This window comes from Mus caroli, unplaced genomic scaffold (assembly GCF_978045245.1).
Source record: "Mus caroli unplaced genomic scaffold, Mus_caroli_1 scaffold_20, whole genome shotgun sequence".
In the NCBI taxonomy this organism is placed as follows: domain Eukaryota; kingdom Metazoa; phylum Chordata; class Mammalia; order Rodentia; family Muridae; genus Mus; species Mus caroli.
The window spans coordinates 47417130-47489218 of NW_028227275.1; the positions used below are offsets into that span (position 1 = coordinate 47417130).

The 72089-nt window shown below is 36.7% G+C and overlaps 3 protein-coding genes across 3 annotated transcripts; all 3 read right to left on the reverse strand.

The window, feature by feature from the left end:
- Nucleotides 1-7445: 7445 nt before the first annotated feature.
- On the reverse strand, nt 7446-8568 carry LOC110285940 (olfactory receptor 10Q1-like). The gene has a single exon (XM_021152414.2). The coding sequence runs from the start codon at nt 8566-8568 to the stop codon at nt 7621-7623; it is 948 nt and encodes a 315-aa protein (XP_021008073.1). The 3' UTR covers nt 7446-7620.
- A 23463-nt stretch (nt 8569-32031) lies between these two features.
- LOC110286123 (olfactory receptor 10W1-like) lies at nt 32032-32982 on the reverse strand. Its single transcript, XM_021152616.1, has one exon. The coding sequence runs from the start codon at nt 32980-32982 to the stop codon at nt 32032-32034; it is 951 nt and encodes a 316-aa protein (XP_021008275.1).
- A 25009-nt stretch (nt 32983-57991) lies between these two features.
- LOC110286060 (olfactory receptor 10Q1-like) lies at nt 57992-58951 on the reverse strand. Its single transcript, XM_021152520.1, has one exon. It carries the CDS (start codon nt 58949-58951, stop codon nt 57992-57994), a length of 960 nt encoding a protein of 319 aa, XP_021008179.1.
- Between the last annotated feature and the right edge of the window lie 13138 nt (nt 58952-72089).

Genomic DNA, 72089 nt, shown 5'->3' on the forward strand with positions numbered 1-72089 from the left:
CATCCTACAGATTGGGGAAAGCTTTTCACTAACCTTACATCCTATAGAGGCTAATATCCAAAATACCTAAAGAACTGAAGAAGTTAGACTTCAACAAAACAAGTAACTCAATTAAAAAATGGGGTAGAGAGATAAACAGAAAATTTTCATCAGAAGAATGTTGAATAGCTCAGAAGCACTTAAAGAAATGCTCAACATTCTCTTTTTAGTTATTATTCTTTAATCATTTTTTACAGTCCAGACTTTATCCCCTTCCTGGTCCACCACCCTCTGACTGTTTCACATCCTACACCTCCTCTCTGCCTCTATCTCTAAGAGATCATATAAAATAATGTAGTTACAGGTATATAAGGCATTTGGAATTTCAAAGACATGGACAGACTAAAATCTCTTAACATGATAGTATTGTAGAACTACAATACTATAGACAAAAGAAAAAAAAATACTTGAAAGTTTTGAGAAAGAACCACTAAGGTTTCCTAAAAGAAATTACATTAAAGTTAGTGAGTGAGTATATACCATGTGTGTTGTTTTGTGTCTGGATTACCTCATTCAAAATGATACTTTCTAGGTCCATCCATTGATGCCCCAGCATAGGGGTATTCTGGAGCTGTGGGGCAAAAGAGGATATGTGGGTTGGGGAGCACCCTTCCAGTGGCAAAGGGAATGGAGAAGAGGGCAGATGTGGAATTGGGGTTTTGTGGAGAGATAGCCGAGAAGTGGGATATCATTTCAGATGTAAATGAATGGAGTGAGTAATAAAAATAAAAAATAAAAATAAAAATAAAAATAACTCAGTTGAAAGCTTCACAAACAGGATGGATCACATAGAAGGAAGAATATTGGAGCTTGAAGACAAAATAGAAATATTGGATTATTCAATCACAAATGACTATGTGAACTATGTGTGTGTACACACATAGCCACACACACACACAATGGCATTACAAAAAATATCAAATCTATAAACTTTGTGCAATGAGGGAGAATAATTCCATGTTGAAAGCATATAACATATCTTTAAGAAACCATAGAAGGAATTTATAAAATCTAAGGAAAGAGATTATTGCAATAAATCTCCCCCCAAATATGCCCCAGCAATAAAAACACAACACAGTTATTATGATTAAATCCTGTGTGCCTAGATGGGGCAGATCTACTGCTACACTACCATCTTCTCCATATATGAGACCCCTTAGAACTTGCAGTTTCTTCAGGCCATGTGCTTCTTCTCTACATTTTTTCTTCTTTCTCCTAATCTGAGTCCTCTCCCTCTTCCATTTTCTCCTTCTTCTCTACCTCTCATCTTCTGTTCCACCTTCCCTTTTATCTGCCCAATCATCAGATCTCCTTTATTTTACAAATTAAGGTGGGAAACAGGTTTACAGGAAATCACCTGAGTGCTGACTCATTCTTGTTTGCAACAACTAACAGGAGAATGGAATTAACATCAAATATAATTAGCCCCAGGGCTATCCACAACAATCAACAAGATAGATAAACCCCTAGCCAGACTAACTAGAGGGCACAGGGACAGCATTCTAATTAACAAAATTAGAAATGAAAAGGGAGACCTAACAACACAATCTAGAAAATCCAATACATCATCAGATCCTACTACAAAAGGCTATACTCAACAAAACTGGAAAACCTCTATGAAATGGACAATTTTCTACATAGATACCAGGTACCAAAGTTAAATCAGGATCATATTAACAATCTAAACAGCCCATATCCCCTAAAGTAAATGAAGCAGTCATCAATAGTCTTCCAACCAAAAAAAAGCCCAGGACCAGATGGGTTTAGTGTAGAGTTCTATCAGACCTTCAAAGGAGACCTAATTCCAATTCTTCTCAATCTATTCTACAAAATAGAAACAGAAGGTACCCTACCCAATTCATTCTATGAAGCCTCAATTATTCTGATTCCTAAACCACAGAAAGATCCAACAAAGAAAGAGAACTTCAGACCAATTTCCCTTCTGAATTTCAATGCAAAAATACTCAATAAAATTTTCACAAACCAAATCCAAGAACACATCAAAACGATTATCCATCATGATCAAGTAGGCTTCATCCCAGGGATGCAGGGATGGTTTAATATCTGGAAATCCATCAATGTAATCCACTATATAAACAAACTCAAAGACAAAAACCACATGATCGTCTCATTCGATGCTGAGAAAGCATTTGACAAAATCTAACACCCACTCATGATAAAAGTCTTGGAAAGATCAGGATTTCAAAGCACATACCTAAACATAATAAGAGCAATATACAGCAAACCAGTAGCCAACATCAAACTAAATGATGAGAAACTTGAAGCATTTCCACTAAAACCAGGGACTAGACAAGGCTGCCCATTTTCTCCCTACCTATTCAATATAGTACTTGAAGTCCTAGCCAGAGCAATTAGACAATAAAAAGAGATTAAAGGGATACAAATTGGAAAGGAAGAAGTCAAAATATTACTATCTGCAGATGATATGATAGTATATATAAGTGACACTAAACATTCTACCAGAGAACTCCTAAACTTGATAAACAGCTTCAGTGTAGAAGCTGGATATAAAATCAACTCAAACAAATCAGTGGCCTTCCTCTACACAAAGGATAAACAGGCTGAGAAAGAAATTAGGGAAACAATACCCTTCACAATAGTCACAAATAATATAAAATACCTTGGTATGACTCTAACTGCTAAGCGTGAAAGATCTCTATGATAAGAACTTCAAGTCTCTGAAGAAAGAAATCAAAGCAGATCTCAGAAGATGGAAAGATCTCCCATGCTCATGGATTGGCAGGATCAATATAGTAAAAATGGCTATCTTGTGGAAAGCAGTCTACAGATTCAATGCAATCCTCATCAAAATTCCAACTCAATTATTCACAGAGTTAGAAAGAGCAATTGGCAAATTCATCTGGAATAACAAAAAAACCTAGGAGAGCAAAAACTCTTCTCAACAATAAAAGAACCTCTAGTGGATTCACCATGCCAGACCTCAAGCTGTACTACAGAGCAATTGTGATAAAAACTGCATGGTAATAGTACAGCGACAGACAGGTAGACCAATGGAATAGAATTGAAAATCCAGAAATGAACCCACACACTTATGGTCACTTGATCTTTGACAAGGGAGCTAAAACCATCCAGTGGAAAAAAGACAGCATTTTCAACATATGGTGCTGGTTCAACCAATGGTTATCATGTAGAAGAATGTAAATTGATCCACTCTTATCTCCTTGTACAAAGCTCAATTCTAAGTGCATCAAGGAACTCCACAAAAATCCAGAGACACTGAAACTTATAGAGGAAAAATTGGGGAAAGCCTCGAAGATATGGGCACAGGGGAAAAATTCCTGAATAGAACAGTAATGGCTGGTGCTGTAAGAATGGTGTCGATCAAGAATCAACAAATGGGACCTCAAAATGGCAAAGCTTCTGTAAGGCAAAAGACAATGTCAATAAGACAAAAAGGCTACAACAGATTGGGAAAGGATATGTACCAATCCTAAATCCAAGAGGGGACTAATATTCAATACATAAAAAGAACTCAATAAGCTGGACTATAGAAAAATCTAATAACCCCATTAAAAATGGGGTACAGAGCTAAACAAAGAATTCTCAACTGAGGAATATGGAAGGGCTGAGAAGCACCTGAAAAAATATTCAACATCCTTAATCACTATGGAAATGCAAATCAAAGCAACCCTGAGATTCCACCTCACACCAGTCAGAATGGCTAAGATAAAAAATTCAGCTGACAGAAGATGCCAGCAAGGATGTGGAGAAAGAGAAACACTCTTCCATTGCTGGTTGGATTGCAAGCTTATACAACCACTCTGGAAATCAGCCTGGGGATTCCTTAGAAAATTGGACATAGTACTTCGGGAATATCCAGCAACATCTCTCCTGGGCAAATAGCCAGAAGATGTTCCAACTTGTAATAAGGACAAATGCTTCACTATGTTCATAACGGCCCTATTTATAATAGCAAGAAGCTCGAAGCAACCCAGATGTCCCTCAACAGAGGAATGAATACAGAACATGTGGTACATTTACACAATGGAGTACTACTCAACTGTTAAAAACAAAGAATTTATGAAATTATTAGGCAAATGGATGAGTCTGGAGGATATCATCCTGAGTGAGGTAACCTAATCAGAAAAGAACACAAATGATATATACTCACTGATAAGTGGATATTAGCCCAGAAACTTAGAATACCCAAGATACAATTTGCAGAACATGTGAAACTCAAGAAGGAAGACAAAGTGTGAATACTTTGCTCCTTCTTAGAATGGGGAAAAACACCCATGAGAGGAATTACAGAGAAATGTTCAGTGTTGAGACAGAAGGAAGGACCATCCAGAGACTGTTTCACCCAGGGATACATCCTATAAGCAACCACCAAAACCAGATACTACTGCATATGCCAGCAAGATTTTGCTGACAGGACCCTGATATAGCTGTCTCTTGTGAGGCTTTGCCAGTGCCTGGTAAATATAGAAGTGGATGTTCACAATTATCTATTGGATGGAACACAGGGCTCCCAATGAAGGATCCAGAGAAAGTACCCAAGGAGCTAAAGGGTTCCTTATAGAAGGAACACCGATATGAACTAACCAGTACCCCCAGAGTTTGTGTCTGTAATTGCATATGTAGCAGAGGATGGCCTATTAGGCCATCAATGCATCAATGGGTGGAGAGACTCTTGGTCTTTCAAAGACTATATGTCCCAGTATAGGGGAATGCCAGGGCCAGGAAACAGGAGTGGGTGGGTTGGGGAGCAGGACAGGGTTAGGGTATAGGTGACTTTAGGGATAGCATTTGAAATGTAAATGAAGAAAATATCTAATAAAAACATAAAATAAACACCTTCTCCTCAGTCACAAAAAAAGAAAGGGCTTTGCAAGTCTCTCCTTACGTTTTTCTACCGCGTGTGTGTGTGTGTGTGTGTGTGTATGTTATACATAAATAGTCACAGAAGGAAATATGGTGACAAAGTGTGGAGCAGAGGCTGAAGCAAAGGCCATTCAGAGACTGCCCCATCTGGTGATCCATCCCATATAAAGTTACCAAACCCTGATGCTATTGTGGATACCAGGAAGTGCTTCCTGACAGGAGCCTGATATGGCTGTCTACTGAGAGAATCTGTCAGGGCTTGACAAATACAGAGGAGGATACTCTCAATATGCACAACCAACCATTGGACTGAGCATGGGGTCCCCAGTGGAAGAGTTGCAGAAGGGACTGAAGGAACTGAGGGTGGGGGGGTGCAGCCCAAAGAGGGAAGCAACAGTGTCAACTACTGGCCAGATCCCCGGAGCTCCCAGGGACTGAACCACCAACCAAAGGATACACATGGATGGACCCATGGCTCCAGCCACTTATGTGGCAGAGGATGTCCTTGTTAGACATTAGTGGGAGGAGTGGCCCTTTGGCCTGAGGGTGTTCGATGCTCCAGTGTAGGGGAATGCCAAGGCAGGGAGATGGGAGTGGGTGGGTGTGTGGGTGAGTACCCTCATAGAGACAGAGGGAGAGGGATAAGATAGGGAGTTTCTAAAGGGGAGACCAGAAAAGGGGAAAACAATTGAAATGTAAATAAAGAAATTATCCAACTATAAACAAACAAGCATAAGCAGGAAAAAAAAAACAATTGATAAATGGAATCTAATGATACTGGAAAGCTTCTATAAGGCAAAGGACAAATTGGCAACTCACAGATTGGGGAGAAGTCTTTACTAACCCCACATCTGATAAAGAGCTAATATCCAAAATATATAAAGAACTCAAGAAGCTAACCACCATTTTTACTATGTTAATCCTGCCAATCCATGAGCCTAGGTGATCTTTCCATCTTCTGAAGTCTTGTTTGATTTCTTTCTTCAGAGACTTGAAGTTCTTATCATACAGATCTTTCACTTTCAGTTAGAGTCATACCAAGGTATTTTATATTATTTATGACTATTGTGAATGGCGTCATTTCCTAATTTCTTTCTCAGCCTATTTATCCTTTGAGTAGAGGAAGGCTACTGATTTGATTGAGTGAACTTCACATCCAGTCTCGGCAAGACTAAGACCATCCTATCCCACTGACCCAGAAGCTATTAATGAACTTTCATGTTGTGTCTGTATCTGACCCTGGTTGGTCACACAGAAAAGCAAAACTGTGTTTTTTACTTAGGCTTTTCTTCTGAGTCCATAAGATGAAAAGTATTTTGTGTGGGGAGTATTAGCACAATGGTTCATTATCAGCTCAAACAACATGGATGTAGCAGGAAAGACTATTAATTAGGTGGTAATTAGAGTGAAGTAGTCAGCTAATGAGATGAGTCAATTGATAATAGCATCTGGTGTGAGAGTTCACTTCCTAGTCTGTTTAGGAAGCTTACTCTACAAGTTATCCTCCTACCCACGACATATATAGTTTTTATTATGTCATCCTATAATACTGTGAACCACATGAAGTATATGGTTAAAATTTAATTTAATGCACATTAATGTACTATTGTACTTTGGTGGATTAAACTTGGAATCTTGGTCTAAAGGCATTTCATTGAGACATTTTTAAATACACCAGGAAATTATAGGCTCAAAGACCTGAAACCTTTGAGGACCTAATATTGACATATTCATGATATTCAGATAAATTATTCCAATTTCTTAACCTGCTCAAAAGCACATGGACTTTAGAGCTAATGGGTCCCACTCTCATTTTATAGCCTGGATTTAGCAAATTCTAATAGATGTTCTGGTAGAAAATAACTCATGGTAAGTTTTGTTCTTTGCTATGCACAAGACACTGAGCAGAGATAATCTATTGTGAAGCACAGAGTTTAGTGACTTCTACTTAAATATGTGCTTAAATGAGTGTTGCACAGCTTAATCTCTACACTGGATGGCAGATGCATAAACAAGTAACAGCCTCAGGCAGAAATGGGAGGAAGAGTACCTGAGAGCATCCAGGACCAGGATTCATCCAGAAAGAAAGTGGAGAGGAGGGTGAAAGAGCCTTTGATGCCAAAATTTTTAGCAGAAAGGTTTTATGCTAGAGCCACAAAGGTTTGGTCTTGGTACAATAGCCTAGTCTTCCTTAGCTGCTTGGCCAGTGTAAGTTAATTCCTGTTTCTGTACTAGAAGAAAATGATGACGTTACCATTAGAAACTTCTAGTGTAAAGAAAACCCATACATAAAATAAGCAAATGCTGACTAAATCTTCACAGAGAAAAAAACATTTATTTTGGAAAATATTCACCCCTTTAAAATGTAAGTAATCCCCCTTTTATAGAATAAACATTTCTGCCTTTTTAGGAGACTACATGTGTGTGAATAGATAGAAGTCTTTGTTCAAAATAAGCATGTATGTGAGGTTCCAGGTGAAGTAATTGCCTTGTTTGAAATGAGAATCCTTACAATTGAGTTAAGTAGAACAGTGCTCTCATATTGGGATCTATATTCAAATTTAAAAATTATTCTATGACTTAAAGAATGTCTATCCTGGGTAGTGCATGATTTTTTTTAATGTAATATTGACAACAGTAATTTTGTTTGTCCTTTTCAGTTGAATGGTTTAACTGACAGACACCACCCAAGTCCCCTAACATCTTTATCTCCCCTCAGACTGCCTTATGGAAGATGGAGTTCTTCAGCGCACCTTTCACATCTTTATTCCGAAGGGTGTAAATCAGAGGATTGAGTAATGGGGTGACAAAGGTGTAGACCAGGGCAATTTGGCGGTCCTCATCCTCTGAGGTGCTGGAGCGGGGCCTCAGATATACAAGGCTGCAGCAACCATACTGCAGCAAGACCACAGTGAGGTGGGAGGAGCAGGTAGAGAAGGCTCTCTGGCGACCCTCTGCAGAGCGCATGCGAAGAATTGTAGAAGCAATGAACACATATGAGATACAAATCAGCAGGAATGGGACTGTCAGCACCAAGATGCCCACTACGTAGAGGACTGCCTGGTGCACATGAATGTCAGCACAGGCAAGGCGCAGAACTGGAGGCACATCACAGAGAAAGTGGTTGATTTCCCGGTCATGTCCACAGAAGGGCAAGGTGAAAATTAAGGCAGTGAGCTGCAGGGAAAGAAACAGTGCCAAGCTCAAAGAGCCCATCACCATCTGGACACACAGCTTCTTGGTCATGATGAGGCTGTAGTGTAGAGGGTGGCAGATGGCCACATACCTATCATAGGCCATGACTGCCAAGAGAAAGCAGTCAGTGCTTCCTAGAGTTACAAAGAAGAACATTTGTGTCCCACAACCAGCCAGTGATATGGGTTTGTGGGCCCCAAAGATGTTAGAAAGCATCAAGGGCACCACATCTGTGGTGTAGCAGATTTCCAAGACAGACAGACTACTGAGGAAGAAATACATGGGTGTGTGCAGGGCACTGTGGGTGCACACTACCCAGATGATGGCTGTATTACCACAGAGGATCATCAAATACAGCAGGAGGAAGAGGAGGAAGAGAAGAGCCTGGAATTCAGGAACAGTGGTGAAGACACGGAACACAAACTCAGTGGTCCCAGATTGATTGAAGACAGATTTCCCAGTCAGCATATCTAGTGTGAAAAGCAAGCAAGCAAGGAAACAAGCAAACAAACAAAGAAAATTCAGTCTCTTATTTACTGAGTTGCTTCAAGCCCGAGGAAAATCAGAGAGACTGAATCTGACTTTTTCTTCTGTGATTTCCTTCTTAAAATTTAGTTTCAATCCCAATATTGGGATATTCACAATTAAAAGTTTGACATATTTTTCCTCAGAAATCGTAATAATTGAGATGCTTATCTACAGACAAATTCCTGAATAAAACTGGTAGATGCTTCTTCCATTTATTTCAATATTTTAATTTAACTGAGAAGACCTAACATTTCATTTGTATACAAAATGGAATATTTTGTACACATCTTGTAAACAGAACATATATTTAACTAGGTTTAAAGCTAGATAAATGGTTCATGTTTTTGATATAGATTTTTAGGTGGACTATATGCAGTTATTAGTATGTAAAGCCCATGTAAAGATCTTAGGAAGTTTTTTGCAATAAAATTAAATCCCTACCTAGATGAAGAAGCACAATCATAAACACACAGACACTTTCGCTATCACTTTCACCTTTAGGTATCAGAACTTTAATCACTCTTTCAGCTTTCATTGCTCAGAATTAGTTTAACTATATTTCAATTCCTGTATGTAATGGTAATTTATATACTTTATTGTGCATATATATGTACTTCTACACCATGTCTGCCAAAGTTACTCGTCGTTCTAGCGTTTCTATGTACTAATTCTCCGTTGTTCTCATAGCTCTCCATGCCTTACATGTGGCCATACTCCGTTTACTTTACATCCAGTTTGAACTCTGTATCAACATGGGCTATTATCTTCAGTCTGATCTTTTATGGCATACACTTTTCATAAATTTCCTGTTTTATAATTTTTTTTTCTAAATTTACTTCTGTGACCCAAAGCTTTTCAATTCTGATAAAAAAAAATTACCTGACAATGAATTATACAGAATTGTGTTAAGTTTAGAATGATATTACCTGAGATAGGAATGGATAACAAAGAAAGAAAAACTGCAGTACCACAATTAAATTTTACATGAAAAGTATTGTGTGAAATACAGAAAGCACAATATATGCATTAGGAATTGCCTAAAAATTATAGATTATGCATTTTTCAATTTGATTGAAATTGTACTTTAAATATTAAAGAAGCAATAAAATTTTACATAGTTTAAAGAAAAAGATTGCAAAAATAATTCTATACCCACCCATAGTGAATTGTGTTCTAAAGCAGTAGGAAAACTGTCTGAGATTTACAAGAACATAGGAATATATCTTGTTAACGTTAATCAAAACAACTTTTCAATAAAGACTCTACATTCCTGGATTATCAATTAGAATATATAACTCCAACCTAGGAACACATCATGTAAAATAGTGTTTTGAATAATCACAGATGAAATATATATTAAGCCGGGCGTGGTGGCGCATGCCTTTAATCCCAGCACTCAGGAGGCAGAGGCAGGTGGATTTCTGAGTTCGAGGCCAGCCTGGTCTACAAAGTGAGTTCCAGGACAGCCAGGGCTATACAGAGAAACCCTGTCTCGAAAAACCAAAAAAAAAAAAAAAAAAAAAAAGAAATATATATTAAAATTGAATCATTAATGCAAAAATTATGAAGAGAGAAAATAGATTACTAGGAATAACAAAACATAATATGACACCATGTGCATATAAATATATACATGATATAATAGTATAATATACAAATGTAAAATACCGGTCATATTTTAACCCAAAATTTGTATAGTCAGGCATGCCATAAGAAAGAAAATTATGCTGGGTGTGGTGGTACATGCCTTTAATCCCAGCACTTGGGAGGCAGAGGCAGGTGGATTTCTGAGTTCAAGGCCAGCCTGGTCTACTGAGTGAGTTCCAGGACAGCCAGGGCTATACAGAGAAACCCTGTCTCGAAAAAAAAAAAAAGAAAAAAGAAACAAAATTATACAAATAGCTTCAGTCTAAATAAAGACGATTTAAAGTATATTTTCCTAAGATGTGAGTACCTAAAAACACCTATTTTAAAATAATCATACATAATTTGAGAATCAGATTATTCTTTTTTGTTTGTTTGTTTTTTGAGACAGGTTTGTCTGTGTAGCCCTGGCTGTCCTGGAACTCACTTTGTAGACCAGGCTGGCCTCGAACTCAGAAATCTGCCTGCCTCTGCCTCCCGAGTGCTGGGATTCTGGGATTAAAGGCATGTGCCACCATGCCCAGCTAGATTATTCATTTCTGAGATCCAAATGATTAAAAATTATCATTTAAACCGGGTAGTGGTGGCACACGCCTTTAATCCCAGTACTTGGGAGGCAGAGGCAGATGGATTTCTGAGTTCGAGAACAGCCTGGTCTACAGAGTGAGTTCCAGGACAGACAGGGCTATACAGAGAAACTCTGACTTGAAAAACAAAACAAACAAAACAAAACAAAAAACAAAACAAAACAAAAAAGTATTATATACAATACAAATGGCTGAAAATGAAAAAAAAGTGATCAAACTCTAAAAGTAAAATTACTGCAAATAAATCAAGAAAGGTGAATAAATCATGGATAAATATAAGTTTGAATTAGGTTTATGCTCTCTAAAAGACTACATATATATATACACATATATGTGTATAGATATACACCTCTATCTATCTACCTATCTATCTATGTATTTAAACAGGCAGTGTCCATCCAATGGGATGTGTAATGACAAAATGGCTAACATCAATTTTACAATTATGCTTTATCCAGTCTCATTTTTTTTTTTTTTTTTTTTTTGGCCATCCAGGCAATGGTTGGCATTGGTTTCCTTTCACAGCATGAGCCTCAAGTTAAATCAGACATTGGTTGGTCACTCCCACAGTTGCCTCATTTTATCTTTCTTTCTTTTTTCTTTCTTTCTTTCTTTCTTTCTTTCTTTCTTTCTTTCTTTCTTTCTTTCTTTCTTTCTTTCTTTCTTTCTTCCTTCCTTCCTTTCTTTCTTTCGTTCGTGTTTAGTTGTCTCTAGGAGCTATGCTTTCTATAGGGATATGGAGGTAGAGTAGATCTCACAGAGAGGGGAGATAGCAGAGAGCTAGGAAGGTTAGAGGGAGGCTGAACTGTGGTGGGGATGTATTGTATGAAAGAATTTATGTTCAACAATGAAAAAGAAATGCACTTTATCTATTAAACACAAACAAAATGAAACAATACAGAGTAATGATTGCCTGAAGAAATAGAATATACGGGCTGGTGAGATGGCTCAGTGGGTAAGAGCACCCGACTGCTCTTCCGAAGGTCCGGAGTTCAAATCCCAGCAACCACATGGTGGCTCACAACCATCTGTAACAAGATCTGACGCCCTCTTCTGGAGTGTCTGAAGACAGCTACAGTGTACTTACATATAATAAATAAATAAATCTTTAAAAAAAAAAAGAAATAGAATATACAAACACACACACACACACACACACATATGCTCAGTGAGATAGCCGCAATCATGAGCATCCCAAACGTGAATTTTAGTGGGTAATTATTAATAATCAATGATTCAAATGACGTGCCATACCAACCAGCATGATTCACTCTGTACAACACGCTACATGATGACTGCTTGACTGTGAAGGCCATAGCATCCCCTACAGGATATCTGAGTATTTCTAACTTTCATAATTGCTTGTTTGATTATAATTCATTCCACTTTGCCTAAAAACAGCATATATCATCAGTAATAATTTTATATGCATTTAATTATATCTAACAAGATGTGACAGTGATTATAAAGTATTTAATGAGTGCTAGCAATGTTATGCTTTATAAAAATTAATAATTATACACATAAATGTTGCAATCAGATAACCATTAACCATAACCACTAGAAACCACAAGAATGAAATAAATGAGAAGAGTATTTTATAATTTTCTACTCATGTTTGACATAGGTATGGTGTCTCATTTTATTTTAAATTAATACATGATGAACTGAAGAGAAGCTTTGATTTTCATTAATTTTTTTAACCAAAGTAAAACTCTTGACATTTTGTCCAAAGATTGATGGATTCATAACTCTCGACCAACCAAAATAAAAGAACAATTGAATAAGTGAATAGGAAGTAAAATGTCAGTGAATATTCTTAAAGAAGAAAAAATATGCATGCACTGACTGACAAATCCTGCTATACCTAAAAACAAAGGAATATTTTTATCTGTCAATTAAAATAAAGCTAAAAATTGCACATATGTCATTAGAGGAAAACTAAGTTTTCATATTGCAAAGCCATGAATGGCTAAAAGTCTATGTTTTAATATTAACTTACTCAGGAGTTATCAATTGTATGTGATGTTTTACAGATAGGAAAACTGGACATTTGCTCAAGGTTACAATATTATATATTGTAGTGTGAATTTAAACATAAGCTCACTACTGCTAAGTGTCTCAAGTTAATTGCTTTATTTCTTGACCTCCAGTACCACTCTCATTAGTTTCATTACCTGGGAAATAGATCAGAGAAGAGAAATACCTCCCTCCTCCTAGTTCCTGAAAGACATATGAGAGTACTTAGAACAGCACTGGCAGAACACCCAATAATTTCATATCTATTACCAGTCTACTATTTCAACACAATTATAAAGGCTTGAAATCCTAACATTTGTAGTTATTTCTCAAATCATATACATAAAAATTCATCCTTATGGAAACATTTAAGTTGAAAATAAAGAAAAGCTAAAATCTGGTTCACATGATTTTTAAGATCTCATGGTACATAGATATATTTAACCAAATAATATACTGGCAGAATTTATGTTTTTTTTTGGGTGGGGTAATGAGACAAAAAATGTAAAATTTCTTTGATTAAAGAACACATTATGCAAACTTAGTAAAAATGACATTTTATAATTCGGCAAAAATAACAGAGACCTTGGAGGTGAGAGACTCTTAGCACCCAAAGGGAGGGACCTTAGATGAAATGCCTGACAGTAGGGAGACAGGGCATCAAGTGAGGGAGGGGGTTGCCATCCCACAGTCAAAACTCTGACCCATAATTGTTCTTGTCTGAAAGAACTGCAGTGATGGAAAAGAAGAGGGGCCCAAGGAAAAGAAGTCCAGCGATAGGCCCTAAGTGGGATCCAGCTCATTGGGAGGTCCCAAGGCCTGATACTATTGCTGAGGCTATGGAGTCCTTATAAAAAGGGACCTATCATGACTTCCCTCCCAAAGACCCAATAAGCAGCTGAGTCAGATGCATATATTTGCACCCAATAAATGGACAGAAGCTGCTGCCCCCAGTGGTTGAATCAGGGAAGGCTGAAAGAAGCTGAAAAGGAGGGTGACCCTGCAGGAGTACCAGCAGTCTCAATTAGACTGGACCCCCAAGATCTCTTAAAAACTGGGTCACCAACCAGCCAGCATACAGCAGCTGATATGAGGCCCCCAATACATATACAGCAGAGGACTGCCAGGTCTGGGTTCAAGCAGAGAACATGCACCTAACCCTTAAGAGACTGAAGGCCCCAGGGAATTTAGAGGTCTAGTTGGGTGGGGGCTGAGTGGTGGGGACATCCTCATGGAAACAAGGGCGTGATTGGGAGATATGGGATGTAGAACAGTCAGAGGGTAGACCAGAGGTAGGGTAAAATCTAAAGTGCAAAATAAATAAGTAAATAAATAAATAGCAAAAAAGAAAATTATTGAGAGATATTTAAAGATTTTAAGAATCTTAAAGGTAAACAAACACATAAAAATCCATTTTCATCAGTATTCAAATAAACAGACAAATGAGAAACAAATTTCTGAGACCAAATTGACTATAATGAATGAATGATAACTGCATGTTTCATTTGAATTTGAGAGACAGGTCTATTCTCAAATATCCACACTGAGTGTAAATGTCATACAATTTTATTGTAGTACATCATGATACTGTACAGTGAAAGACTGTAAGAAAAGCATACCCTTTGATCAGGAATATTGTCTTGAGGAATTTCATTTTTCAAATCATTTGTCTATAAAGTATAGATAGAAAATTTTGCTACAATTTTCACTGGAATGGAGCAAAAATATGAAAAAGTATCAACAGGAGAAGGGTACTTACGGATATGGTGCAAGTTTCTGCAATAGTTGTAAATGACAGTGTGAAAAGGCTAACAAAATCGAGAAAATTGTTAATAATGAGATTGTAAAACAGCATAACACTTAAAAGTAATTAAATATATTGACATGATGAAAATACATATCTAGAAATATTATTTGGCATTCTGGGATTGTTGGGGTTGTCTTTCTGCTTATAGCTTTGTCTTTCTCTGTGTAAATGTATTATAAAATGTGTATAGTTCTCCAGTTGTATTATGACTGAAGAATATGAGTTTTTGCTCAGCACTTGAGAAAGTTTGAGGAGATAGGATGGTAGAGTGCTAATTGAATAGACTTGTGGTCAGATCCAAGTTTTAAGTCCATTACTCTTACTTGCAAATTTAATTTTCATTGTTATCACATTGTTTAGCTCTCTTATATGTGGCAGGGTATACAGAAATAGGCTCTGTGAATAATTTACAAATGTCTAATGTTTTAAATGTGTAACACTTCTGGTCTTAGCAGAGTCTAGAGAATGGTTCCTTTCAGCTCACTCATTAGGATGAAGTTCTCCTTGGATACTTACTTTTTCATCTCATCTTTTCTGTAATAGAGGGCGAAGTTCTTTAGCACCATGTCCTATCAGGCTGTGTTGTTCTTCTAAACCTTTAATAATAAGAAAATGAGTAAAAGAAAAAGAAATATAAAAACAAAATACATCAAGGATATCAGTAGAAGAATTATAAGCACATATCAGAAAAACCAAATAAGGTAAAGTTGATTATGGGAAGCATTCAGGAATTCTCATTGTCTTAAAGTAAGAAAACTGAGGAAGCAATGTTATAAACATGAAGAAATGATCTGGATCTTAGTCATTATATCTTCTTTTTTGTGGATCAAGTAAGACAGAGATTTTTGGAATTGGATGTCTGCAAGTGTAAACTCTGAAAGAGGGATGTCAAGGAAAAGCTCACGTGTTCAAGGTTAGACTCTGGGATCAAAACAAAATTTGAATTTAAGATTTTGATATTTTCCTGTCATAAGTTCACTACTAAAAGCTTTAAAACAACTTTATGTGTGCACATGTTTCTATGTGACATGTAAACACTTCTTTTTCCCAATACAACATTCTCTGCAAACCCACTGGTTTCATTTTTATGATTAATATTCTATGGCTTTCCCCAAGGCTGTTTTGGAGACAACTTCAACCTGACCATCATATTAATGTGTGAGAGTGCTTATAATGCCCCTTAGCCTGATACTTAATCAACTTTTGTTAGAGCCAGTTTCATAAATATTTCTTTTATATTAAATTCTACAAAACCACTGTTTATTTGTTTTATTTATTTATTTATTCCTGTACCTTTATTTGTTTTTGTTTGACCTAAATTATATTAATTTGTCAATCTCTAATCCTTTAAACAAGCTTTCAAAGCAAATATTTAGTCACTCTTTCTACAACCCAATTATGCTATAGTTGTTTTAGACCACATAGACTGTGGCATCTCTTTTCAATTGTCATTCATTTACATTTGTCTAGTGCAGGCAGTAATATTAATAATAATATTAAATAATTATAAACTCAGTTGAGATAATTGATTAGTTATTGTTCAACTGATGAATTGATAACGGAAAGCACAAAAATAACTTTTTTACATCAATCAGATTAGTAGCTCTTTGTCGCAGTGCTTGGATGTCTGCTCAGTAACCTGATATTGAGATACATTTTAGTAGATGAGAACTGTACAGTGTAAACCGTTTTCTGACCACCATGTTTCCTCAACTGTAGTGACACACATTCCCTTTTTTAACCTTCTGAGAAGCTTCTCCTTACTTACTCTCTCAGCCCATTGCAACTTACCAGCAAATAAAACAACTTGGGAAACATTAATTGAGTATAAACTCTAGTCTTTGATACAATTGAGAAAAGGAAAAGTCATGATTGCTAAACTTAACTTATAATAGAGGAATTTAAAGACTCTGAAGAACTAATTGCTAAAATGTTTTTTTTTAAACAAATATTCTCTGTCCTTCAGAAATGAAAATTATAATGATCATTTTGAAAACATTGTCTTATATTCTTAGAGATTTCCTGTATATATCCTCATGCTAATGTCTTGTGAGGAAGTGATATAATTAATTTTACATAAAATTTCAACGAGGAATATATAAGTTTTACATTTCATTGACATTAAAAAATGCAGATAAGAAAATGCAGAAAAGTTTTATTTGGTTTTTTTTTTTACATTGTTTGAAATTCTATTTACTAAGCAAACTAACTTATGAGATAGGGAATAAGAGAGAGTTGACTTACTCTTACACAGAACTATAACAACAGATTGTACTTTCTAATATTTTCTAAAAGGAGATAATTTTAATGATTTGTATTTTTCACTGACTGAGAATTTCGTGTATTTATAATCATTGTTTTGGTGAAATCCAAACCCCATTTTTCCCCTTCAGCATCTCTTCTACCCTAACAACTACTTCCTATCTCATGTGTTCTTTTGTTCCGTTTTCGCTAACCCCTCAGAGTTCACTCAGGGCCGTCTCTAAGTGTACAGCTTATAGGAGCACAGGTGATCTCTCTGGACAAACATTCCTTAAAAATCCTACTCTACCTTTCTCAGCAGCCATCAATTGAAATAGCTCCTGAGCAAAGAATAGGCCACTCTGGTCTTGTCATTACTTGACACGGAGATTTCCTCTGACTTGATCGATGACTTAAGTTTTAACATGACTTTGTCACATATATCATGCTAGACAATTCAACCATATATCTCAACTCTGTTTTTAATGTCTATAAGTCAAAAAAATTATCCATACTTCAACAACATACTTAAGGCCCATAAATGTTGATATTTATGACTATTCACTTTCAGTTGTGAGGCATTATAGAAATGTTATTTTTTATTATTTGTTTGCAGAAAATATTCATTAAAATGGAGTCTTTTAGATGGTCCCTCAACAATTTCAAATTTATTTTTTTCTATTAGCCATCTAAGGAAACTCACCAAAGAGGAAGTTAACTTTGCTGCTGAGATGCTGCTGCCACAGATAACTGAGGGAGTGCCTCCAGGGAAACTTTGTCAGTCCTCTTAGCGGTGAAATATAATAACAGTTCATGAGGTTTTGGTCAGCATTATACACAGAGAACAATATCATGACTCCATAAAGACTACATGGTGGTAGGAAGTGTTCTTTATACTCTGACATTCAGGAGAAAAAATCTCCTCATAAATTAGTACTAGACAAGAACTGGATGAGAATGGTATTCATAAGAACCATGATATTATGGAGTAATTCAAATTCCAGTCCTGACCAAGAAGACTAGGTTCTTCTCAAAAAACGTGGAATAGATTCTGATATAATCTTTGAATCCATTTGAATGTCCTTCATGGAATTTCTATAAAATTAATGAGTCACTTGAGAGAATGTAAATCCCTAGTGGTGCCACCTAAACATAATTCAACTAGATAAGGACAAAAGTTAAAGAGCAACTTTTCTGTGTGGTCACTAAAAAACGGCTTCTGGGGTACTAGGCAGTATCCACAATTCCTATGTGAAACCTATTAGGAAATTGATGGTGATATATTCTAGATTGTATAGTCCAAGAGTTTCTGAAAACAGATATTTGTTCCAGCTTCAGACCCTGAAGCATGAGTAACATACTTATCCAACACATGCCTGGCCATGTGTAGAGCCAGGGTTTATTTGTGGTCATTATAATCCCCAGACCACAAGGGGAATTAAAAATAGCATTGCTTTCTGTGATGAGAGATGTACTTCGTTGGCACCACAAATCTTTTAGCTTTAAAATGCAATGAACTGTGACAATTTTTTCAGAGTATATAATGTACATTTAACTGTCTTTTTTGTGGTCTTATTCTACTTATTTTTATTCTGTGTCTTATTTCTTTCTGTATAACATCATTAAGTTTCATCCATATCTCTTATATAAGGGCTCCATCTTCAATATTTTTTTAAAATTTTTTTACCACTTTTTAAATTAGGTGTTTTCTTCATATACATTTCCAATGCTATCCCAAAAGTCCCCCATGCCCTCCTCCACACTTCATTTACATTTCCAATGCTATCCCAAAACTCCCCCACCCACCCACTCCCACTTCTTGGCCCTGGCGTTCCCCTGTACTGAGGCATATATAGTTTGCAAGACCAATGGGCCTCTCTTTCCACTGATGGCCAACTAGGCCATCTTCTGCTACATATGCAGCTAGAGACACGAGCTCCGGGGGTACTGGTTCGTTCACATTGTTGTTCCACCTATAGGGTTGCAGATCCATTTAGCTCCTTGGGTACTTTCTCTAGCTCCTCCTGTGATCCATCCAATAGCTGACTGTGAGCATCCACTTCTGTGTTTGCTAGGCCCAAGAATAGCCTCACAAGAGACAGCTATATCAGGGTCCTTTCAGCAAAATCTTGCTAGTGTATGCAATAGTGTCAGCCTTTGGAGGCTGATTATGGGATGTATCCCCGGGTATGGCAGTCTCTAGATGGTCCATCCTTTTGTCTCAGCTCCAAACTTTGTCTCTGTAACTCCTTCCATGGGTGTTTTATTCCTAATTCTAAGAAGGGGCAGTGTCCACACTTTGGTCTTCGTTAAGCAAGATAGAGGATGTATGTCTCACCTGCATTTTCTCCATTCAGTGGTTGATAGACAACTGGCTTGAATCCATTTTAGCTGTTCTGAACAACGCTCTAGCAAGGGAGTATAAGTTTCACTCTGAAATACCAATTTCATGTCTTTGGATATACTACCATGCCGAAATGTCTGGGTCAAATAGTAAAGTTTACGTCTGTCTTTTGAGGAAGCTCCAAACTGCTCTCCGTAATTCTCCTAACTTATACTATCAGTGGTGTGAAAACTTCCTTCTTTGTATCTTTGTCAGTCTTTGCTATTTATTTACTTTTATTTTTTGTCTTTTAACACAAATAATACTAGGGGAGGTAAGATTAACTGTGGATTGTGGATGCACCCATATTAAATGTAATAAATTGTTATTGTCATTGTTTGGTCATTGCATAGCATAAACATGTATCAAAACCTATGAGACCCCATACATATGTACAGATTCTCTATAGCAAAGAAAGAATTAAAACATAAAATTATAGTACTAATTAAATGTATTTTAAAATGAAACAAAATTATATTAATATATTGACTTATTTAATTTACTTATTGGTTATTTAATTTTTCTATGGTAAATGCTTTTATTAATTTAAAATTTTTTTTATTATTTTATCTACATTTCAAATGTAATCCTATTACTTGTTTTCCCTCAGAAAATCCCCTGTACTACCCCCTTACACCCTGCTTCTCTGAGGGTGCTCCCCCACCAACCACCCACTCCTGCCTCACTGCCCTAACATCCCCCTATGCTGGGGCATCAAACCTTCACAGGACCAAGGGCCTCCCATCCCATTGATTCCAAATAAGGCCATCCTCATCTGCATATGCAGCTGGAGCCATGATTCCCTCCATGTGCAGTCTTTGGTTGATGGTTTAGTCCCTGAGAGCTCTAGGGGAGAGGGTCTGATTGGTTGATATTGTTGTTCTTCCTATGGGGTTGCAAACACCTGCAGCTCCTTTAGCCTTTATCCTAACTCCTCAATTGGGGTCCCTGTGCTCAGTCTGCTGGTTAGCTGTTTAAGCATCTGTGTCTGTATTGGTAAGGCTCTGGCACAGCCTCTCAGGAGACATCCATACCAGGCTCTTGTCAGTAAGCACTTCTTGTCATCAGCAATAGTAACTGGGTATGATGGCTGCATAAGGATGGATCCCCAGGTTGGGCAGTCTCTGTTTGGCCTTTCCTTCAGTCTCTACTCAACTCTTTGTCCCTGTATTTCCTTTAGACAGGATAAATTCTGGGTAAAATTTTTGAGATGGGTGGGTAGCCCCATCCCTCAACTAGGTGCCATCCCTAACCTCTGGATATAGTCTCTACAGGTTCTCTCTCCCTTTTTTTTGGGTATTTCGGCTAAAGTCCTTCCTGTTGGGACCTGGGAAACTCTTGGGTCCCTGGCATCTGGGACTTCTAGTGGATAGCTCCAGTTTCCCTCCCCCACTACTACATACCTTCTTTCAAATTCCTGAGCCTCTGTATTTCTCCCTCATCTCTTCCCATATCTGACCTGGCTCCCTTTTTCCTTCCCCTCCTCTCTCCCTCACAGATTCCTCTCTCCCTCTACTTCCTAGAAATTATTCTCTTCCCCCTACTGAGTAGTACTGTAGCCTCCACACTTTTGTGTGATCTTCTTTCTTCTTGGGTTTCATATGCAATATTATTTGTATCATGGGTATTCTGAGCTTATTTTTGGTTATTATCCACTTATCAGTGAGTAGATGCCGTGTGTGTTCTTTTGTGACTGGGTTAGCTCAGTCACAAAAGGATATTTTCTAGTTTCATCCATTTGCTGATAATTTAATGATATCATTGTTTTTAATAGCTGAATAGTACTCCATTGTGTAAACGTGCCACAGTTTCTGTATTCATTCTTCTGTTGAGGAGCATATAGGTCATTGCCATCTTCTGGCTATTATAAATAATAATGATAATATGAACATAGAAGAATATGTGTCCTTGTTATATGTTGGAGCATCTTTTGGGTATATTCCCAGGCATGGTATAGCTGGGTCCTCAGGTAGTACTATGTCCAATTTTCCAAGGAACTCCAGACTGATTTCCAGAGTGGTTGTACCAGCTTGCAATCCCACCAGTGATGGAGGACTGTTCATTTTTCTCAACATCCTCACCAGCATCTTCTGTCACCTGTGTTTTTTATCTTAGCCATTCTGACTAGTGTGAAGTGGAATCTCAGGATTGGTTTGATTTGCATTTCTCTGATGACTAAGGATGTTGTACATTTCTTTAAGTGCTTCTCAGCCATTTGAGATTCCTCCATTGAGAATTCTGTTTAGCTCTGTACCCCATTTTTAATAGGGTTATTTTATTCACTTTGTGTTTTCACCTCTCCCTATTGCTCATGTTTACTTTTATGTAACTTATTTCTGATGATATTAATTTTATATATGTGTAGCTAATATGCCTCATATCAAGGTCCATAATTCATATTTTTAGGATGTCACAAATATTCTTTCAAGTATACTCTGGTGAGGTTTCACCATCAAGGCTTTGAATATAATGATGTAGACAGAGATTATACATAGATTTTGCAAAGGTCATGCTTAGAAATTACAAAGAAGAAGAAAACATATAAGTGAAACAAGAAGGAAGAGTAGGCATAATTAACAATATTTTCGAAAGCATGAAAGTTAAATGCATGCAGTGCTCCAGGGGAAGATTCCCAGGAAGAAGAGAATCAAAGTGCAGTAATAGTAACATAGATAGAAGGTACTACTTTAAGTAGGTTGTTCAGAAAGTCCTAATAGGGAATACACTGTGATCTGAGAGGTGCTACCTAGAGGATAAGTAGATGTACAGTGAAGACAGAAGCAGCAAGAAGGCAAAAATTTCGTGGTAAACTAATGCCAGTATTTCAAATATTTCCACCAAAGACAATGTCTCTGAAATTAATGAAAAACACGCTTTACCTTTTCAATCCATGGTGATGTTCAAGCCATATCCATACTGGTTCACAGAACACGCCCAATTGCAGAGGGAAGCTGTGCTCGGACTCATTTTCATTTTCTTTAGGTTTCCTGATAATCTCTCAGTTTCTTGAACTATTGAAAATTAATCATAATGAGTTCATAATATGTAATTAGTCACATTTTACAGCAAATTTCTAAGGTGGGTTTGTCTGAGCTTAATAGCCTGAAATGTGTTCTAGTAAGTGAATAAAAGGAAGAATAACAGCTAATGATGTTGCTACTGTTTTCAAATAATTAATCAATGGTGAGTATGCCTGATCATTTAAAACCTGTTTATAACCTCTGATATCAAAAGAAATTGAATTAAATTGTCTATAAGTATCAAAAAATAAAAATCACAAATGACTAGAGCTCGGAGGTGACTGCCACTTGAGTAATTGAATGAAAAATTACTCATAAAAGGAGAAAGATGGGCAAAATGAGAAGATAGAACCTCTTTTAGGTTATCAGGAATACATTTTATTGGGCACATTTAAACATATGTAAGACAAATATTTTTTTTTAATCTACTGTTTGTATAGCAAAATCCCCAAATCTTAAAATTATGTTAATTATATTATTAAGCATGTGAAGGGCGATACTTAAATTGTAGCAATGTACTAATTATTTCTATAGCCTTAACCTTTCTTAAGAATTCCAAAAGTTTCAGACACAACACATGCAAAACACCAAGCTCATGTCCCCTTTTTCAAAAAAAGCATAGATTGATCCCAAGGTCTCCAGAATTTACTTCTCAACTTTCCCTACTTCCACCATTCAATTACTTAACACTCTTCCTCATATCAGTGAATAACGTCTTATAATTAACTTATATAGACCAAAAACATTTTGGTCCAAATGGATCCCACGTCCAGTCCATAATTTTCCCTAATGCTCAATCTTTCAAACACACCAGTACAAGATTGCTTGCTGATAGTGCAACAATAGGAAGTCTGAATAAATCATTTCTTTCAAATGGGTTTTTCTGGTATAGGAAGAGTTATTAAAAATGCAAACCTGCTAGTCCTATCTCTTTATTCAAAATTCTGCTGTGATTTTTCATCTCTACAAAACAAAACCAAACAAATAAACAAAAATGCCTTTTTCTCTATTATTACCTCATTTTTATTTCAGATACTAATGTAATGCCAAACTACAGTTTTTATTCCAACTGAACACTATTTGTACAAGTCTGTGCTTTACAATACATTCCCTTGCTAAAAAACAACATTTAGCTTGATTACTTCTTATATTGTAAAAACAAAATCTGTTAAACAACCTCCCAAATTAGTGTTTTTAAAACCTGATACTCTGATAGCCAATAGATTTTATGGGCATCTCTTGGAGTTCTCTTCACAATATAGGGGGAAAAAATCCTTCAGATAGCAAGTTTGTGCACAATCTTTCCTTTCAGTTGAAGTGGTAATATAAACATTTTCTCTACACTAAAGAATTCCAGCTTCATGCAGTTTCTACTATGGTCTATAACTTTCACTAGGGCCTCCATGCTGTGGAGTTTGTGGCTTCATAACCTACCTTTAGACTCTCTCATAAACAACACAGCCCATTTGCTTTAACACGAAGAACAATAGGGAGCCACAAGAGTGATGGTATACTTGAAATTGTGGTAACATTGCCTATATATATTTACTATTTCACTGCTTTGAATAAATTTATATTTTCCACTTATATCAGTCGACCTATAAATTGGAGATAAAAATCATCTAGACCTCCTAAAAGATCTGTTAGGGTAAAAATGTATTAAACCATAGAAGCTATCAATAGGTAATAGTTAAAACCTATATAAATATTCATCATTATTGCCCTCATCATTAGTGTTATTAGGACCTCAGCATAACCACAATTATCACTTTCACCATAATCACCATTAGTCACAATGATGCCCCTCTGTATGTAATCACAACTACCACGACCAGCCCAGCATCAGTATTATGCATTATGATTTATCAAAAAATTATCATCATTTCCTCTTTTCTTTCTTTATTTTTCTCCTCATTCCCCTCTTCGTCCTCTTTTCTCCCTCTTCCTCCTCCTCATCTTCCTCCTCCTCCTCCTCCTCCTCCTCCTCTTCTGTGCTACATGCCAAATGCACCTACCTGGGGTAAGTGTAAGTTAAAGTAGGTTAAACAATGAATAAGAATATATAAAGTTTGGGGTAGTCTTGGGGATATAAAGCAAGTTTGTGCTTTTGTGTTTATCACATTTTACTATATACAACCTGAAATTCACAAAAATGAATTAAAAGTCAAAAGAAATACAGATTAATGATAAAGAGATTTTTACTTCAATACAGAAACATGCTTAAAATATTTAAATCTTATGACAGAGTTTCAAAACACACAAAAAAACCATACATACACCTAAAATTGTATGCATATATATGTGTGTGCTTGTATATATATGTATATTTATATATTTATATTTTGCATGTATATGCAATGAAAATTATTGACAAAGAGGCCATCGTTTTGAAGGAGAGTGGGAATAGAATATGGGAGAGTTTGGATGAAGAAAAGATAAGGGAGAAATGAATTTAAATTATAATTTCAAAAAATAACCAAACAATATGCCTTAATTTTGACAATCTGTCATAAATCTGACAGTTATAGATCTTATTTTTGGATGAAAATAAAAATAAAAGCTGAAGACTATAAAACTATACTGTTACCTAAGAGTTGTAGCTTGTATTTATATTCCTAGTCCTTGGGTGGCTAAAACAGAAAGATAATAAGTTTAAAAAAAATTGATCTTCTGGTAAGCGCCAGCACCGGGTCACCTGGGCACGGAGTCTGCGGACAACCCCAAGGTCTCTAGAGGACTCTCCATTCAATCTTAGGACCATCGTGAGCAGAACACAACTTCTGTTCCATTCCAATTGCGCGGGACCTGAGACAGCATTAGGGAAGTAGAAAACCTGGCTTGACCAGGGTCACAAGTCCCTTCCATTCAGCACCCCCAAGGTTCCATAGAGGACAGCTTCTGAAGCAGACACCATTTCGGGCCCCAGATATCCGGGCACATTCCCTGCAAGAGGAGAGGTGTCCGTCCCGCCGGGGAGGGCTTTGCAGGAAAACCTTGGGGAGCCATCTTGGTTCCCAGATCCCTCCAAGACTAGTCTGCTCAGGTGAGAATGTGGACTAGAGAATCTAACAGCTTCTGGGACAGGCCCTGTTTCGAGCCTTCATCTTCTGCCAGGAGGCAGGTCCGAATGACAGATGTCTGTGCACCTTCCCTGCAAGAGGAGAGCTTGCCTGAAGAGAGTGCTCTGACCACTGAAACTCAGGAGAGAGCTAGTCTCCCATGTCTGCTGATACAGGCTAACAGAATCCTGAGAGGAACAAGCTCTAACCAGAGACAACTATAACAACTAACTCCAAAGATTATGAGATAGTAAAAGGCAAATGTAAGATTCTTACTAACAGAAACCAAGACCACTCACCATCATCAGAACACAGCACTCCCACCTCACACAGTCCTGGGCACCCCAACACACCCAAAAATCTAGCACTGGATTTAAAAGCATATCTCATGATAGTAGTAGAGGACATCAAGAAGGACTTTAGGAGAACCCTGCTAAAGAGGTACAAGTCCTTAAAGAAAAACAGGAAAACACATCAAAACAGCTGATGGAAATGAACAAAACTATACTAGACCTAAAAAGGGAAGTAGACACAATAAAGAAAACCCAAAGTGAGGCAACGCTGGAGATAGAAACCCTAGGAAAGAAATCTGGAACCATAGATGTGAGCATCAGCAACAGAATACAAGAGATGGAAGAGAGAATCTCAGGTGCAGAAGATTCCATAGAGAACATTGGCACAACAATCAAAGAAGATGCAAAATGCAAAAAGATCCTAACTCAAAACATCCAGGAAATCCAGGACACAATGAGAAGACCAAACCTATGGATAATAGGAGTTGTTGAGAATAAAGATTTTCAACTTAAAGGGCCAGCAAATATCTTCAACAAAATTATAGAAGAAAACTTCCCAAACCTAAAGAAAGACATGCCCATGAACATACAGGAAGCCTACAGAACTCCAAATAGCCTGGACCAGAAAAGAAATTCCTCCCGATACATAATAATCAGATCAACAAATACACTAAATAAAGAGAAAATATTAAAAACAGTCGGGAAAAAGGTCAAGTAACATATAAAGGCAGGCCTATCAGAATTACACCAGACTATTCACCAGAGACTATGAAAGCCAGAAAATCCTGGACAGATGTTATACAGACACTAAGAGAACACAAATGTCATCCCAGGCTACTTTACCCAGCCAAACTTTCAATTACCATAGATGGAGAAACCAAAGTATTCCACGACAAAACCAAATTCACACTCTATCTTTCCATGAATCCAGCCCTTCAAAGGATAATAACTGAAAAAATACAATACAAAGACGGAAACCATGCCCTAGAAAAAGCAAGAAAGTAATCCTTCAACAAACCTAAAAGAAGACAGCCACAAGAACAGAATGCCAACTTTAACAACAAAAATAATAGGAAGCAACAATTACTTTTCCTTAATATCTCTTAATATCAATGGACTCAATTCTCCAGTAAAAAGACATAGACTAACAGACTGGCTACACAAACAGGACCCAACATTTTGCTGCTTAGAGGAATTCCATCTCAGGGAAAAAGACAGATACTACCTCAGAATGAAGGCTGGAAAACAACTTTCCAAGCAAATGGTCTGAAGAAACAAGCTGGAGTAGGCATTCTAATATCTAATAAATTCGAATTCAAACCCAAATTTATCAAAAAAGACAGGGAGGGGCACTTCATACTTATCAAAGGTAAAAATCTTCCAAGAGGAACTCTCAATTCTGAATATGTATGCTCCAAATGCAAGGGCAGCCACATTCAATAAAGAAACTTTAGTAAAGCTCAAAGCACACATTGCTCCTCACACAGTAATACTGGGAGACTTCAACACACCACTTTCATCAATGGACAGATCGGGAAACAGAAACTAAACAGGAACACAGTGAAACTAACAGAAGTTATGAAACAAATGGATATAACAGATATCTACAAAACATTTTATCCTAAATCAAAAGGATACACCTTCTTCTTAGTACCTCATGGTACCTTCTCCAAAATTGATCATATAGTTGGTCACAAAACAAGCCTCAACAGATACAAAAATATTGAAATTGTCCCATGCATCCTATTAGATCACCATGGACTAAAGCTGATCTTCAATAACAACATAAATAATAGAAAGCCTACATTCACGTGGAAACTGAACAACACTCTTCTCAATGATACCTTGATCAAGGAAGGAATAAAGAAAGAAATTAAAAAGTTTTTTGAATTTAATGAAAATGAAGCCACAACATACTCAAACTTATTTCTAAGAAGAAATCTCATAGCTCTGAATGCCTCCAAAAAGAAACAAGAGAGAGCACACAATAGCAGCTTGACAACTCACCTAAAAGCTCTAGAACAAAAGGAAGCAAATTCACCCAAGAGGAGTAGAAGGCAGGAAATAATCAAACTCAGGGGTGAAATCAACCAAGTGGAAACAGGAACTATTTAAAGAATCAACCAAAGGAGGAGCTGGTTCTTTGAGAAAATCAACAAGATAGATAAACCCATAGCCAGACTCAATAGAGGGCACAGGGAAAGCATCCTAATTAACAAAATCAGAAATGAAAAGGGAGACATAACAAATGATCCTGAAGAAATCCAAAACACTATCTGATCCTTCTACAAAAGGCTATACTCAACAAAACAGGGGAACCTGGATGAAATGGACAAATTTCTAGACAGATACCAGGTACCAAAGTTAAATCAGGATCAGATTAATGATCTAAACAGTCCTATATTCCCTAAAGAAATAGAAGCAGTCATTAATAGTCTCCCAACCAAAAAAAGCCCAGGACCAGATGGGTTTAGTGCAGAGTTCTATCAGACCTTCAAAGAAGATATAATCCCAGTTTTTTACAAACTATTCCTCAAAATAGAAATAAAAGTTACTCTACCCAACTCATTTTATGAAGCCACAATTACTCTGATACCTAAACCACAAAAAGACCCAACAAAGATAGAGAACTTCAGACCAATTTCCCTTATATTCATCAATGCAAAATTCCTCAATAAAGTTCTCGCTAAGCAAATCCAAGAACACACCAAAGCAATCATCCATCCTGACCAAGCGGTTCCATTCCTGGGATGCAGGGATGGTTTAATATATGGAAATCCATCAACGTAATCTAGTACATAAACAAACTCAAAGACAAAAACCACATGATCATCTCCTTAGATGCGGAGAAAGCATTTGACAAAATCCAACACCCATTCATGATAAAAGTCTTGGAAAGATCAGGAATTCTAGGCCCATACCTAACCATGATAAAACCAATCTACAGCAAACGAGTAGCCAACATCAAAGTAAATGGTGAGAACCTGGAAGCAATCCCACTAAAATCAGGGACTAGACAGGGCTGTCCACTCTCTCCCTACCTATTCAACATTGTACTTGAAGTCCTAGACAGAGCAATTCGACAACAAAAGCAGATCAAGGGGATGCAAATTCGAAAAGAGGAAGTCAAAATATCACTTTTTGCAGATGATATGATAGTATATATAAGTGACCCCTAAAAATTCCACCAGAGAACTCCTAAACCTGATAAACAGCTTCAGTGAAGTAAGTGGATATAAAATTAACTCAAAGAAGTCAATGGCCTTTCTCTACACAAAGGATAAACAGGCTGAGAAAGAAATTAGGGAAACAACACCCTTCTCAATATTGATACATAATATAAAATATCTTGGCGTGACTCTAACTAAGTAAGTTAAATATCTGTATGATAAGAACTTCAAGTCTCTGAAGAAAGAAATTAAGAGAAGATCTCAGAAGACGGAAAGATCTCCCATGCTCATGGATTGGCAGGATCAATATAGTAAAAATGGCTATCTTGCCAAAAGCAATCTACAGATTCAATGCAATCCCCATCAAAATTCCAACTAAATTCTTCAACGAATTAGAAAGTGCAATCTCTAAATTCATCTGGAATAACAAAAAACCTAGGATAGTAAAACCTCTTCTCAAGGATAAAAGAACCTCTGGTGGAATCACCATGCCTGACATAAAGCTGTACTACATAGCAATTGTGATAAAAAATGCATGGTACTGGTATACCCTGAGATTCCACCTCAAACTAGCCAGAATGGCTAAGATCGAAATTCAGGTGACAGCAGATGCTGGTATGTATGTGGAGAAGAGGAACACTCCTCCAATTTTGGTAGGATTGCAAGCCTATACAACCACTCTGGAAATCATTCTGGTGGTTCCTCAGAAGATTGAACATAGTACTACCTGAGGATCCCGCAATACCTCTCCTGGGCATATATCCAGAAGATGTTCCAACCGGTAATAAGGTCACATGCCCGAATATGTACATAGCAGCCTTGTTTATAATAGCCTGAAGCTGGAAAGAACCCAGATGTCCCTCAACAGAGGAATGAATACTGAAAATGTGGTACATTTACACAATGGAGTACTACTCAGCTATTAAAAAAATGAATTTATGAAATTTCTAGGCAAATGCATGGACCTGGAGGGCATCATCCTGAGTGAGGTAACCCAATTACAAAAGAACTCACATGACATGTACTCACTGATAAGTGGATATTAGCCCAGAAACTTAGAATACCCAAGATATAAGTTACAATTTGCAAAACACATGAAACTCAAGAAGAACGAAGACAAAAGTGTGGACACTTTGCCCCTTCTTAGAATGGGAACAAAACCCCCATGGCAGGAGTTGCAGAGACAAAGTTTGGAGCTGAGATGAAAGGATGCACCATCTAGAGACTGCCATACGGGGGGATCCATCCCATAATCATCCTCCAAACGCTGACACCATTGCATACACTAGCAAGATTTTGCTTAAAGGACTCTGATATAGCTGTCTCTTTTGAGGCTTTGCTAGTGCTTACCAAACACAGAAGTGGATGCTCACAGTCCGCTATTGGATGGATCACAGGGCCCCCAATGGAGGAGGTAGAGAAAGTCCCCAAGAGTTAAAAGGGTCTGTAACCCTATAGGTGGAACAACAATATGAAATAACTAGTACCCACTGGAGCTTGTATCTCTAGCTGCATATGTATCAGAACATGGCCTAGTTGGCCATCACTAGAAAGAGAGGCCCACTGGTCTTGCAAACTTTATATGCCTCAGTACAGGGGAATGCCAGGACCAAGAAGTGGCCATGGGAGGGTAGGGGAATGGGGGCGAGGGTATGGGGGACTTTTTGGAAATGTAAATGAAGAAAATACCTAATAAAAAAACCCTGAGCTACATGTCATTAAAATCTAAACCCAAATGAAATCAAAATCCAAAAACATATACTATTACCTAACTAATATTATTGCATTCCTTGTGATTTATAGGGTGAATACTTTTAAATTTATGTAGACCACCCAATCAATTGGGCATTCTGTCATGAAACACATATCATGGTACAAACTTTAAACCTTTCTCAAAATGCAGAACCTTACAATTAACACCAGTTTTCCATTTCTATTTAAATTATATATACAGCTCCACATAGAAGACAAAGAAAGAAGAGTCACTTTGATATACTTGTCTGTACTATATGGGATTTAACAGGACACTGTTACATCAGCCTCTTAGACATAGCAGCAAACTACATCTCTTTACTATGAAGAAAATATACTGTTTAGTATTTATTTAGTATTTTTAATTATCTGAAAATATTGGCCACATTGGATCTTTCTATGGAAAAAGTCTTATATTACTAGAAAAGAAAATATTTTTGAAGATTAATAGAAAAGATATACGTTAATAGTCATGTATGCTATATGCTTTCTGTGATATTCCTACTTCTTGAACAATGTAAGCACTTAATGATAATACTACTAATACTACGCATTCTAAAACAAATGTAAACCAGAATCACATTTCTTCAGAAAAATTTATTTAAAATTAATTTATTAGAAAATATAATTTTATTTTTACATGTGACATGATAATACAGATCTTGAGCCATTCTGTTTGTTGCCAATCTTCATGTCCCTCTCATAACAGCTTATTTCTCAAAGACCAACTTTCTAGAAGTTAGAATCACACAGATACCAGGAACCCTTGCATTTAATTTGGCTTCCCAGTACAGAACTGAGCAAGAGATTCCAGGAAGGTTATGGTATTTTCATCCCAGGATTCTTCTCATGCAGTCTTATTGGTTAAAGCATTCTATATTTCAATCAAAAAATATCATTGTGTGAAAAAAAAATATCATTGTGTGAATAAAATCCATTCTAAGTCCCATTCTCCTTGGTTTCCATAACATTGTACCTCTTCGTACTTGTAGGTGTCGTAGTGATAATGGCCTCTGCAATTAATAATATTTAAGTGCTTCTCCATCTCCTGGATCACAAGTGCCACAATCTTGTTATTTCATCATTTTAATCTAAAACTCATAAACTCTAATTAATTAATTAATTATTAATCTAATTATTAATCTAATCATAAACTCTTTTTTTCTTATGCCTAGTTTTATAAAGCCATATACTTGTCACTTAACATTATTTTCTGCACATGTATTTGTGTATGTCTTTTTGTAAGTGTAATCAGCCAGTTTAAAAGTAGAACAGAGAAAAGAATGTCACCATATATATATAAACATTTAGGTACTTAATGTTTATTGTTATTGTAAACATAATTTCAGTATCAGCAGAGACAATACATTTTTAGTAGCACAGTAGTTTGCTTTGTCTAGGACTAAGCCTTACTATGTGAGAGTTTTCCTATTGTATAATTTTCTGGGAGAAATAATTTCTGGTAAGAACCTTCTCTATGGCCCCTTTCATTTCATTGTTCCTCAGAGTGTAGATGAGAGGGTTGAGGAATGGGGTTCCCAGTGTGTACACCAGAGAGATGAACTGATCTTTCTTGGGGTGGTAGCTAGAGTTCGGGCGCAGGTACATGAAGGCACAGCAGCCATACTGCAACAATACTACAGTGAGGTGGGAAGAACAGGTGTTGAAGGCCCTGTGACGACCAGCTGCTGAGTGGAGTTTGAGCACAGCAGCCACGATCAAGGCATATGTAGTGGCAATGAAAAAGAAAGGCACAGCAATGGCTAATGCAGCGGCCACTAGCACAGAGAGCTCATGGACATGACTTGTGGCACATACGAGACGCATCACTGGTGGCACATCACAAAAGAAATGTTCTATTCCTCTGTCCTGACAGAATGGTAGACAGAAGATGAAGACCACAAGCTGTAAGGACAAGACCAAGCCAATGACCACCGAAGCCAGAACCAAGCGAACACAAAGTGTTACAGTCATGATAAGAGGGTACTGTAAAGGATGACAGATGGCAACATATCTGTCATAGGCCATGGAAGCCAGGAGGAAGCAGTCAGCACTACCAAGTCCAATAAAGAAGACCATCTGAGTGGCACAGCTCAGCAGAGTAATGTTTTTCTCTGACTTCAGGGTGTTTGCCAGGATATGTGGCACCACCACTGCAGTGTAACATAGTTCTATTCCTGATAGGCTGCCCAGGAAATAGTACATGGGTGTATGTAGACGTGTTTCTGTCTGGATGGAGACCATAATGAGGATATTCCCGGAGATGATCAATGCATAAGCCAGGCTTATTCCAAGGAAGCAGAGCATACGAAGTTCTAGGCGATTGGGATAGGCAAGGAACACAAACTCCATCAATACTGAGTGGTTTTCCCAGGTCATTGAAACCACAAATATTCTCCTTATATTAAAAAAAAATCATGTTATATTGCTGATATATTGATTGTATAACCAATGGTAATATTTCATTAACCAAATATGGATATGCAAAAGAAACAAGACTGAAGCTTTTAGGTTTTTAAAAATTTTTAACATTTTTTAATTTTTATTTTTATTAGATATTTTCTTTATTTACATTTCAAATGTTAACCTCTTTTCTAGCTTCCCCTCTGAAAATCCCTTATTCCCTCCTCCCCGCCTTGCTCACCAACCCACCCACTTCTGCTTCCTGGCCGGACATTTGGCCATCAATGGGAAGTGAGGCCCTTGGTCCTGTGAAGGTTTTTTATTTTTATGAAATTTGTTCACATGTAAATATGTATGCTAATTTCTATCTGCACTTTGGTAGTAAAAACGATTAATCAAAAGTATCAATGGAAATGGGTGGATACAGTAAGGTGTTTTCAGCAGGCATGCAGTAACAATGAAATTCTTTCAGTAAACTTATTTGTACACATTACAGAATTTTCAGTCAAAAATCATCCAAGAATGGTAGGGAAGATTTCTATCCATTTGTCCATTCATATACTTATAGTTTATAAATGTCATATATATGTCATATATATATATGCATATATATATACATATGACATATATGTCTTTCATATATATATCACATACACATATAATATAAATAACATATATTATATATAATACAAATGTCTATTTTGCATTTGTATTTTGCCTATGCCTTATACTTACACATTAAAACATGAAGAAAACTACTAGAAACCCAAGAGCAAAGTGTGTGAGTTTGTATATGAACATAGAAGACCAATCTAGGGCCTTTTTCTATATCTCCCTTCATTTTCCCAGAGAAATATGAACTCTAAAGGGGAAATGCACTTTCCTCAAAAAGCAAAGCTGAACAAAATAATTTAACATCACCCTGAAGTTTTGGTAAACAGGTTCAACACATAAAAAATGAACATTCTACTTCTTTTTTATATTCTTTATTAATTTTTTATGTTGTTATTATTATTTTTTATTCTTTTATGCCAACCTGTATTTAGGAACAGCAAAATTTGTGTCCTGTAGTCTTAATTTAAATCACCAAATTTTAAACTGGTCATTAGTTAATGTAAACTTTTAGTAAGAAATGTCTTTTCAACTACTCCTTACTAGAAATAGTATTTATATAAATCCATGTAAATTTTGCATGCATCTTGGGTAAGTTGGATCTCTGTTATTCTTAGAGCTAATAAATGGACTCTGCTTCTTTCACTTTCTCTTCTTCTGAATTAAAAATAATTTAAAAGAGTTTCTCACAATATTTAGCACTTTGCTTGTTTCAGTACAGTACCAGAGGAGGATACTATTTGAGTATGATAATTCTACCAACTGTTCTATGATTGTAGGGAATATGGAAATTCTCTGAATTTCATTTATTTCATGAAAATGGGAATGATGATTATACCTTCTTCAAAGTATTATTATGAAATAAGATGGCATGGAAATATAAAATATATATCAGAATACATATTAAGAAAAACTCAATAAAACAAGACCATATAATAATCTGTAGTTTCAAGGATAATCATTTCCATTACTTTTATTTTATTAAATACAATGACTACATATTGAACAGACAAACATTCTTTATAACGTAATTTTTATTTTGCATTTTAAGATTTTTTTCATAGTGAAAAACTTTTTTAAGGAGCCTTATAAAAATAACTTACATACTATATTTGAGCTGTGCTGTAGAAAACTAGTTTATTACTTAAGAACAGAGTGTTTTAGTGTCTAGAATAAACATAAATCTAAGAGCTAGTGTACTACCTTTCTTAGTTTGCAGGGCTTTGAAGTCTATGCAAGAATAATAAAATTTGACAATTCTATTGAAGTCCAGTACTTCTGAATATATCTAATATTGTTTTTATCAGATATTTCAATTTTTAAGGAAGATACTGGAAAATCAGGACATCTTCAATGTACATAAGAATCTATGAAATTTCCAATTCTTGCTTCATTATTAGAAGGTAGAATTATCTGAAATTTCATTTTGTGATTAACTGAAACTGTCAGTGGTGTGACTTCTATCTACTCTCTCTTCCAAATGGTGGCATATTTTCTCTACAAAAGCAATTCAGAGATTAATTAACTATCCTTTTAGTCCCAAGTATTTTTTCTCATTGATTTTTAGTACTTTTATCACTGTGGTTTGAATTTGTGTAACAATTTATGCTTATTCCTCTCCAACTTACATCTTAAAAAAAAAAAAACACACAGAATCACTAAACAAGAAGGACATGGGAATGGTTATCTCTGCACATTCTCAAGACCCAGATATTCTAAGTTAAAACAGCACTGCTAGTATCTAATTAGCATTATATAAAAAGGGAGGATATGGATTTTATATATTGAAGACTCTTACCTTTCTAATCAGGTAGACTCTTACTTTTCTAATCAGTTAACGCTTACTCTCCTAGTAATAGTAGCAGAGTCTGTTAGGAATGTTGCCTCATATATATTCCCCCTTCCTTGTGTTTAAAGACTTGAAACTAATTCCCCTTTCTTGTGTTTAAAGACTTGAAACTAATCTTAACAGTTTTATGCTAAGTAAAATATGGGACTGAAAACACTTAAATCGATATATGAAACCTGTGAATGTGAATAATGTACATTTTCTTTGTTCATGTTTTGTACCTGCTTTAGGTATGATATTAATATTCAATATGCACTTCCCAAAAGAAGATTTGTTGAACCCCATATGAGAACAATGCTTCTATTAAACTGTAAGCTTACCAAACTTAAGTATATCATATATTAGCATTTATTGAAGATTTATTACTAATATTTTAGTCAAAGTAACTGGACTTTCAAGTGAATTCAGAGGATCACTGACTCCAGGGCTAAAGGATATTTGACATGCTAGAGTCAATTTATAAGGCCATCACTTTTCTAATGGTTATCAGTAATTTGAAAATCAAGGAATAGAAAAAAGATTTATTTTACCTTCAATGTGAAGAGAAAGAAAATATAACAGGTCTGTCTCCTCCTGTATACCTGCAAAAGAAATAACCTAGATATGTTAACTTATTACTCTTGGGAACTGGCTTGCAAAGGCAGTGATCTTGTGGAGACTGTTCCTGTGGGATTGAGCTTTGGTATAACATTCTCTGAAAAAGCCACAGAAGAAGCAAATGGCTTTGTCATTCAAAGCCTTGCATCATAGGTCCCGAGGTAGCTCTGTGATTGCCAATCCCTTGTTACCAAAGAATTCTGGAGAATACATCGATTAATTTATTTAAATAGACACAGAACCATGTACAAGAGTTTATAGTATACTGTAAAATTGAATATCATTAAGCATCGCAAAAGGGACTATTTTCATTAATTGTGTGAAAATTTGCTCCAAAAATGATGTATTATCAAAAAGAAAATATTCCAACAGGAAATAGTGAAATAGGAATTACTCAAAAAATCCTGAAATAATAAAAATAACATCAAGAGAATAACAGACCAAAGTGATATGAAAGCTTAGTATGAATCTAAAAAAAAAAGGTGTATTTTTGAAAAAAAAAGTTGCATCACTGAATAAATCACATCTCAAAGTAAAAAGTGGGTCTATAATGAGCATGATACCTTCCTTATGTTTGGAAAAGAAACACTGGCAGGGTAGTGGTGCCGCACGTCTTTCATCCCAGCACTTGGGAGGCAGAAGCAGGCAGATTTCTGAGTTCGAGGTCAACCTGGTCTACAGAGGGAGTTCCAGAACAGCCAGTGCTACACAGAGAAACCCTGTCTCAAAACAAACAAACAAACAAACAAACAAACAAACACATGAACAAACAAGAAAAAACATTAAACATCTGATGATAGAGCAATTGAATTTGTGGGGACTAGAAATGTCAACTGCATCTCACAATTTACCAAATAGTTAAGATAATATTCAATGTCATATCTACTCAAGGAAAGCTTTGGTTGTTTTCTCAACACATGGTGGGATATACATATCGTACAAAAATTAATTTTATGTTTTATATTGTAATATTATTATCATTTCCCCTTTATTTTCTTGTTTCCAAACTCCCATATATTCATTATTTCTTGCTCTCTTTCAAATTCATGATCCTCTCAATTATGTTACTTCTATTTATCTTTTAGTACTGATCATTTGATACTGGATAACTGAGTGGTGGTCTCTTCCCAAGCGAATACTATTTACCTAACTCTCAACTTTTTTTAGTTGTCTATATATCTCTGAGGTGAAAGGATATCCTCTTTCCTTACAAACATGTCTTTTTCCTTGATCTAGGGATTTGTTTGCTACATATGAATATGCATTTCTTAAACCTAAAATTTAAAGTAAATGAGATAAATTATTGGAAATATATGTTTGTGTGTGTTTTAAATTCCACATGTAAATGTGGTAGTATAAATACAAAAGATAGATGAAATAATAAAATCGATCTCTCACATAATTGAGGCATGTTTTTGATTTACCTTTTATGGTCATTTGCTTCTTTGTATCTCCCAAGAGAGAAAGTTTCAGTTGAGTTATGGTAGATTTATCTACTGAAATAAATCATATGAAGTCAAAATGTCTTACAAGAATAAGAATTTATTGCTTGTGCATGTTGTCAAGGTGATCTATTGGTTCATTGGAGTTTCACAAAACTTCAATGAATCTTTACAGAGCTAACTCTAAGTCTCATGGAAACACAAAAGCTCATAATAGTAAAAGAGACAAGGGGTGACAAAAGAAGTGGGAAAAGCCAACAAAATGAAGTGTTTATATAAATACGAAATAAAATCCACAACTCTGTGGTTTAACAATTGGAAGTGAAATGTTTTATTATTATTATTATTAGATATTTTCTTTATTTACATTTCAAATGCTATCCTGAAAGTTCCCTATACCCTGCCTTCGCCCTGCTCCCCTACCCACCCACACCCACTTCTTGGCCCTGGTGTTCCCCTGTACTGGGGCATATAAAGTTTGCAAGACCTAGGGGCCTCTCTTCCCAATGATGGCTGACTAGGCCATCTTCTGCTACATATGCAGCTAGAGACACAAGCTCTGGAGGTACTGGTTCATATTGTTGTTCCACCTATAGGGTTGCAGAACCCTTCAGCTCCTTGGGTACTTTCTCTAGCTCCTTCATTGGGGTCCTGTGTCCCATCCAATAGATGACTGTGAACATCCACTTCTGTATTTGCCAGGCACTGGCATAGCCTCACATAAGACAGCAATATTAGGGTTCTTTCAGCAAAATCTTGCTGGCATATGCAATAGTGTCTGGGTTTGGTGGCTGATTATGGGATGGATACCTGGGTGGGGTAGTCTCCTTTCGAATTAGCTCCAAACTTTGTATGTGTAACTCCTTCCATTGGTATTTTGTTCCCTATTCTAAGGTGGAATGAAGTATCCACACGCTGGTCTTCCTTCTTGAACTTCTTGTGTTTTGCAAATTGTATCTTGGGTATTCTAAGTTTCTGGTCTAATATCCACTTAACAGTGAGTGCATATCAAGTGACTGTTTTTGTGATTGGGTTACCTCACTAAGGATGAAAATCTTTAATAGAAAAACAAGTAGAACTACCGCACAATGCAGCTGGAACACTTCTGTGTATATTCTCAAAAACAAAACAAAACAAAACAAAACAAAAGAGCATATCCCCAAGATATCTCAACACTCTTGTTTATTGTAGCACTTTTCACAATATTTAAGTTATGGACCAAGTGGATGTGCCTCCCAATGGATAAATGTATAAAGAAAATGTGCTGTATGTACTCAGTAGAATATTTTTCAGATATAAAATGTTACATCATATCATTTGTGGGAAAGTGGAATGAACTTGAGATAATCATAATTCAGAGTCAGAAAGATAACTACTGAATGCTTTGCCTCATTTTACTTTCTTTTAAAAGTTGAAAATAAATTCTCTCATAAAATATAGCGCAGTCACAGTTTCTCCTCCTTCTTCTCCTCTAAGCTCCCTCATTTTTTTCTTTTCCTCTAGACCCACTCTTGTTCTATTTCTTCTACAGAAAATAACTTGTCTCCAAGAGATGATAGCTACACAGGACAAAACATACAATAAGGCAAACACCTAAGTCGATCTCTCCTGTGGTCTAGGCTTCAAGGTACAGCAGACATTGATCATTCCCACAAATTCTGTGCATACACTGTCCCAGAATATCTTGCAGGCAGAGTAGGTCAGGTTTGGTGTGTAGGTTTCTCCTTCAGTAGCCTGCAAAGTATCTTCCCTCCCTAAAGAGATTAAACAGAGAGATAAATGGTCCATAATTTTAAAAATGAGTAAGTGGCATAGGTTCCTTTCCAGTGCCTTGTTCTTATTTGACATGACTATAATTAAAATCAACATGTTTTGAGCAATGTTGAATACAGGCTGGCAGTTTTCAGGATACTACCTAGGCCTTGTGGCAGATTAGGAAGACATCCCGTTGTCCCTGAATTGAATTCAGTGAATATCTGCCTACCCACAGTCATAAACTCTAAGAGCAGGATCAATATATGTAGCATAAATACTGGAAATTTCATCATGAGTAGTGGGGAGGTATATGCTAATCAAGTTATTTCCAATTCCTGCCACTGATCTGGAGGGGTCAAGGATAGATGAAGTGAAGTTACAGGGCATATTTCTAATAAGCAACAGACTACTGCAGTTCTTATTTAGAGATATATTTAAGGGAACCTGGGAAAACTACTGGAATCTAAATAATACTTTGTGTCAGGTCATCTTCATTAACCAGGCCTCTAAAGAACCCTAAGTTAAGTACTACAAATAAATGTCAGGGCTAGAAAAATATCTTGTTGATTGAGTGGTCTTGCTTTACAATCAGAAGGATTTGATTAACACCCAAACACTCATTAACACTTGTAATACTAGATTTAAATTCAAAACATCAGGAAATTCACTAGGGTGGAGAAATTCAGCTGATGCTCTCTTCTATTCTGACTTCTGCCATGAACAAGTGAGTGCCCCTACACACACATGTACACACACACAAAGAAGCACGAGTAAATAAATATATGTCTTTGGAACATGCAATCTATGGCTCAAGATACAGATCAATGAGATCATAGGGTAATGCACAAAATGCATTGATAGAAGAGAGCATCAGCTGAATTTCTCCACCCAAATGTCCCCAAATGTCAGATAACCAAAACTTCTATGCCTACCTAATATGTGGTCTTTTTCCTACCATGAATCTGGCTATTTTAGGATTCTGCCTTTCCTCCCTCATAGTCACATCACTTCCATTATTTCTCATCCTCATCATCTCTTGCCTGGGTTACCCCAAAATCTATGGAACTAAATATTGCTTCTCACACTTCCATCAAATTATCATCTTTTTTCCCTTTGTTATTGTATATTTTATTTATTTACATTCAAATGTTATATTCTTCCCCCACTCCCCACCCCAGAAAATACCGATTCCATCCCTGATCTTCCTGCTTCTATGAGGGTGTGCCCCTACCCACCCACCCACCCATTCCTGCCTCCTGGCCCTCAAATTCCTCCTACACTGGGGCGTCAAGCCTTCACAGGACCAAGGGCCTCTTCTCCCATTGATGCCCAACAAGGCCATCCTCTGCTACATATGTGGTTGGAAACATGGGTCCCTCTATGTGTATCACTTGCTTGTTGGTTTACACCCTAGGAGCTCTGGTTGGTTGATATTGCTGTTCTTCCTATGGAGTTGCAACCCCTTCAGCTCCTTCAGTCTTTTCTCTAATTTCTCCACAGGGGACCCTATGATCATTTCAATGGTTCGCTGTGAGCATCTGCCTCTGTATATGTCAGACTCTGGCAGAGCCTCTTGGGAGACAGCTATATCAGGCTCCTGTCAGCATGTACTTCTTGGCATCCACAATAGTGTCTGCATTTGGTGATTGTATATGGGATAGATTCCCAGGTGGGTCATTATCTGAATGGCCTTTTTCAACTATTAAAAACAATGAATTTATGAAATTCTTAGGCAAATGGATGGAACTAGAAAATATCTTCCTGAGTGAGGTAACCCAATCAGAAAAGAACACACATGGTATACACTCATTGATAAATGGATATTAGCCCAAAATCTCCGAATAACCAAGACACAATTCAGTGACCACATGAAGCTCAAGAAGGAAGACAAAAATGTGGATGCTTTGTTCCTTCTTAGAAGGGGTAACAAAATACTCATGGGAGCAAATATGGAGACAAAGTGTGGAGCAGAGACTGAAGGAAAGGACATCCAGAAACTGCCCCACCTCGGGACCCATCTCAAATTACCATCTATCTTAAGGGGAAACTTTAAGGAGGTCTTTGGAATATCAGTTGTGTTGGATGGTGTTTTGCTGGGGCAAATATGTGAAGGAACTTTTAAAGTGGACTCAGATGAAAGGCTAAGGCAGACTCATGAATTAAAGTTGAGCTTAAGGAGACACAGGAGAAAGGATATTCTGTTAAAGCAAGCACACAAAAGGACACGCAATAAAGGATTTTTCATGAATGGTGAATGTATTGGTCAGCCTTACATTGCATAGTTGAACTACATTTGTTGGGACTCCATAGAGAGAAACACATCAAAAAAAAAAAAAAAACCCAACAACTTCTGATAGTGTGCTACAGTTTCTTGGTGCTTCCATGGACTTGGGACAATTGGTAGAGTGATGTGAGCTGAGACAGACACATATGCTGAAGTAAGACCAGTGGAGTACATGTGATGTTTAGAGGGATATAAATAGAATTTGACTGATAGTGACAGAGGTTAAATTTGGCTTGCTTATAAAACTACCTGTACAATGCTTATTGGTCTTGCATCTTGGCTGGTCTTCACTTCTCTGAGAGGCACAGCTGAGAACATCTCCTGCCATTCCTCTTGGCCCTTTCTGCTGAGGCTGAGGCCTGACTGTCTCTGCTTGGTGGTGCCACTGCTGCTGATTTGTGTGTGCTATCCTGAGTCTATTGTATTGGATTGCTGGTGTATCTGTGAGTGCTTGTAAGTGGATCAAGGTGCCACTGTTAACCTGTGAAGTGAACTGCTGATTTTCAGACAGCACAGATGAAAGTTGCTCCAAATAATCTTTCCAAACAGTCTGCTTCCTCCATATCCTTTGTTTTCCACTACCTTTGGTGGGTCATGGGCTAAAAGAGAGGTTAAAACATCATTAAAAACTAAGGTTTTAAAAACATTAAAATTACATCTTACCACATTTTGCCATTTCCTTGAATTCAAATACCAAATAGTTTTGATATTTGTAAGTCCTTAGTTTCATGATGTATCATCCATTTAATAAAAATCTGTGCATAGGAGCCCACTAAAACAGAGGGTTACTTAGACTTTTCAGTGTCCAGAATGCCTATGGGGTTTTCTTTACTTAGTTCTTAAGCTCCCATTTTATGTCCCAATCCTAGAACACATAGTGACAACTTATCCTCCCACTATCTTTTCATCTTAGTGGATTATTGACAGTTTAATGTTATTTTCTAATAATTCTGCACTTCTTGCAGAACTTAATTTGTACCTAGAACACCTTCTGTTTTCTGTTTCTAAATTCTTGTTCGTTCTTGTAACACCTTCAAACCTCTGTTCAGACAAATATTTTTTAATTTTTTCTTTATTAGTGAATATCATTTTATGACATAATTTTTCTCTCCTTTTCTTCCCTTCAAACCCTCCAACATAGCCATTCTTCCTCTTTCTTATATATATGACTTCTTTCTTGTTAAATGTTGTTACAATCATGTACATATACAAAATGTATATACATATGCCTACATATATGTATACAACATATATAATTATAGTGTATAATTTATAACACATATATGTACATTATAATATATGCCTTATAATATATATGTATATACATATATATATATATATGTAGTGTGTGTGTATGTGTGTGTGTGTGTTTGTACACCTAAATACAGAGGTACAAACTGCTCAATCTGTGTGATGCTACTTGTGTGTGTATTTTCAGGGCTGAATATTTTGTATCGTATAACCAGTTAGTGTGCTATTTCTCAGAGATTATTTCCCTTGCTCTCAGCATTCCTTAATTGCCTGAAGTTTCTTCTGTCTCTGAGGCTTTCTTCCACCTACTTTGGCATGTTTATTGATGTCCTCGTTCAGCTCACATTTAGGCAGTCATGTTATGAGACTTTCTGGGTGTGCCTCCTTACATTCCTAGGTCACCCACTCTCACAGTGAGTTCCTCAATCCTCTAGATATTTTAATTGGTTGTTGTTTCATATAATAATCTCTATTTGCTGCAAAAAGGAGTTTCCACGATGAAGAGTATAGACTGCACTTTTCTGTGGGTCTGGCACTTGTGTTTAGAATGTGGATAGGGGTTATGCTGGTTTAGAAAAGTTGTAATTTATATTATCTTCTGCAATAACTTCACTAGTCATGGGTAGTAGGCTAGATTTCCAGCACCAAAAATGATTTCCTTGTTGTTGATCAGTCCAATAATTTTATAATAGGTCCAGGTAGAGAATGATTTACCATGAAAGTATATGTGTCATTGCTGCATTCTTTGTATAATTCACCATCCTGGTTATTGCGTTCGTAAGTGTCACATCTGGGTAGGACTGTTGGTCACCTCCCTACTTTTGATTCCTGTAGGGTCAAAAGGGTGCCCTTTGGTTCCATGAAAATTCATCCTCAGAGGAGAGATTTTTATGTTAGCTCTAGGTCAATGAAACATATTTTCTCTAAGACACCTTCCTCTTGTCAGCCTTCTCTAGTCCGTGTATGCTTCCTAAGAACTCAGTAAGGGTTTGATATGTTTTCTAGCATGAAGGAATTAAATAAGATATGAAACACCTTTCAAATGACTAATTCTATGACCATTTTCCAGTCACATGAACAGAACACATCCAGATTATGACTATTCAATAAAACAAAACATGCAATCCAAAGAAAAAGAAAAGAAAGAATGGATGTATACTCAATCTTTAACTTAACCATTTACTATTTAATATGATATTGTTAGCTTTTACAAAAAGATGATTGTGTGTGTGTGTGTGCGTGTGTGTGTATTTCCACAGAAAATTCTCTATGATTGACTTAAGTCCTCTGAATTCCTCTGGTTCTCCTTGCATTTTTCAGAATCTTTATAGTTGTCTTTGTTTACTTCTCATAAAATTCATAATTCTATGAAATATTTTAATATCGTCTTCTTCATATGCTATGTATTTACTTGAGGATAATTTCTTTTTGAATATTTAATACTATTCAATTCTTTTTTAATTTATTTTTTATTAGGTATTTTCTTCGTTTACATTTTCATTGCTATCCCAAAAGTCCCCCATACCCACCCCCCCAATCCCCTACCCACCCACTCCCCCTTTTTGGCCCTGGGGTTCCCCTGTACTGGGGCATATAAAGTTTGCAAGTCCAATGGGCCTCTCTTTGCAGTGATGGCCGACTAGGTTATCTTTTGATACATATGCAGCTAGAGACAAGAGCTCCGGGGTAATGATTAGTTCATATTGTTGTTCCACCTATAGGGTTACAGTTCCATTTAGCTCCTTGGGTAATTTCTCTAGCTCCTCCATTGGGGGCCCTGTGATCCATCCAATAGCTGACTGTGATCATCCACTTCTGTGTTTGCTAGGCCCCGGCATAGTCTCACAAGAGACAGCTATATGTGGGTCCTTTCAGCAAAATCTTGCTAGTGTATGCAATGGTGTCAGCGTTTGGAAGCTGATTATGGGATGGATCCCTGCATATGGCAATCACTAGATGGTCCATCCTTTCCTCACAGCTCCAAATTTTGTCTCTCTAACTCCTTCCATGGATGTTTTGTTCCCATTTCTAAGAAGGGGCAAAGTGTCCACACTTTGGTCTTAGTTCTTCTTGAATTTCATGTGTTTAACAAATTGAATCTTATATCTTGGGTATCCTAAGTTTCTGGGCTAATATCCACTTATCAGTGAGTACATATTGTGCGAGTTCCTTTGTGATTGGGTTACCTCACTAAGGATGATGCCCTCCAGGTCCATCCATTTGCCTAGGAATTTCATGAATTCATTTTTTTAATAGCTGAGTAGTACTCCATTGTGTAAATGTACCACATTTTCTGTATCCAATCCTCTGTTGAGGGGCATCTGGGTTCTTTCCAGCTTCTGGCTACTATAAATAAGGCTGCTATGAACATAGTGGAGCATGTGTCCTTCTTACCGGTTGGGACATCTTCTGGATATATGCCCAGGAGAGTATTGCTGGATCCTCCAGTAGTACTATATGCATTTTTCTGAGGAACCACCAGACTGATTTCCAGAGTGGTTGTACAAGCTTGCAAACCCACCAACAATGGAGGAGTGTACCTTTTTCTCCACATCCTCGCCAGCATCTGCTGTCACCTGAATTTTTGATCTTAGCCATTCTGACTGGAGTGAAGTGGAATCTCAGGGTTGTTTTGATTTGCATTTCCCTGATGATTAAGGATGTTGAATATTTTTTCAGGTGCTTCTCAGCCATTCGGTATTCCTCAGGTGAGATTTCTTTGTTCAGCTCTGAGCCCCATTTTTTAATGGGGTTATTTGATTTTCTGGAGTCCACCTTCTTGAGTTCTTTCTATATATTGGATATTAGTCATCTATCTGATTTAGGATAGGTAAAGATCCTTTCCCAATCTTTTGGTGGCCTTTTTGTCTTATTGGGTGTCTTTTGCTTTGCAGAAGCTTTGCAATTTTATGAGGTCCCATTTATCGATTCTCGATCTTACAGCACAAGCCATTGCTGTTCTATTCAGGAATTTTTCCCCTGTACCCATATCTTCGAGGCTTTTCCCTACTTTCTCCTCTATAGGTATCAGTGTCTCTGGTTTTATGTGGAGTTCCTTAATCCACTTAGATTTGACCTTAGTACAAGGAGATAGAAATGGATCAATTTGCATTTTTCTTCATGATAACAGCCAGTTGTGCCAGCACCATTTGTTGAAAATGCTGTCTTTTTTCCACTGGACAGTTGTAGCTCCCTTGTCAAAGATCAAGTGACCATAGGTGTGTGGGTTCATCTCTGGGTCTTCAATTCTGTTCCATTGGTCTACTTGTCTGTCACTATACCAATACCATGCAGTTTTTATCACAATTGCTCTGTAGTACAGCTTTAGGTCCGGCATGGTGATTCCACCAGAGGTTCTTTTATCCTTGAGAAGAGTTTTTGCTATCCTAGGTTTTTTGTTATTCCAGATGAATTTGCAGATTGCACTTTCTAATTCGTTGAAGAATTGAGTTGGAATTTTGATGGGGATTGCATTGAATCTGTAGATTGCTTTTGGCTAGATAGCCATTTTTACTATATTGATCCTGCCAATCCATGAGCATGGGAGATCTTTCCGTCTTCTGAGATCTTCTTTAATTTCTTTCTTCAGAGACTTGAAGTTCTTATCATACAGATCTTTCACTTCCTTAGTTAGACTTTTCCCAAGGTATTTTATATTATTTTTGACTATTGAGAAGGGTGTTGTTTCCCTAATTTCTTTCTCAGCCTGTTTATCCTTTGTGTACAGAAAGGCCATTGATTTGTTTGAGTTAATTTTAAATCCAGCTACTTCATTGAAGCTGTTTATCAGGCTTAGGAGTTCTCTGGTGGAATTTTTAGGGTCACTTATATATACTATCATATCATCTGCAAAAAGTGATATTTTGACTTCTTCCTTTCCAATTTGTATCCCCTTGATCTCCTTTTGTTGTCTAATTGCTCTGTCTAGGACTTCAAGTACAATGTTGAATAGGTAGGGCGAGAGTGGGCAGCCTTGTCTAGTCCCTGATTTTAGTGGGATTGCTTCCAGGTTCTCACCATTTACTTTGATGATGGCTACTGGTTTGCTGTAGATTGCTTTTATCATGTTTAGGTATGGGCCTTGAATTCCTGATCTTTCCAAGACTTTTATCATGAATGGGTGTTGGATTTTGTCAAATGCTTTCTCAGCATCTAACGAGATGATCAGGTGGTTTTTGTCTTTGAGTTTGTTTATATACTGGATTACGTTGATGGATTTCTGTATATTGAACCATCCCTGCATCCCTAGGATGAAACCTACTTGGTCAGGATGGATGATTGTTTTGATGTGTTCTTGGATTCGGTTAGCAAGAACTTTATTGAGGATTTTTGCATCGATATTCATAAGGGAAATTGGTCTGAAGTTCTCTATCTTTGTTGGGTCTTTTTGTGGTTTAGGTATCAGAGTAATTGTGGCTTCATATAATGAGTTGGTTAGAGTACCTTCTTTATTTATTTATTTATTTTGTGGAATAGTTTGTGAAGAACTGGAATTATGTCTTCTTTGAAGGTCTAATAGAACTCTGCACTAAACCCATCTGGTCCTGGGATTTTTTTGGTTGGGAGACTATTAATGGCTGCTTCTATTTCTTTAGGGGATATAGGACTGTTTAGATCATTAACCTGATCTTGATTTAGCTTTGGTACCTGGTATCTGTCTAGAAACTTGTCCATTTCTTCCAGGTTTCCCAGTTTTGTTGAGTATAGCCTTTTGTAGAAGGATCTGATGGTGTTTTGGATTTCTTCAGGATCATTTGTTATGTTTCTCTTTTCATTTCTGATTTTGTTAATTAGGATGCTTTCCCTATGCCCTCTAGTGAGTCTGGCTAAGGGTTTATCTATCTTGCTGATTTTCTCAAAGAACCAGCTCCTTGATTGGTTGATTCTTTGAATAGTTCTTCCTGTTTCCACTTGGTTGATTTCACCCCTGAGTTTGATTATTTCCTGCCTTCTACTCCTCTTGGGTGAATTTGCTTCCTTTTGTTCTAGAACTTTACGGTGTGTTGTCAGGCTGCTAGTGTGTGCTCTCTCTAGTTTCTTTTTGGAGGCTCTCAGAGCTATGAGTTTTCCTCTTAGGAATGCTTTCATTGTGTCCCATAAGTTTGGGTATGTTGTGGCTTCATTTTTATTAAACTCCAAAAAGTCCTTAATTTCTTTCTTTATTCCTTCCTTTACCAAGTTATCATTGAGAATAGTGTTGTTCAGTTTCCACTTTAATGTTGGCTTTCTATTAGTTATTTTGTTATTGAATATCAGCCTTAGTCCATGGTGATCTGATAGGATGCATGGGACAATTTCAATATTTTTGTATATGTAGAGGCTTGTTTTGTGGCCAATTATGTCATCAGTTTTGGAGAAGGTACCATGGGGTGCTGAGAAGAAGGTATATCCTTTTGTTTTAGGATAAAAGGTTTTGTAGATATCTGTTAAGTCCATTTGTTTCATCACTTCTGTTAGTTTCAATGTGTCCCTGTTTAGTTTCTGTTTCCATGGTCTGTCCATTGGTGAAAGTGGTGTGTTGAAGTCTCCCACTATTATTGTGTGAGGTGCAATGTGTGCTTTGAGCTTTACTAAAGTTTCTTTAATGAATGTGGCTGCCCTTGTATTTGGAGCATATATATTTAGAATTGAGAGTTCCTCTTGGAGGATTTTACCTTTGATGAGTATGAAGTGCCCCTCCTTGTCTTTTTTGATTATTTTGGGTTGGAAGTCGATTTTGTTAGATATTAGAATGGCTACTCCAGCTTGTTTCTTCATACCATTTGCTTGGAAACTTGTTTTCCAGCCTTTCATTCTGAGGTAGTGTGTATCTTTTTCTCTGAGATGAGTTTCCTGTAAGCAGCAAAATGTTGGATCTTTTTTGTGTAGCCAGTTTGTTAGTCTATGTCTTTTTATTGGGGAGTTGAGTCCATTGATATTAAGAGATATTAAGGAAAAGTAATTGTTGCTTCCTGTTCTTTTTGTTGTTAAAGTTGGCATTCTGTTCTTGTGGCTGTCTTCTTTTAGGTTTGTTGAGGGATTACCTTCTTGTTTTTTCTAGGGCGTGGTTCTCGTCCTTGTATTGTTTTTTTTTCTGTTATTATCCTTTGAAGGACTGGATTCGTGGAGAGATAATGTGTGAATTTGGTTTTGTCGTGGAATACTTTGTTTTTTCCATCTATGTTAATTGAGAGTTTGGCTGGGTATAGTAGACTGGTCTGGAATTTGTGTTCTCTTAGTGTCTGTATAACATCTGTCCAGGTTCTTCTGGCTTTCATAGTCTCTGGTGAAAAATCTGGTGTAATTCTGATAGGCTTGCCTTTATATGTTACTTGACCTTTTTCTGTTACTGCTTTTAGTATTCTATCTTTATTTAGTGCATTTGTTGTTCTCATTATTATGTGTCGGGAAGAATTTCTTTTCTGGTCCAGTCTATTTGGAGTTCTGTAGGCTTCTTGTATGTTCATGGGCATTTCTTTCTTTAGATTTGGGAAGTTTTCTTCAATAATTTTGTTGAAGATATTTGCTGGTCCTTTGAGTTGAAAATCTTCATTCTCATCCACTCCTCTTATCCGTAGGTTTGGTCTTCTCATCCTGTCCTGTATTTCCTGGATGTTTTGAGTTAGGATCTTTTTGTATTTTCCATTTTCTTTGATTGTTGTGCCGATGTTCTCTATGGAATCTTCTGCACCTGAGATTCTCTCTTCCATCTCTTGTATTCTGTTGCTGATGCTAGCATCTATGTTTCCAGATTTCTTTCCTAGGGTTTCTATCTCCAGCGTTGCCTCACTTTGTGTTTTCTTTATTGTGTTTACTTCCCTTTTTAGGTCTTGGATGGTTTTATTCAATTCCATCACCTGTTTGGTTGTGTTTTCCTGCAATTCTTTAAGGGATTTTTATGTTTCCTCTTTAATGTCTTCTACCTGTTTGGTTATGTTTTCCTGCAATTCTTTAAGGGAATTTTGTGTTTCTTCTTTTATGTCTTCTACTTGTTTAGCAGTGTTCTCCTGTATTTCTTTAAGTGAGTTATTTAAGTCCTTCTTGATGTCCTCTACTATCATCATGAGATATGCTTTTAAATCCAGGTCTAGCTTTTCAGGTGTGTTGGGGTGCTCTGGACTGGGCGAAGTGGGAGTGCTGGGTTCTGATGATGGTGAGTGGCCCTGGTTTCTGTTAGTAAGATTCTTACATTTACCTTTTGCCATCTGGTAATCTCTGGAGTTAGTTGTTATAGTTTTCTCTGTTTAGAGATTGTTCCTCTGGTGATTTTGTTACCCTCTATGAGCAGCCTTGGGAGACTAGCTCTCTCCTCTGAATTTCAGTGGTCAGAGCAGTCTCTGCAGGCAAGGTCTCCTCTTTCAGGGAAGGTGCACAGTTATCTGGTGTTTGGACCTCCTCCTAGCTGAAGATGAAGCCCTAAAACAGGATCTTTCCCAGAAGCAGTGTTGCTTTGGCCTGTCACAGAAGCAGTTGTTTCAGTAGTCCACACTCTCACCTGTGTAGACTACTTTCCGAGGAGTCCCATACCAAGGTGGCTCCTGCAGAACCTGAAGCAGAAGCCTCTCAGGCAGGGCAGACACCTGTGCTCTGACCAGGAAGGTGGCCGGTTGTCTGGAGCCGAAAATGGCGCAGCCTCAGAGGCTCTGTGGCTCTCGTCTGTCCCAGAGACTGCTGGCCTCTGTATTCCACACTCTCACCTGTGCAGACTGCCCTCTGTTGAGTCCTGGAACCAAGCTGGCTCCTGCGGAACCTGAGGCAGATGCCTCTTGGGCTGGGCGGACACCTGTGCTCTACTATTCATTTCTTTTGTAGAAGAATTTAATATCTTTTCTAAATAATATAAATTTTCAGATTCTTTTGATTCTATGGAAATCATGAAGTAAAAAATAAAATTAGCCAATCTGACAAAAAGTGCAACAGTTTTACAGACTAATTACCAAAAATAGAGACTTAAGTTTTTAATTCAATAAGATATTTTAATAAAATGTGTTTTTTATTAAAATATAATTACACTATCACCCTCTCTTTTGTCCCTTCAACCAGTCCCATGCCACTACTCAAATTAGTCACTTCGCTTTCCTTTTTTAAATTAAATATTGCTTTGTTTTCCTCTCACAATATAATTTGAACACGGTTTCCAATCCTTCTATTTCTTCTATGTTGTTAAATCTCCTTATCATCCACATCTATTTACTTTCTGTGCCTCATTTAAAAAGAACAGACTTCTTTTGGGACTTCTCTTGGGACACTTGCTTTTCTGTTGATGTGACTTGTCAAATTCTATAGGATAGTTTTGGTTTTTATATTATATTTTATTTCATTTGGTTGTTATCTCATAAAATTATTTTTCTAAACTATATTTTTATAATAAAGGCATTGATAGATTCTATGATACACTTTTGTAGTAACTAAATTAATTCTAACAAATATTTTAGAATGAATAGATTTTGTTCACCTTGTTACAGATGTGAAATTGAGATGATATTTAAGTGACAGTCCCAAGATATTACAGACTGTACATGATGGAAATTCCATTAGATGCAAAGCTGATATATTATGGAAACTGCATATCTTTTATTGTGTTTGTTGAGTATTTTTTTTTATTTATTTACATTCCAGATTTTATTCCCCTCCCTGTCCACCCTCCCACTGTTCCATATCCCATAACTTCTCCCTGCCCCACTGTCTCCAAGAGGATTTCTCCACTCCTACCCCAACCCCACCAGACCTTTAATCTCCCCATGAAAGACCCAGCAAGCAGCTGAAAGAGTCAGATGCAGATATTTTCACCTAACCAATGGACAGAAGCTGCTGAGGTTGAATTAGGCGAAAACTGGAAGACAGGGAGGAAGAGGGTGACCCTGTAGGAGGACCAGCGGTCTCAATTAACTTGGACACTTGAGATCTCTCAAAACACTAGACCACCAAACAGGCAGCATGCACCAGTTGAAATGAGGACCACAACACATATATAGCAGAGGACTGCCGGGTCTGGGTTCAATCAGAGAAGATGCACCTAATCCTCAAGAGATTGGAGGCCCCAGGAAGTTTAGAGGAAACTGCATATTTTTTAACCAGAAGTCTCATACTTCTCAGGGATTTTCCAACAGTTTCCACATAGGAACTTTGCCATTAATTCAACAAACCCAAACACTAACACTTCAGTATAGAGTATGTGAAGGCTGATGGAAGCTTTAGAAATAGAAAGCAGAATGTCATTTTGGCCAAATCCTTATGCAGGAAATCAGACACTAATTATCATTATAGTACTTTGGCCCATAATAGACCAAAGCTACCCTGATATACTGGCAAAAAATATAAATAAAGCAAACTTGTTCTGGTGTTTGAATTTGTATCAATCAAGAGAGCCACACCAGTTTTATCAGAGTACATTTTACCTCAAATTTATCCCACTGATAATATTTTGTTAAAACACTATTTTCCATTATTCTATAAAATATCATTTTCTCCATCTCCTTGAAAGTCATTCAAAGAATATAATAAAAAAAATATTTACTTGGACTGCAAGAGGTTTTCTTACTCCTGTTATCCTCCATAATTTTTTAGTTATGACATTAAGTCCTGATGCAACTCTCTCTCTCTCTCTCTCTCTTTCACACACACACACACATACACATATATGTATATACACTATGTTAATTGATGCGGTCAGCCTGTCACTTCCTCCAATTTCCCTCAAGACTTTTCTAGGCATCTGTTCCACCAAGGATTTTCTTCTCTTGTTTGTTTTCAGGATGGGCTAAACAAGGTAATGATGTATTGTTCCTTATGAAGGTGATTCAATTGCATGTTAAACAAGGTTAGCTCTTGTGGGAAAACAAACTTTTCCTATAGAGTTCTGTCCCCAAATTAAATCCCTTTAGGAGAAGACACTAATTGCTGTTACAAAAATTTCTGAAGTTTTCAAACAGTGGTTAACATGGTCTCTGAGGAGAGACAATTATTGTTTATGTGTATTCCTAATAAGGTACCTAGTCCATGACATAAAGGAGGTAATAGGAGTACTTCCCCAACTTAGCTGTTAAAGCTTTAACACATATCAACTAAGTGAGAGCTCCCAGTTGTGTATAATCCCTAAAGTAATTAGATTTCTTAGATTTAGTTACTACAGTCAAAAAAAAGTCAATTATGCCATTTATCAGCCACTCTCACCTATGTGGCTGTGTCCTAATGAAAGGAGTTCTATCATCTTTATCTGGGCAAGGATCATTGAGCATCTATGCAGACCTTCATAAGCTGTTTTGTGTCTTTTCATCTCCTAGAGTCAGATGTTTTCTCCAGTTTTTCCTTTTTCATTCCTAAAAATAAATGAAACCATAGGGAAACAAACAAGTAAGATGTTTCCCAGGGGGGAAAAATTAGCATTACCAAAAATGGACATCACCAATTTTCTTCTTTGAATTGTGAAATGACTTTTAGATCTAAATTCATAAATATTTTAGTTAAACTAAAGAAAACAAGGAAGAACAAAGTTAACAGAATAGTTTCCTTGACCATTACAAGAATCAAGAAAAACAAATCATACCATCATTGACTACTTCCTGTGAAAAGAATTCTATATAAAACAATAATAAGACAAACTGAATAAGTATAAAAAATGAGAAACTGTGTTTCATCACTCGTTAAACTGTTGAATTTTGTTCTACCACATGTCCCTATCTTGATGTGCATCTTATCACAAGTCCAACAAGAAGGAGCCAATGGATGAAAAACTAGAACATACAAATATGCAAACCAAAATAAACATTTTGCATTAAAAATAAAGGAGAAATAAAAAACCTAATGAAAATAATACTTGCAGCTCCTGAAATATGCTAAGTAGAAAATTCTCAAGCAAAATGTGCTCAATATGTCATAGCAGTTCACTGCAGGAAAATAAACATTTTTAATGAGGTATAAACATTTAAGATTTTTCAAAAAGATGAACTTAATAGATTAAGTAAATAAAAAAGTATCAATGGACATATATAGGCTTGGCCAAAATGAACATGTATAAGAGATGAATTGGATAGCACAGGATGATATTTTCAGTCCCAAAATATCTTAGGGGCAGAAGCATTTCAAATTTAAGGTAATTATAGGTTAGGTTACTAAACACATAAGGAGATGTTTTGGAGATGGAATCTAAATATAAATATGAATTTAGGTTATAAGATGAATATTATAAAATTTAATTAAATGTATGTTTTTATTGTGACTTGTTAAACAATTCACTGTGTGTTCTGTAACTTCTCAAAAAGTTTCAAAGTTTGTCACTGAAATATCAGGAAAAAATAAGGAAGATACTTTAAGAAGGTCTTCAGTCAGTTATAAAATAATTTCAACAATTAACAAGAGATGATCTTATGAGATTCAAAAGCCTCAACACAGCAAAGGAATCAGTTGAGTGAAGAGACTCCTTCCTATTTATAAAAGAAAACTTTGTTCTTTATAAATCTGAATAAGATTAGTATTTAAAGAAATCCCTTAAACATTGTAACAAGAAAGAAAGCACCCGATCTATAAAAAGTCTAATTAAATTCACACACACAAAGAAATGCAAATAGTTCTTTTTATTAATTATTTTATTTAGTTACATTTCAAACATTGTCCCCCCTTCCCAGTCTCTCCTCTGCAAACCCCTCACCCCATACCCTTTCTACTTTGCCACTAAGAGGATGCTTTTCCATCCATCCACCCACTCCTGCCTCACCCAACTAGCATCTCCCTTCACTTGGGCAAAACACCTCCACAGGACCAAGTGCTTCCCCTCACATTGATGGAGATAAGGCCATCCTCTGCTGCATATGTAGTTAGAGCCATGGACCAACTCATGTATACTCTTTGGTTGGTGGTTTAGTCCCTGGGAACTTGCAAGTACTTCTTGGCATCAGCAATAGTGTCAGGATTTGGTGTCTGTGAATGGGATGGATTCTAAAATTCTAAGGTGGGTCAGTCTCTAGAAGGCCTTTCCTCTAGTCTCTGCTCCATTTTTTTTATTGTCACTGCATTTTCTTCGGACAGGAATAATTCTGGGTTAATGATTTTGAGATAGGTGAGTGGCTCATCCTTCAACAGTGATCCATGTCTATCTACTGGAGGTTGTCTTTTCAGGTTCTATCTCCCCACTGTTAGGTATTTTGGCTAATTCTTCCCTATTGAGTTTTGGGAACCTCATACATCTCTAGCTTATGGGACTTTCTATTGGACTCTCTCCCCATCCCCCACTACCACTGTCACATATTTCTATTATCCTCCTGGGATTTTGGAACTTTCTCCTGTATCTTCCCATACCTGATCTTGCCTTCCTTTTTCCTCTTCCACTCAGGTTCCTCTTCTGCCTGCTGTGATTGTTTTGTTCCCCTAGAGAGTGGAACTGAAGCATCCACACTTTGGCCTTCTTTTTTTTTAAGCTTCATATGGTATGTGATTACAGTATTCTCTCTATTAAATAATTATGTGATTAAATTAATTATATAGCTTTCTGCCTATCAGTATACCAATGCTGAATTAAATAGGATTTCTTGCATCCAAGCTATTTGCTTGAGATATTTTATGAATATGGCAGTGATTTATATATTAAAAGAGCAAAAACATTTCTGGACATTTATTAGACAGACTTATATGATACTTCAATAGCGTGTGCAAAATTTTCAAGCTAGCTCCAAAACACAATGGCAGAGAGTCTCACTCCCTACATCTTTTATGGCCTGGACTTAGAATACACACATAGCTGTTCTGGGAAAGGATAACTCTTAGATAGCACCCTTTTGAGCTATATAACGGGGTTCAGAGCAGAAAGAATCTCCTGTAAACCAGATATTTTAGAGACTTCTTCTTAAATGTATATTTACTTTAGTGTTGCATGACTTAATCTGTACACTGGAAGACAGATGCATAAACAAGTACTAGCCTCAGGTAGAAATGGGAGGAAGAGCAGCTGAGGACATCTAGGACCAGGAGTCATTAAGTAATAAAGGGAGTGGAAAGGAGGATGAAAGCCAAACTTTGATGCCAGAATTTTCAACAGAGAGGCTTCATGCTGGAGGTCTTGATAAACTAGCACAGTTTTTCTTAGGTGATTGTCCAATTGAAGCTAATTCCCATCTCCTTACCAGAAGATGAAGACACCAGTGGAGACATCTGGCATGAAGGAAATCCATACATTAAATAAATAATTTCTGACTATATCTTAACTTCAAATACAGAAAAAAGTAACGAATGACCTGTAACCTTCCCCAGCCTGAAATGGGCTGGTACAGACCTTGTCACCACTGAGGTGGAGCCACCTGACTTGCAGCTTTCCGACTTGGCTGCCTTCCTTTGAAGTGTCAACTGCACTGAGATACTGCTACTTGCAGAGAGAGGCTGAATCTGTCTTCTTGAGACATTCCTGAATAAGCAACAGCCTGGTGACCAAGTAGGATGGACTGGCGGCAGGATGGGCCTTCTCCCTTATAAGCACAGTCTCTTAGTAAACTCACGGGCCTTGAACAGAGAAAAAATTGTCTTGGCTTCATCATTCTTTTCTTGCAGTCTAAGTCTCTTTCAGCCCCAGCCTGCCTTCCAGGAATACCTGGTTCAAGCAGGCCGCGGGCCTGCTTACTACAATAACCCCGAACCTGAGTTGAGGAAAGGTCCAGCACAGTGCAAGCTTTGGTGATTAGACCATACTTAACCATGATAGAGATGACCCCTGCCAGTGCTATACTGCATGGGTAGGGTGTAGCACTCTTGAGCCAGCTGCTGAAAGGTCTCTGGGCTCCATTAAGAGGAGCAAATAAGTGGTGGAGAAATGGAAGAGAAAGAGAAGCAGAAGGGTGTATGCCCAAGGAAGATAAGCAGAACTGAACACTCAAGGGTAGTGAGGAACAACTTGATGTGAGGAACAGGTGATTCCACCTAAGACCAAGGTGCGTTCCTGGCCTGTCCAGATGCTGAGGGCCATGTCTTAGTTTATGGCCATGCAAGAGTTTGTTACCACCAAAGTCCAGCAGAAGTTCTTGATCTTGTCTTCCTCTAAAATCCATCTTGATGTGTGAGGACTATGTAGAACTGGCCCCCACCCTCAACCTGGCATAATGGGAGATCTGGCCCCACCACTCAACAGTAGCAATATTCAGGAGAGCGGGCTTTGCACAGTAGAGCTGGCACTCTGTGATCTAGCACCAATGGCATGAGCAGAGAAGGGCTGGTTCACACCCTGGTGGTATGAGTATAGGAGAACTGGCAAGTTAACCAGCTCAGCTACTACACAGGCCCAGATCCATGGTTTTGGGTTGGTCTACCTTACCCTACTGATGAACTGCTGGATCAAGTGAAGGGACCAATCCTATAGATCCAAAGCTTTATGATCTCCATTTCACACAACAAGATATCCAAGGATAGCTACAATGAGGTTCCAATATTGATAGTGTAGCAGAAGCCAGAGGCCTTAAACCAGACCTATGACTCATTGCAAGTAACACTTGCAAGCAGAGAAGTGTAGACAAAAGGATATATATATGCACAAATACACACACAAACACACACACACACACACACACACACACACACACACACACACACACACACACACACAGTATAGGGTGCACTGACACTACAGGATCTATAATTATTTTTTCCGTGATAGGCAGGTTACAAGGGCCAAGAGTAGGTACAGGGGAACAGGGAGATGAGTAGGCTTAGGTTCATGACATGAAATTCACAAAGAACATCATAAAAAATGTTTAACAAATAAGGTAATAACTCCCTTTTCTAGAATGAACATTTCTACCTCCTCAGTAGGGTGCATGTAAACAGACAGCAGCCTGCATTCAAATGTAGCAGGTATGTGACATTCCCAAAAAACAAATATCATGAGTGAAGTGAGAAACCTTTTCAAAGTAAGATAATTTATTATTTTTCTTTTCTTTATACAAGCAAATTCAGAGGTATACATTCCAAGGTTATTAAAAGCAATTTGTTTAACTTTCACAGATATTGTTTCCTGTCTTGTTTTGTTTTTGAGATTATGTAATTACAATATTCATCGTTAATCTTACCTCACTCCACATTTTAACGTTTTGCAGTAATTTCAAGTAAATGAATATAGCTATCCCAGTGGCATTCACCTTAAAGTAAAAATGAAATGTGACATTTAACAGGCTAAATAATATGCTTTTTCTTTTCAGTTGTCCAAAACCCACACATGTTCCTTGTTATGACCTGAAGCCTTTAACTACAGTGAGATGCTGATTTACAGAAGATGGAGTGCCTCAGAGCACCTTTGACATCCTTGTTCCTAAGGGTATAAATCAGAGGGTTGAGTAATGGAGTAACAAAGGTGTAGACCAGGGCTATTTGCCGGTCCTCATCATCAGAGCTGCTCGAGCGGGGCCTCAGGTACACCAAGCTACAGCCACCATACTGTAGCAAGACCACAGTGAGGTGAGAAGAGCAGGTGGAAAAGGCCCTTTGGCGACCCTCTGCAGAGCGCATGTGCAGGATGGTGGAAACAATGAACACATAGGAAATGAAGATAAGCAAGAATGGGACTGTCAGCACCAGGATGCCCACTACATAGAGGACTGCCTGGTGCACGTGAATGTCAGCACAGGCTAGGCGCAGGACTGGAGGCACATCACAGAGAAAGTGGTTGATTTCCAGGTAATGTCCACAGAAGGGCAAGGTGAAAATTAAGGCAGTGAGCTGCAGGGAGAGAAACAGTGCCAAGCTTAAAGAGCCCATCACCATCTGAACACACAACTTCTTGGTCATGATGAGGTTATAGTGCAGAGGGTGGCAGATGGCCACATACCTGTCATAGGCCATAATTGCCAAGAGAAAGCAATCAGTACCTCCTAGAGTGAGGAAGAAGAACATTTGAGTCCCACAACCAGCCAGCGATATAGGTTTCTGGGCCCCAAAGATGTTAGAAAGCATCAGGGGTACCACATCTGTGGTGTAGCAGATTTCCAGGAAAGAAAGACTACTGAGGAAGAAATACATGGGTGTGTGCAAGGAAGTGTGGGTGCACACCACCCAGATGATGGCAGTGTTGCCACAGAAGATCATCAGATAGAGCAGGAGGAAGAGGGTGAAGAGAAGCGCCTGGAATTCAGGAGCATTGGTGAAGACACGGAACACGAACTCAGGAGTCCCAGACTGGTTAAGGACAAGTTTTCCAGTCAACATATCTTCTGCAAGAATAACAGTGATTGAATTCACAAACATAAGGTTGAGGGTTTTTTCCTTTGAAATCTCCATGAATGATGGAAATGCTTATCTACCCAAGACCACAGCCTGTACATGTGTCTAGTCAAATAACATTAATCTTTTATTTTTATACTTTAATCCTTTTTGTATGCAAAAAAACAAGCCAAAACCAAAACCAAACTTATTTTGTATGTTTCCAAAAACCGTATTCAAAATTAGATGAGTAGATGCAGTGTTCACAATTTTCATATACATTCTTACCCGAAAAATACATAGACAGTAAGTGTATGTCCTAGTTTTTTTTTTTTTTTTTTTTTTTTGCAATATCACTACCTAGATGAAGATACACATTAATATGGAGGCACCTTTCTTTTTTTTTTCTTTCTTTTCCTTTTTTTTTTTTTACTAGATATTTTCTTTATTTACATTTCAAATGTTATCCCCTTTCCTAGTGTCCCCTCTCAAAATCCTCTATCCCCTTCCCCCCTCTCCCTGCTCCCCAACCTACCCATTCCCATTCCCGGTCCTGGCATTCCCCTATATTGGGGCATAGAGTCTTCGCAGGACCAAGGGCCTGTCCTCCCATTGATGACCGACTAGGCCATCCTCTGCTACAAATATAGCTAGAGCCACAAGTTCCACCATGTGTTTTCTTTGATTGGTGGTATAGTTCAAAGGATCTCTGAATGTACTGGTTAGCTCATATTGATGTTCCCTCTATGGGCTTCAGTCCCCTTCAGCTCCCTGGGTATTTCTCTGGCTTCTTCATTGGGGACCTTGTGAGGAGGCACCTTTCCCATCCCTTTGATCTTTACATATCAGAATTGCCAGTACTCTTATCTATTGACACTGAAGTTTAATTACATTCAATTTCTGTATGTAATAATAACACATGTACTTTATTGCACCTGCTTTCACATAATGTCTTTCTCAGATATTTCTTCAGTTCTATATAATACAGTGTTCGTTTCCTAGATTTATCATACTCTACATTATAGCCGCAGTTTAATAAGACATCCACTTTACATCATGTTTTTGTATTCTCTATATCAATGTAGCTAAACTCTTTAAGCCCATCTTTTATGATATATACTTTTTCATATATTTTCCTTTCCCAGATTTTTTTCTTAAATTTATAATCATAAACAAAGTTTTTGCTCTCAGACAAAAAAATTCATGATAAGGGACTAAAAATAATTTTGTTTATAATAGTGATACCTGCTATATAAATTATAAAAAGAAACCACAATTTCAGTAGCAGAATTGAATTATATATGAAAATTATTGGTATATTTAAAAAGAGCTTTGTGTGCATAATGAATTAGAAAGTAGGTGTAGATTAATCATTTTCAGTTTTGATTCCAATTCTATTGTTTTAAAAAAGAGATAGGATGTATACTGGAGTTTGAAGAAAAATAAAATATTCTATTTGGAGACATAGAAACTTATTCTTTAATTCAAGACTTTCTGATATTTAGAAGGACATGGGAATATATCTTATTAAATATAATAAAACCATCTCATCAATAGATTCCAGGTTTCTGGATGTTTACCTAGAGTACACAACTGCAGGTCCTGCCGCCTCTCTACCCACCTTCAACAGACCAGGTGATCTGGAAAAAATCAGGTTAGATTGTCTTTTTTGCATACAACTCCCTTTCCTGCTAAGTCCTTTGCGTTACCACCAGTTGCCCTGAGCAGTCTGTTATTCCCACTTGAACCCATACTCCTACCATCTCTCAGTACACATTTATCATGTCTGTTGATCTAGAGGCAGGAAATCTCATTCGATGATGCAAAAGGCTTTGCTAGAAATCCAACAGCCCTTCACGTTAAAGTGCTTAAAGAGGTTAGAAATACAAGGCACATACCTAAACATAATAAAAGCAATATACAACAAGCTAATAGTCAACATTAAATTAAAAAGAGAGAAACTTAAAGTACTTTATCTAAAATCAGGAACATGACAAGGCTGCCCTCACTTTCCCTATTACTCAATATAGTACTTGCAGTTCTAGCCATGGCAATAAGACAACTAAAGGAAATCAAGGAGATAGAAACTGGAAAGGAATAATTCACTACTTGCAGATGTTAGGATAGTATACATAAGTAACCCCCAAAATACTGCCAGAGAACTCCACCCACTCACAGAATTTTCATCCCAAAATGTGTTATGTCTGGAAGAAATGCAGGTGTGGGATGGAGAAGAGACTGAGGGAATGACGAATCAATAGCCAGCCCAGATTGAGATGCATCACACGGTAAAGCACCAATCCCTAACACTATTAATGGTACTCTGTTATCCTCCCAGACAAGAGCCTAGCATAGCTGTCCCCGGAGAAACTCCACCCAGCAGCTGGCTCAAATTGATGCAGACATCCATAGCCAAATGATAGATGGAACTCGGAGACTCTTATGGAATATTTGTAATAGAGATTAGGGCACCAAATGGTATTCCCCTTGGTGTGAGAGCTCCAGCCTCTTACAGAAGAAGATTATGGGATGTGGAGAGAAACTGTGGGGGGTTGGAAGAGGGGCAGAGATCGGGATGTAAAGTGAAAAAATAAATAAATTATATTTAAAAAATAAATGTGTAACTCCAGACTAGGCAATCATGACATTACATAACATGTTTTGAATAAACACATATAAAATATGCATTGAAATTAACTGGTTAATTCAGAAATTATTAAAATCAAAAAGGGAAATTCCAGGCCTAAAAATTATACTTAATATGAAGTATAGTCATATAACAAAGACATACAATATTAATGTACTAATAACATCTATAAAATAAAATAACTACAATAACTACAAAGATTTAAAACAAAATATACAATTAGTGAAAGGGAAGAGAAATGAAAGTATGTAAATATCCTTATTCTAAGTAAAGAATATTCAGAGATATTTCATTAATAACTAGAGACAATTTAACTCAGAATAATTGTACATGGTTTACGACCCAAATTACAAAATCATAAGGAATATGGAATTTAAAATATAATAGTGAGCAAATGGCTGAACTAAAAAATTGTGATTAAATTTTGTTTAAAAATGTGGCAGATAGCCATGCAGTGGTGGTGCATGCCTTTAATCCCAGCACTTGGGAGGCAGAGGCAGATGGTTTTCTGAGTTCAAGGGCAGCCTGATCTACAGAGTGAGCTCCAGGACAGCCAGGGCTCTACAGAGAAATCCTGCCTTAAAAATAAAATTAAAAAAAATAAAAAAAATAAAAAGAAAGAAAGGAAGGGAGGGAGGGAGGGAGGGAGGGACGGAGGGGGAGAGAGAGAGAGAGAGAGAGAGAGAGAGAGAGAGAGAGAGAGAGAGAGAGAGAGAGAGAGAGAGAGAGAGAGAAGTTCCAAATAAATTCAAATTGGTTTAATTCTCTCCAAGAGACAGAAAGTCACACTTAATTTACACACACACACACACACACACACACACACACACATTCACCCAGGACTATGTATAGTGAAAAAAAATCTCCACATCATTTTTTTTCATTATGCCTTATCTGTTTAGTGTGAAAAGACAGAAACCACCAAAAGCCATAAATTGTTTTCTTGAAGAGGCAGAATACATTGCAAAAGATTGGGGGTAACAATGATGAAAACTCTGAAGTGAATACAGTGAAGAACTTGAACAACACATATACTCCACAAATGTGTATGATCAACACATGTTTTATTCTCTTTGTACAACATGCTACATACTGTCCTTGACCGAGAAACTCATAGTCTGCTCCTCCAGTGTAGTGTGCCTGAGTATTGCTAAATCCTACAGTGTCGTGTATGCTTATAATCCATCCCCAAATTCCCTTAAACAGTGCTGGTAGAACACCCAAGAATTGTGTATTATTATTTGTTACTATTTTAATACAACTACAAAGCTTCAACATCCTAACATGGCAACAGGATAATAATTTTGTAGTTATTTTCCTAATTGTATTCATGAAAATTCATCCTTTTAGGAAGTATTGACATTTTTAAATTAAAAAAAAAATTTAAAGCTAGAACAACATTTTTCAAATCTCAAGGTACAAAAATATATTTAAGCAATCACCAAAGGACAGAAGCCATTTACTTCCGCCAAAATTCTTCAGGGATGAACATATTAAGCAGTATTAATAATAATTATGTTTTATATTCAGCAAAAAGTTTTCCATTCAAAATATTGAAAAAAAGAAGAAATGTAACAACAAACACACATATAAAATTGAGTTGTATTAATATTCAAATAAATGCACCAAATGAAATACAATTTCTGAGTACAAGCTCTTTGTAATGGAGGGATGATAACTTCTTGGTGCATTCAATTTTGTAAGATAGTTGTATCCCCAAATATCTAAACTATATGCAATTGCTCTAAAATAGTTTATATAGTACAAATTGCTATTGTGCAATGAAACACTTGAAAAATGTATACATTTCACCAAACATATTGGTTTTAGAAATCATTTTTATAAACTGTGCATTAAAATATAGACAGGGATGTTTGCAACAGTTGTCAAGCAAATAAAGCAAAATTATAAAAATCAAAGTATCAATAAGAGAAGAATGCTTATTAATGGTTTCTTATGCTTATGATTCAAATCTTTGAAATAATTAGAAATAACACTATGGAAAATCTTACAAGATTGGAGAAGAACATGAAAACTAGATTGTAAAGTAGCACACCCCTTAAAATAACAATTTATGTCTGCAAAATTAAAGATAAAACCTATAAGTATTAAGTACTGTCATTGTGAGTTAGGTGGACATATGAGTCCTTTTACTTGTGGTTTTGCCATACTAAGGAATCTTGTTTTGCTCAGCATTTCAGAAAGTGTGAAGAGACACAATGCTAGTGTAGTGATTAATTAGATTTTGTGGTTTGATCTGAGTTTGAAGCTCAGTGTTCTTGCTTACTAATTCATTTATTAATTCATTAATACTTCTTACTTATTAATCTTAACATTGATCATGCTGTATCCCTTCATTCTCTAGTATGTGACAGAGAATAAGAGTATGGGCTCTGTAAACAATTTTAAAATACTGAATGTTTCAAATGGGTAGCATTCCTAGGGTTGGCAAGGGTCTAGTGATTGCATCCTCCAAGCTCTTACCACCGGAGAGAGTTCCTCTTAGATACTTACTCCTTAATTTCATTTTTTTTTCTGGAAAGGAGGGTGAGGTTCTTTAGTGTTGCATTTCCTCAGGACTTGTGTTGTTCTTCTTAAAAAAAAAGATTAAATAAAATTAAAATTTTTAAGTGAAATAAAAAACCAAACTTCAGAAATTTTCAATGTGAAAAAACAAAAAACCAGTTCTGTCTTCTTAAGCATAAAAACCAAGGTAGCAACACTGCACACATGGGAAGACATCAAACTGATACAAACCATACCATTTTGTGGATTGACCAAGACATGGAGTTGAGAGTCTGATGTTTTTTAGAACACCTCATAGACTAGGGCAATGATTCCCAACTTTCCTATTACTACAACATTTTCTGATCTTGTGGTGACCCCTAACCATTAACCTATTTCATTACTACTTTACAAGTGTTATTTTGCTACTGTTATCAATTTTAGTGTAAATATCTGACACGTGACATATCTGATACATGATCCCTGAGGTGGTCACAATCTGCAGTTGGAGAGCTACTGGCAGGGGGGAAAGAAAAAGAACTCTATACCTCCAAGATAGGCTACAGCCTAAAATAATATCATGCAGTATCAGAATTTGTATTTCAAAACTATTTTTGAATATTTGATTGTGACCTTTGTGAAGATTAATATCAAAGGCATTGAAACAGTTTTGCAATGTTCACTTATGCTTGTGTGTTACATTAAAACATTTTCTCCCTTACTTTGTATCCCCTTCAAATCCAAAGTTTGCAATTTTCATCCTTAATATTCTATGGCTTTCCCCAAGAATGTTTTCAAAGACATTTCTAACCTTGTTATCATCTCCTTGTAAAGAATATAGTTGGCTATGAATGGCTATATTTACTCCTTGAGGTGCATAATCCTGAAAAAATCCTTACCTCTTGTTAAAAAAATTAGTAAAAAAATTTGGTTATAGCTATATTAAGATGCAAAAGGGCATGGGGTATCTATTTATTTATTTATTTATTTATTTATTTATTTATTTATTTATTTATTTATTTAGTCTGGGTTAGTACTTGGCTTTGCTCCAAATCCCACAAAACAGCTTACACATATTCATGATCTGTTTCAACAGTTCAGTACTTTTATAATTAATCCACAGTGACTGTGACTTCTCTCTGTCCAATGGTCATCTATTTATATTTGTTTGGTACAGACAATAATTCAAGATCTGAATGAGTTGGATTAAATTAATCAATAGATAGAGAGAAGCAGAAAATTAAATGTTCAATATATTTTTTACTCTAGGAAGTTTGGTAGTGAAGTCTTTGTAGAACCCATCCTCCAGTACTTGACAGGTATCACAGTAATCCATTATATAGATAGATGCTTAATAGACAAACACTCTAAACCTTACATTACAATTACTCGCTTGATCCTCATGTTTATTCAACTTTGGTGACAGGCATGCTATTTATGAACTTTCTGATAAGCTTCAACTATCAGTTCAATGCAGCTTACTGGTAAATAAAACAATCAGGGAAACATTACTTGAGTAAAAATGGTTAACTCAACCCTGGCACAAATTGGAGGATAAAAAAAAAATGATTGGTAACCTTAACTTCATAAAAGAACACAACATATACAATATGAATTTAAAGATACTGAAGAACTAATTCTGAACTCTTTCCCTTATAATATAAACTTTGTTCTTTAGAAATGAAACATATAATGGTCATCTTGAAAAATGTTCACTTTTCTCAGAAATTTGCAGTACATATTATTGTGTAAATTTTCATTAAAGTCTTGATGTGAACAACTTAATTTTACATGAAAAGTTAATTGGATATATGTAGTTTGAGCAAAGAATAGTCAATCTGCTTATGTTTCAATGACATGCAGAAAAGCCACAAACTAAGCATGGCCTTATCAGACACATGGAAGTAGACAAACCATTTATCACAACTCCCTTTTCTTTGTATGTCAGTACAAAAATGCATACTTTAATAACTCACTTGTGGTTTACAATTTAATTTTGATATTTATGGTTATTCATTTCAACTATGTCACTATAGAAATTTAATATTTATTTGTATTGGAAAGACAATGAGCAACAGCATTATCACAGAAATGGAGTCTTTTAAATACTCTTTAAGTGGTTTCAAATTGTTTCATTCCATTTTTCATGTAAGAAAACTCACCAAAGAGAAAATTAATTCTGCTGCCAAGAGTTAATGTTGTTACCACAGATGACTGAAGGAGCCCCTTCATGAGGTTTTTGTTCAGCATCTTACAGAGGAAACAAGAAGATAGTGTATGATGCCTTCATATGGTCCACAAGACAGTAGTGAGTGTTTTTTAATGTGCTGACACTCAAGAGAAGAGAGGACCCTTTAAAATTAGTAATTGGAATAGAATTAGATGAGAAGGATCGCCATAGAAATCATAATTTTATGGATTAGTCCAAATTTGTATCCTAAGGCATAAGTGTTTCTCAATATTATAAAATAGATCCTGATATAGTTACTGTGTTCGTTCTTGCTTTACTAGTCATATTTTGAATGTCCTCTGTGGGATTTCTGTAAAACTAATGAGTTTAAGAGGAGGTAAATCCCTAGTGGCATACCTTATACTCTGTTCAACTGGAGAAAGCCAAAGTTGAAGGAGATTTTCTTCAGTGTGACCAACTGTAAAAAATTATTGCATTGGAATTCTAGACAGGTATCTGTAATTCCTGCCTTATATCCAACAGGGACTTGCTGGTGTTACATTTCAGATAGGGTATCTCATGAGAGTTCCTGAAAGTAGATACTCAAGCCAGCTTTAGCTCTTGAATCTTGGGTAAATTCTCCCAATACTGGCCCAGCATCTGGAGATCTGGATTCTTAGTTGTGATTCTAAAATCTTGTGATATTGTCAGACTCATGAGAAAATTCTTAAGTGGAACTTTTATCTGTGATAGGAGGTGTTGGAAAACCAGGACACCATGTGTCTGTTAGTTTTACAATCCAGTGAACTTTTTCTTGAAAATCAGAACTTATGGAGGATTTTTTCTTGAATGTTCTTTATGATGTTTGGTTAACTTTTCTTAACTTATTATCCTTTCTAATCAATTTTCCTTCTGCTATGTTTCTAGATATTTTTCTCACCCCTTCTCTCCTTTTCTTCTCTTTCTATCTCTGTTCCTCAATACTTTCATAGAGTATACTGGATATTCTGTTTTATCAATCTCTACCTCATTCTTTTGTTGGGAATCTGCAGCTGTGTTCATGATCTGTAGCCCAGAAATCCTCTTGTCTTTACCTTGTTGTAGGCTCAGCAGGTTCAATTATTTTATGAGTGTTCTAGAGATTTGAAGAAAGTAATCATGGTTTCACAGCAAGGACTTTTAATCCCTAAGTGATTTCCCTTGACCACTGTCTTAATTTTTATTGTTTAGAGCTTTTTATTCCTTTTAGTTTTTGTTTTTAAAACTGATAACTATACCCAATTCTTTGCTCAATTATGTTTCTATTTGTTACTTCATTTATATTTCTCTTCTACTTTCACATTTAAGTATGTACACTTTATTATTGATCCTATTAATTTTATACATGTGTAGTTACACTGCCTCATAAGCAAAATCAGTTAATGCATAGCTTTTTTTTTTTCAATATGCCACAAATATTTGCTGAATTACACTATGGGCCATTTTTACACAGGGTCAGAGTCTACCACCATTGACAGAGATTATGCATTGAGATTATGCATTTTTTAAGGAAAAAAACATAAGAAACAATAAACAACCATAAGACTAACCAATGGCATTTCAAACAATGTAAATAGAAATTACATGAGGTACTGCAGGCAAAATTCCCAGGAGGAGAAAATCAAAATGTGGTGATAGCATCACAGCTAGAAGGGAGTACTTTTGTTAAGATGCTCAGAATGGCCTCTGAGAAAATAGTGTGTGGCCTGAGGACATAGTACAATTTTATTAATTATAGGAGAGTAACATTTAATGCCCCAGAGTAGGGGGATGCTAGAGCACTTGGGCAGGAAAGTGTGGGTGGGTAGGAGGGAGGGAGAGTAGTCTCATACAGGTAAAAGGAACAGGAGAGGGCAGATGTGGGGTGGGGTCTGGCAGAGTGGTAACCAGGAAGTGGGATATCATTTGAGATGTAAACAGATGAAGTGATTTAAAAAGATTTAAATACTAACAATAAAGAGATGATTTCTGAATTAATGTATGTAGCCATCATACCTTTCCTTATGTACTACTGATCTAAATATCCCAACGACAACCAAGACAAGACATGCAAATCATCAAGTACATATGTATGTATGGGAAATACATAACCCATAAAACTCATACATTTTATCTTTCTCTACTGCATTCAATTCCCCAACAGCCTTTTACTGTTAATCAAATTACATCTCAGCATTCACTTGCACAGACCAAAATATTTGGGATCTCCTATTTACCTCACATTAAGTGCATAATTTTTTAAATTATTTAACCCTTTAAGCACACCTAAACATGCTTGCTTGCTGGTAGTGTGAAAATAGAAAGCCAAATATTTTTCTGAAATAGAAGTTTTTCTTCTGCTGTAAGAGTGGTTTGTTAAAACTCCAAGCCTGTTAACTTTACCTTTCTGCTTAAATCTGTTTTAATTTCGCATCTCACTCAGTATAAAATCTGTTTTCACTATGATGTATAACTGTCACCAAGTTTCTGATTCTCTCTAAGTTATGACCTCACAACCCTCCCATCCTTCTCTCTTGTTGTTCTTCCTTAAGTCTCCAAAAGAGCACAGACTTCTTGCTGTGCCCCAACAAGAAACACAGGCTTAAAAACAGTGATAAGATCTGGGTGCATAGATGCCATTGCCTGTTCTAGACCTAACTATGCATTGTACTGCTTTATTTCCTTAGATAGTATTATAGTTATCATTTATATCTGTCCCTCTATTCTTAACATGTGAAAAAGAGAAGTATCCTCCTTCTGAAGGGTTTTACAGGTAAAAATGAATGATAGTATAAAGTCTATTAATATTTATTAGCCTTCAATACTGTTCACGGTCATCATCTTTCTCAAAAATCAAGTGTTCCTTTATGTATGGGTTTATTTCAGGGTTTTCAATTCTATTCCATTGATCAACCTGTCTGTTCTGATACCAATATTATGCAGTTTTTTTGGTTTTTTTGTTTTTGGTTTTTTTGTTTTATTGTTGTTCTATACTTTAGCTTGAACTCATGGGTAGGGATAACTCCAGATCTTCTATTTTAGTTCAGGGTTGTTTTACCTATCCTGAGGGCTGTTTTGTTTATTTGTTTTTGTTTGTTTTTTATTTTTTGCATATGAAGTTGAGAATTTATCTTTCAAGGTGTGTAAAGAATTGCGTCAGGATTTTGATGGGAATAGTGTAGAATATTTAAGTTGTTTTTTTAAGATGGCCATTTTTACTATGTTAATCTCATCAAACAATGAGAATAGGTGATTTTTCAACCTTCTGACATTTTCTTCAATTTCTTTCTTCATGAACTTGAAGTTCTTGTCATACAGATCTTTCATTTGCTTGGTTAGGATTGCACAAAGATATTTTATTATTTTGGCTATTGTAAAGTCTGTTCTTCCCCTAATTTCCTTGGTGGCCCATTTGTTGTTTTTAATGAAGGAAGTCTACTGGTATATTGAGTTAATTTTTGTATCCAGCCACTTTGGTAAAGATATTTAGAAGATGTAGGAGTTCTCTGTAAAAAATTTTGCAGCCACTTAATATATACTATTATATTATCTATGAATAGCAGTACTTTTACTTCTTCCTTTCCAATTTAAATACTCTTGATACTCTTGATCTCCTTTAATTGTCTTATTGTTCTAGCTAGAATTTTGAGCACTATATTGAATAGATAGAAAGAGAGTGGGCAGCTTTTAAGTGACCCAGATTTTAGGAGAGTACTTTAACTTTTCCTCCATTTCACTGGAGGGTGGCTATTCTCTTACTAAATATTGCTTTTATTCCTCTTATGACTTTTAAAATGAAGAGGTGCTAAATTTTATCAAAGGCATTTGGATCATCTAATGAGACAATCATGTGATTTTTTTCTTTCAGTTTGTTTATATGGTATATTTCATTGCTGAATTTTGAAATACTGAACCATCTCTGCATCCCTGGGGTGAGGTATACTTGATCATGAAGGAGGATGTTTCTATATGTTCCTGAATTTGGTTTGCAAGCATTTTATTGAGTACTTTTACATTAATGTTTATAAGAGACATTTGTTGGAAATTCTCTTTATTTGTTGTGTCTTTGTGTAGTTTAGGTATCCAGGTGACTGATATTTCCAGTTTCTTCTGTTTCTATTTTGCTGAATGGTTTGAAGAATATTGGATTTTGCTATTCTTTGAAAGTTTGGTAAAATTCTGCACTCAAATGGTCAGGCATTGGCTATTATTTGGTTGGAAGACATTTAAAAATATTTTTAAAAATTTATTTATTTATACTCCAGATTGTATTCCCCTCCAGGTCCACCCTCTGACTGTTCCACACCCCAATATCTCATCTCCACCCCTCTGTCTCCACAAGGATGTCCCCACCATGCACCACCATCCCCAACAGACCTCTAAATTTCCTGGAATCTGTAATCTATTGAGGGTTAGGTACATCTTCTCTGATTGAACTCAGACCTGACATTCTTCTGTTGTATGTATGTTGGGGGCCTCCTGTCAGTTGGTGTATGCTGCCTTGTTGGTGGTCCAGTGTTTGAGAGATCTCGGGTGTCCAGGTTAACTGAGACTGCTGGTTCTCCTACAGGGTTGCCCTCTTCACCTTCTTCAAGCTTTTCACTTATTGTACCACAGGGGTCAGCAGCTTCTGTCCATTAGTTGGGTACAAATATTTGCACCTGACTCTTTCACTTGGTTGATGGGTCTTTCAAAGGGCAGTCATGATAGGTCCTTTTTAGTGAGTGCTCCATAGCCTCAGTAATAGTATCAGGTCTCAGGGACTCCCACTGAGCTGAATCCCACTTTGGATCTGTCACTGGACCTTCTTTTCCTTGGGTTCCTTTCCATTTCCATCCCTGCAGTTCTCTCAGACAGGAAGAATTATATGTCAGAATTTTGACTGTGGGATAGCAACTCTCTCCCTCGCTTGATGCCCTGTATTCTTGCTGGAGTTGTACTGTATAAATTCCCTCTCCCTAAAGTCAGCCATTTCATCTAAGGTTGCTTCCTTTGAGTCCTGAGAGTCTCTCACCTCCCAGGTCTCTGATGCATTCTGGGGGGTCCCCCAACCTCCTACCTCCCAACTTTGCCTGTTTCCATTCTTTGCTGGCCCTCAGAGCTTTAGTTCTTCCCCCCCCACCCAATACCAGATCATGTTGACCTTTCAGCACCCCCATCACCTTTCCTTCCCATGTTCCTCTCTCCCTCCCCACTTGTGATTGCTTTCTTCTACCTCCCAAGTAAGACTAAGACATCGTATGGGCCCTTCAGCTTATTCAAAATTTTTGAGTTCTGTGGACTGTATCTTTGATATTCTTTACTTTTTTCTGGATATCAATTATTAGTGAGTACAAACCATGCATGTCCTTTGGGTCTGAGTTACCTCACTCAGGATTATATTCCATTCATTTGCCTGCAAAACTCAGGATGTTCTCATTTTTAAAAGCTGATTAGTATTCCATTGTGTAAATGAACCACATTTTCTATATTCATTCTTCTGTCATGGGATATCTGGGGTGTTTCCAACTTTTGGCTATCATAAAGCTGCTATGAACATAGTGGTACATATGCCCCTATGGCATCATGGGGAAACTTTTGGGTATATTCCCAAGAGTGGTATTGCTGGGTCTTCAGGTTGATCTGTTTCCAACTTTCTTTTTTTTTTTTAAATATTTTTTATTACGTATTTTCCTCAATTACATTTCCAATGCTATCCCAAAAGTCCCCCATACCCTCCCCACCCACTCCCCTACCCACCCATTCCCACTTTTTGGCCCTGGCGTTCCCCTGTACTGGGGCATATAAAGTTTGCATGCCCAATG

Coding starts and splice junctions, on each gene's coding strand:
- LOC110285940 (XM_021152414.2), bottom strand. CDS start 8,568: ATGCTGACTGGGAAATCTGTCTTCAATCAATCTGGGACCACTGAGTTT.
- LOC110286123 (XM_021152616.1), bottom strand. CDS start 32,982: ATGACCTGGGAAAACCACTCAGTATTGATGGAGTTTGTGTTCCTTGCC.
- LOC110286060 (XM_021152520.1), bottom strand. CDS start 58,951: ATGTTGACTGGAAAACTTGTCCTTAACCAGTCTGGGACTCCTGAGTTC.